At 34.5% G+C, this 72,089-nt stretch overlaps 1 protein-coding gene across 1 annotated transcript; it reads left to right on the plus strand.

Moving 5' to 3' along the window:
• Nucleotides 1-7,684: 7,684 nt before the first annotated feature.
• On the plus strand, nucleotides 7,685-45,664 carry PPP1R3A (protein phosphatase 1 regulatory subunit 3A). Its single transcript, XM_059933584.1, has 4 exons — nucleotides 7,685-8,501; nucleotides 38,578-38,636; nucleotides 38,733-38,857; nucleotides 40,778-45,664. The coding sequence occupies exons 1-4, from the start codon at nucleotides 7,714-7,716 to the stop codon at nucleotides 43,157-43,159; spliced, it is 3,354 nt and encodes a 1,117-aa protein (XP_059789567.1). The 5' UTR covers nucleotides 7,685-7,713; the 3' UTR covers nucleotides 43,160-45,664.
• The last annotated feature ends 26,425 nt before the right edge of the window (nucleotides 45,665-72,089 follow it).

A 72,089-nucleotide genomic window follows, 5' to 3' on the forward strand; every position in this document is an offset into this window, starting at 1 on the left:
CTTCCATGCCCTATGTTGTTTCATTCTATCTTAAACAATTTATTGAATTCAACGACTACAAGGAAGGACTAGTATGAAGTGGAGAAGAAGGCAAAAGGCTTCTAGTGGTCTGAACCTATGGTGACTCAGTGGAAAGAAAATATATACCTCTAAAATAGTGTAGTAGAAAATGAATCTGAAACAACTGATGCAATTCTTTCTTCTGCTTTTATCTGGATGTGCACATAATAAAACATCACCAACCGCATGCACTGGTATTTACATTCTGTTTACTACGGGAAATATCCAGCCTGAACAAAGACTAGAGTACTCTGCTTAAGAAATTATTTTGGCAGATGGAGAATTGCCACATATTCCACATATGAATAATTATTTTTAATAATTTAGAAGTTACTTCAGGATCTTACATTATAAACATTGATTTTTACTATGTTGCAGAAGTACAGAAATAGTAATAAAAGGTATACTTGAATTCCAGGAAGATGATGGCTTATGTTGAAGTCATTCATTCTGCCTACCACTCATCCACCCATCCATCCAGCTATCCATCTCTCTTTCTATCCATCCATGCATACACCCACTCATCCGTTTTATATAATATGGGATATATGGAAATACAGTGGTACACAAAATGGATAATTTTCCTCATGAAACTGTCATGAAGAAAAATGTAAGAAAAATACACAATGACTATACTAGATGATTGGATTTTTAAAAATTTAGTGAGATATAATTGACATATAACATTGTTCAAGTTTAAGGTGCACATGTTGATTTGATAAATTTATATTTTGCAATATGATTACCACCATAGCGTTAGCTAACACTTATATCATGTCACATAATTTAGATGATGAGGTTTCAAGTGATCTTTTTCCTTGTAAATTTTAACCACCATAATTGTATATTTTTTATTGCTTCATAAGCTTTCCATTCATTAACTATTTGATCCTTGTAACAACCCTTGGAGGTAGGAACTATTAGTATTACTTATAGCACAGATGCAGAAATAAAAGCACAGAAAGGTAAATAATTACCTAAAGTCACTCAGCTAATAAACAGAAGCAGGATTTGAACATATGCAGTGCATCTCCATACACTGTGTTCTCAAATCCCACAGCTGTATTATCTCTCAAGAATGGAGGTATGTTAATATGATCAAAAATATTGCAATGTTAGCATCAGCAAGAATAACAATAATGATATACACAATTTTTATTGTTTATATAGACTTGTCACTGTTGACAACTGCTTATACACAAGTTCTAGTTTAATCTTTACAACAACCCAATGACTTAAGCGTTATTGTGCTCCATTCATAGAATGAAAAATGAGGCACAGAGTAGTTAAACATCCTGCCCCAAAGCAAAAAGCTTATAAGAAAAACAGCAGGCATTTGAACCAGGTCTGTTTGACTCCAAAACTTACTCTTAACCACTTTATTAAACTTCCACCATTAAATATGTTTAATGAAATAAACATTTGTGTCTGAAAAATGACAAATGTGTCAGAGTGAATCTAGATAAACATTATCTAAAATTTAACTACTAGAATTTATAACTTTAAGTATTAGGTTAATATTTAAAATAATTTTTTGATATTTCACATTAACATAATTAGGGGAAAAAAACCCTTGAATTTGCTTTTCTTAATTGTGTAAAGCAGCAATTCTAGGCTAGGGCTATCTATATCATACCAAGGGATATTGAGCTCTCAGGTGGACTCCTAAGTATTTCTTAGCTGATTCCCTCACCTACAGGAAAAATGTGGGGTGAAAATTGAGCAGAGCAGTTTCGGTTAACATTCTAACACTAGAGTACCTGAAAAAATAGTCAATAAAATTAACAAAGTAAATAGCAGCCACAAGAATCAGTATTTTGTAGCATGTGGAGTCTGAACTTCTTTAAAAAAAGGGATAGATCGGTCCTGGCTGCAGATAAAAGAATTTAAAAACCTGACTACGAGACAAGAGTCCAATTCTAACACAATATACGTCTAACACAATAAAGAGAAGAATATTGTAAACCAATTCCCCAAATTTTCCAATCAATGACTAAGGATGTTAGGGCAAGAAAGTGAGCTATATTATGATGAAGGGTATCTATTGTTGCCTCTCTCTCCACTAGATGCTAGGCTATTGAGAAAAGATTGCATATTTTATATTTAACTTTGTAGCCTTAGGTTCTAGCACAGTATGTGGCACAGAGAAGGAAGTCAGTGTATGTTTGCTTCACATACAAATGGCAACTTTCAAAATAAAAGGCTCAAGAGTTTGCAGATTCCCAAGTTTTGAGGAGATCTTAAATAAATATCTGGGCATTTATACAAAGCAGGTAAATAATTTCCAACGTCATACAATTTCCTAGTGATAAACGTGACTCCAGAATTCAGGCCTACTTACTCCTAGTGCAATATGCTTAGCTGTACTTTTTAATATCAAAACACATACACTATGAGCATGCATTTTATGGGTCAATCAACAATTTACTAAGATATTATCAGATGGTATCTGTCTTTCAGAAGTTTACAATATGCTTTCCTTCTAAGGTTAATGCTGAAATCACCCACAACCCAAGGTAAGAATCCAGTTGACCACTTAGATTTCAATTTTCTCATAAGTAAAATGAAGGGGGTAGCCCTGATGCTTGCTTGCTAACTGTCCTTAAAACTCTAGATTTCTAAAACTACTCTATACTTATATGCCTTTATTTTGATCAAAGGAGATTAAAGCACATTATACAATCCATATAAAATAAGCACTTGGTGCTTGAGTATGTTACTAGTTTTTCTTTTATAAATTAAGCTAAAGAATCTAGATGCTGCCTTTGGTGGCAAACCCTTCTGCTATAACATGATCAATTAACAATACTGAATTATTCACCTCTCCATGGAACAAATGACAGATCCCTTTAAAAATTTACCTTCATCTGGCAAAGTTTTCATTTTCTGCTGACTTATCTGGGTATGCTTTATTGGTAGATGTGAACATTTTCAAAGGATTTTTTTTCCAATGACTGGGATCTGATGAACAAATCTGCATCTCAAGCTATGTTTGAAGTAGGACCCTTTAACAGTCCTTTAAAATAATAAATATCAATATTAGTTCTAAAGAGATCATATAATTCATTTTTATAACTGAGACCAGTAATTCCCAAATAGGAGTATAGCAAAGTCTCTGAGGGAGCAAGAGAAAACAGTGTAAGATATTATATTTACCAAAGGAGAATAGGTTAAGAAAGGTTGAGAGACTCTGCCACAAATAAAAATTATCTGGACACCTCTGGAGATATTTCAACAAATGGAAAAAAGAAAGTTCACAAAAGTTAATTGATTAAAAAAATAAACTAGATCTAGAACAAACGAATTTTAATGACTATTTTTCAAAGAATGATTAATTTGTTAATTATGAATTGGTGTATGGATGGTATAATATGGAAAATACAGGACTGAAAGCACGAGAGAGCTGAGTTCAAGTCCCAGCTCTGTTATCAAATGATGGGGTCCTTCATTGCTCTGGATTTCAGTTTCCTTATGTGAAAATGAAGGGACTAGACTAGATGATTGCTAAATGCCTTAAAGTTCTGATACTCTGAAACTCAACTAAATTTTTATGTCATTTTTTTTGTAAAAGTGTCTTATAGCCTCTGTATAAAAAAAAGCATGTGGTACTTGAGGTATGATAGCTACATCTCTTTCGAACTAGAACCTAAGTCCTGGACCCTATGAGGATCATGCCTTGTAACCAGTCTGTATACCAGAATCACTTGCGGGGCATCATCAACCTGGAAGCTCACATTCAGTAGACCTGATAGTGCACCTGAGCCTGTGGAGTCTGAACATCTCACTCAGTGATTTTTACTATGTATCTCTTGTTAAGAATCACTGTTCCAGGTTCTCTTTTGACAAAATTTTCTTGAGTTTAGGTTGCAGACAAAGACATGCTAACAAGGGAAACAAATGCAACGTTATAATTAATCTCAAAAATATCATTTCTTTCTTAGTCATCCATGGACAAGCTCAATATTTCTTATGTGGCTTCCACTGGATCAGAGCTTAAAGATCTTAGATATTTGAACTTTTTTGCTAGGATAATAAAAGATCAGGTAATAGAAACTCAGTTGGCATTGAGATGGAATATGTATGAAGAAAGAGCAACACATACGTATGCTTAAATATAGCACATAAGCACATAAAGATAAGTAACTACAAAATCTTAATCTCCAATATCTTTTGTTTGCTCTTCCAAACCCACTCACCACTTTTTTCACCCTTTTCCACCCTGCTCTCTGCTCTGGGAGACTGACCTGAATGACCTGTAATAGAACCCATAGCCTCTGGCCAATGGGTAGCCCAGGCAGGATAGTGTAGGAAAGGAGAAGAGTGAATTCAGTGTATTTTTGCCCATGGATCACTCCTGGCAAGGTCATCTTCAGCTGGCTGTGTCCCTTGACCAAAGATCACTGATCCCCTTCAGGCCGGTATATAGTTTATGGCACTCTGTGCTTTCAAGTTTTGATGATTGCCCCCTTTCCTCTTCCCTTGAGGAATGTAACAGCTCTGATGCGATTGGCACCAGTTTACTGCACTAACCCTTGTGGCTTTTCTGCATTTACACGTTATAAATAGACCCTTGTAAATAAGCCCTCCTGGGATTATCTTATTTTGAGCATGACATCCACTTCTTATTTACAGGGATCCTGATTGAAAGAGCCTTTTATGTTAAAGGTAACGTTGAGAATGTTTGATTAATACAAAGGAAGTGGAATGTGTGGAAACTTGAGCTGCCGTTTGGTAAATGAACAAATAAATAAATTTAAAAAAAAGTCATAACTCTGATAAAACCAGTATACCTAAGGTATTGAGGAAGAGTGTGGTAAAAGTCACGTTAAAATTGAGGTAGTAGTGAGTATGAGAAAATGAGATATTGGTCTGATCTATGATATGGAAAAAAAGCAAGGAGATGTGAATTTTAACTGATACAAACACCAAGTCACAAGGCTGAAATTGGTAGTTTCTTTACATGCCCCAGAGACACTCGATCTGTGCTACTGCATTCATCTGGGGGCAGCTCATTAACAGAATAATATAGGCAAGCTGGAAGGAGTTCACAGAGGAGTAACAAAACGATAAGAAGTGCCAAAGGACTGACATGTGAGAAGAGACTGAAAAGATGAAATCACTCTTCTTTAGCTAAGTGGTGACTAAGGCGGAACATGTCAACCGTCTACAATTACGCAAAGGTTATACACTCCAAAAGATAGCCAGTGATTATTACAAATCAAGGGAGTATTGCTCTGTGGGAAGAGAAATTAAGAACAGGAAAGTTAAGCTCAAATACAGGACCATTTTCTAATGTAGAGCTATTTTATGTCTTGTAAAGCTAAATGTTATATACTATATAGCCTTTAAAAAAAGACAAAAATGAAGCAAATTATAAACCATTACTTAATATTGTATAGGTAGATTCTCTATGTCTGTCTGTCTATCTATCTATCTGATCTATCGGTGTATCTTAAAATCAACCTTTCACAAATATACATAGAAATAAAAATAATGATTGCTTCTATTACTATAAGTTTTGTGCTAAACATTTTAGCAAGCATCTCATTTAATTGTTAACATTGCATTTTAGCAATCAGGGAAACTTAGGGTAAGAAAATTTGAGCAACGTTCTGAAGGTCACCCAGCTAGTAAGTGTCACAGCCAGTGTACAAACCAAGGGGTCTTTATCTCCATGTCTCTGCTTATAATCCCTGGATGTACTACTTTAGTACATTATTATATCTGCAAATTTTCATTATTCTATTGTTTATATGACTGTATGGATTATTTACAAATTCTATGGAGTATTTTGTTATGAATTTCCTTGACTAGCTAATGACATATTTTAGGTACCTTGGAATATGGCTACTCATGGCTCATGGTCATTACATTTGCAAGGGATAGTCATTTCCACAGCCATTTTCCATTCTTGAACAATCCATGTGGTCATCACCCATTCTAGCTATGTGGTAAAGCCTAAATAATTTTATTCCCTTATCCTAGACACTATTTATTTTTAATTTCAAAAATAATTTCTTGATCCACTATTGTATGCAATTCAAATTATTCAGTAAGTTATAATGTATTTATAAAGCTGTAATTTTAAAGAAATTATGCTATTGAGTTCTCCTTTTTAAAAAAATAATCACCTCTCATACTTATTAATTTGAGTTGAAGATATATTGAAAGAAAACCTTTCTCATGGCTAATATTTCAAACAGTACAGAGACCATAAACTGAAATGAATGAGTCCTTTTCCCTTAGAACCTTCAACCTCTGTGGTTAGAGATAACCACTGCTAATAGTTTCTTTTGTGTCTTTCCAGAAATTTTCTATGCACATATTTGTGCACACTTTCCTTTCTTCACTTAGCCATTTATTTTGGTTGCCTTTCCATATCAACACATAAAGTGGTACTTTATCCTTTGTAATGACTATAAAACATTCTATTGAATGGGTGTAACATTATTTGTCCATTTCCCTGTTGATGGATATTTAGATAGCTTCTAGAATTTTAAAAATAATCCAATCCTATTATGAACATATATCTATATTTATCTTTGCATACTTATCCCTACTGATAGGGCAAATTCATAGCTGGAGCATTTTCTGGGTCAAAGCATATGTATGTTTAAATTTTTTAAGGTTTTTCCCAATTGCCAATTCCAAAGTGGGTTTTACATTAATACAAAAAAATATGAGAGTCTAAACAGGCTGCTCACACTTTAAAACTCACATAGAACCCCAACATGTCATGGTGTTAACTTCTGCTCTGTGGGCATAAAATGGCAATTTGCCAAAGATGAACATTTTATTCTACATAAATATTTTACTCCTGGGCCAGGTTTACCATTGCCCACTTATATTTTCAAGTTAATAAAACATTACTTGTCTGTATTTTTCCATGGCTTAATTGAAAGAAACAATAATGTTTAAAATAACAGATTTGACTAATTATTTGTTCTAGTCCTTGGCTTAGGCTATTTCTTTCACCTGGAAAATCCACCTCATTCCAACCCTGCATGTATATATTCTACCTACCCTTCATGGTTTATTTCAAATGATACCTTCTCCATCTAAATCATGTTTCTTTCCTCAGAACTCCCAGCACCTCTATTTAACCCTTTAGAGTTCACATTATATATAAGCCCATGATAAATGGTAGCTATCATTATTACTAGACACTGGATCTTTCCAGTTCTATAAATGTTCTCATTCTCTCCTGTCTTCCTTTGCCTGCTCCAATGGATGGATTTAGCTCAAACTACGTATTTAGTATTGTGATACTAATTTTATTGTCTTTTAAAATAAATGGTTCAAGTTTTCATTTTTAATATCAACTGGTTAAAATAATATTTTTATTCTAACGTTTCAGATTGTTGAACCCAGCAGAAAATGATTTAAGATGTCTCTTTGGAACTCATAAACATATGCAACTTTAAAAACTGAGAGTTGAACCTGAAACATGCTGGTGAGAGTAACAAGGATGCTATCATATTAAAGGCCTTTGGAGGCAAGCGAGCATAGTTTACACGCCATCGGACCTATTTATAGAGCTGACTCCTTTCTGCAATGTCAACTGTAACCTTATACTTATTTTAAGCCTCAGTGTCTCAAGTATCAGCCTCTACTAGTTGTACAGTTCTCTCTTATTTGATATCAGAGAGCCCAATGGAGCCTTCTGAAGAACCTAGTCAGATTAGCAAAGATAACCATTTAGAAGTTCCTAATTTATCTGATTCTCTTTCTGAAGATGAAGAAGTTAAAGCTACCTTCAGACCTGGTTTTTCCCCTCAACCTAGCAGACGAGGTTCTGATTCATCTGAAGACATTTACCTGGACACACCACCTTCAGGTGCAAGAAGAGTTTCATTTGCTGACAACTTTGGATTCAATCTTGTGTCTGTTAAAGAATTTGATTCCTGGGAATTTCCGAGTGGTTCAACTGATTTTGACTTAATGAAGGACATTTTCCACACAGAAGAATATGTTTTATCTCCACTATTTGACTTGCCTTCTTCAAAAGAAGACCTTATGCAACAACTTCAAGTACAGAAAGCAATACTGGAATCAACTGAGTATCTTCCTGGATCTACAAGTATGAAGGGCATTATTCGAGTTTTGAATATTTCTTTTGAGAAGTTAGTATATGTGAGAATGTCCTTAGATGACTGGCAGACATATTATGACATATTAGCAGAATATGTCCCAAATTCATGTGATGGTGAAACTGACCAATTCTCCTTTAAGATTTCATTGGTTCCCCCTTATCAAAAAGATGGCAGTAAAGTTGAGTTTTGTATACGTTATGAAACTTCGGTTGGTACATTTTGGTCAAATAATAATGGCACAAATTATATACTGGTTTGTCAAAAGAAAGAACAAGAGCTGGAGCCTGGAAAACTACAGGAAGAAGTTCCTAACAGACAAATAAAAGGCTGCTTAAAGGTAAAATCAAGGTGAGGATATATCTTACATTCCTTACTTTTTTATAATCTTAAGGTTATTTAAGGTCATTATTTCACTGGTTGTAAGAAATAGCCATTCTGTTTAAAAATATATTTTTGTTATGTATAAAACAATGGTGCTAGGCTTTAATAAGGTCAGTGTTATTCAAATAAAAGCACTGTGTTATCTCTCCTCCAAATGTAAGGAAAATATGGGTATAGTGTAACAGATGGCAGGGGGACTGCAATGTGTATATTGCCTACCTAGCGAGTTATAAATTGCTTAAATTCAAACCACGGAATCTAGATTCTTAACATATAAAACTATTTATTTTGTCATTTAATGTATATTTATTTTCAGTGGTTTTCAAATACTTTTGCCGTACTTCAAAACATTTCTGATTAACATAAAACTGTATTTCCATATGTATCTAGTGCTCAGAAATTCATAGACTTCCCCTCAAAGCTGTAACGAACTTTTTAACGACTGATTGAGTCATACAGGGATGTTTGGAGTGATACATATTAAGTTAAATCGGAAGAGCTATGACTTTAATTATAAGCTAAGAGAAAGACAGAAGTGTATGAGTGATGCATGAATTACACATAAAAATTTATAATTATAACCAAATGTAACATTATAGAACACAAGGTAGTATAATTTAGTAAAAGTAAATGGAGCAGAATAAAAAAATGACCCAAATAGAAATAAGGATATTAGCTTTATAGATTAGAGATTTGGGATATGACCCCTCATTAGTAACCTTGCTCTCCTGTTAATGTAAAAAATAAAGAAAACTGAGGATTCAATTCTCTCTCGTAGAGTTGGCTAATTTCCATGACAGTAGGTGAGTAGATAAAACATCCAAGAGGAGACAGATGTCTCCTCCTCCTCAGAGTGTCCCAAGGGAAAAATCCACATTGATCTACCAGCCACAGGCAAATGTTTGATTATCCTCTGGATGGTCCACCATAACTGTCACTAGACCCAAGGATTCTAGTAACTGCACCAGAAATAGTGTAAGATGATGAAAAGGGAACTGTATTAAGAATCAAGACACCCAGATTCTAAGTGGAATTAAATAAAAACATAAAGAATTACATTGGGAAGTTTTTAACCTCTTATGCTTTAATGCCTTGATCTCTTATACGGCAATAAATAATAACTACTAAATGTGTTATTCTAATGCATTAATGAACTAAATATAATGTAGGTGAAGCAATTCAATCATATAAAATATTTCTGTTTTCATTATCCTTTAAAGTCATCTGAAAGATTGGTTTATCTGACTTTGTGAGATATGCTACATTTCTTAGTCCAAACAAAAGTTTCTCAGGTTTTAACTGATGCTATTGAGAGATAATATAATCATAATCTCTACGTGCTAAAGTAATAGTTTATTAGTTTATGAAATTACTCAGCAACATGTTAGCTATATAGATAAAATAAGTTCTTTTAATAAACTAATTTATATACATAAATATACACATATTAAATACTTTACAAATAAGATCATCATCTGTGAATATCTAATATACATGCTGCAAGTTGCCCTATATATTAGAGAAAAGTGAAACTTAAAAAAGACATAGCCTTATTGTCAAAGACCTCATAAAAGAAGCAGCGTTTAACTCTGGATTTTTCTGCAAGTTAAGAAAAGCAGCTTTAAAATTACAAGCATTACATGCTGAACTATGGTAATGATAGAGGATTCCTTTGAGAGAGCAAACTTGACTTGATAGCAAGAACAAAAAAGGATAACTGCTAGGCCTAATCTATCCCAGTCATGATATTATTGAAACTTCTCCTAGTCTAAGATATGTATAACTGGATATATATCAATACCCACATTTGTATTCAGAACAGTAACCATTGGATTCATAGCCGACACCATTCAAGTTTTAATATTGCTTTGGGGAAAAACTTGAGAAGAGCTAAACCACAAAATGGTCTAAAGGCCTGTAAAGTTTCCTAATGAGTTATAAAAATGGAAAAAATCTCTCTCCTTCAAAACCACAAATACATTTTCTGTACTTCTATAACTTAAAAATGACCAACATAATTCAAACCACATTTTGAAAAAAAGCATTTGCCTCTGGAGGAGGCCTTTTGTGCTGAATTTCAGTCCAACATGAATTTTTACATCTGATTTATATACCACTCAAAATGGAGTGTATAAAGGAAATCCTGACAGATCCTTAGAACAGCATGTGCCATAACAGAATATTTATACAGCTTTTCCATGATATAATTTATATGCAATGGGGTTTCAAATATTCCTAAAACTCACACAAGAGAGCATTATCAAATTTCTAAATGAATATTGCAGTTGGATTTCATTGTGAAGAATTTGGTTAGGGAAAAACAGCACACCTTATTAGTGTTCTTTTACAAAATGTGTACTTGGCTAAAGCAAAAATGGACTAATACTTATTTGATCAAAAAAGTTATAGCTTCTAAAATATCTTCCTCCCTTCAAAAGTTACAGAATCTAAATGGGTCTGTTTTGAGCATTTCCACACTTCCTATGTAACTTAATTTGGAGGTCATTTCTTTGAGAAGATAAATGGAGAAGAGAAATGTATGTGAATTTTTACTTCATACATGCAAGTAGATTAATAATAGTATGTAACAAAAGTCAGAGTTAAACTGAAAATAAGTCTGTCTTAATGTAGAGAGTAACAACTAACTTGAATTCCTCTTGATACCAAAGTTAAATTCCAAATTCCTCTTGATACCAAAGTTAAAGTTGAATTCCTCTTGATACCAAAGTTAATTTGCTATCAGGGTCTCTTTCTCTCTAGAAGAAATTGTATCTTCTAAAAGTGTCAATAATCCCTTCTAATAAGTACAGAATGAATTGTGGGAACACATTGAGTGAGGTAGGATTTCTGTTATGTTTTCTCTATGGAGATTTTTTTCAGGTCAGAGTTTGCAAACCTCCACATCGATGTGGTTGTCTGTTTTCTTTGATTCTTATTAATCTATCCACTTTGGACAGAAAGAAATATCTAGAGGGAGAGGGAAACAGAGTTTGTAACTCATAGGCATATGACTGAGAGTGACCCAAAGGTATTTAATTGCACTGAAAGGCATGCATCATGAAATACTTGGTAAGTGTCACCACATATGTGGCACTGGTGTATGTGTTAGCAAACAAACTAAGCAGATTTCTGATCTACATCTCAGGGGCATTATTTCAAAATAAATGACCAAAAGAATTAAATGACATTGATATAAATAATATTAAATGTACATAGATAAATAAACTAAAAATAGCATGCATAAGTAGTATAACTTCAAAGTTAAAACTTGGGGCTTCAGAGTTAAACATATCTGGGTTTGAGTCCAAGCTGCACCACATGCTATCTGTGTGACCTTATGCAAGTTAAACTTGGTACCCCTTCTGTTAATTGTGAATAACAATAGTACTATCTCATAGACATTGTTAGAGATTTCCTTAAAATAATACGTTCAAGTTTTGGCATAGTGTCTGGACATAGTAAGTTATCAGTAAATAATAACTCCTGTAAAAAGACAAGGCTAACTCTAGCTTTAGGTGGATCTGAAAAACCCTAGAAAAGCCCAAACTGCCCAAAAGTTCCTTTCCTCTTTCCTTTCACGGGTTCTAAATTTTTAACTTTAGAGAGCCATTTCTTTGTCTTTTGCAGGATTTTAATCAACAAGGGAAACTCATTGAATTCTAAATTTTCTTGAGATGTAGTCACCTGATATCTAGAACATCTTAAAGTTGGAAGAGATCTTAATGACTATTAAAATTTCCATGTTTAATAGATGAAAAAATGGAGGACCAGATCAAAAGGGTTAAAAAAGGCATTGATTATGGCATTCAACAGACACACATATTAATCCGAGTTAATATACACTTAACTATGTGGCCATGGACATACTACTTTACGTCTCAAAGCCTCAGTTTATTCATCTGTAAATAGGGGTAATAGTGCCTGCCCAATGTTGTGATGATTAGGCTAAAATAAAATGAGATTATATTTTAAAAACTTCTAGTAAAGTGTTGGGCACATATAAAGTAGTCATTAAAACCCAAATATAATTGCCGTCATTATTATCAAATTGTGTTCAGCTAACTAATTTCTTGGTTCTTGGACTTGTGTTTTTTCTCCTGACATCATAGTCTTCCTTGTTCAGGTTTCAAAATTCATTCCACAGGTGTTTATTAAGGGCCTGTGTGTTAGGTACTGTGTTGTTAGGCATAAGGCTGGAAACATGACCCCGTGAAGACCAGAGGCCCCGAAACATGACCCCGTGAAGACCAGAGGCCCCGAGGGAACAGGCCTCACAGGAACTGAGAGCAGAGGGGGTGGGGGGGAAAGAACACCAAAACAAAGCTCAGATTCTTTAGGTATACCAGGCAAGCCATGGATGAAAAAGAACTACTTACATTTCAGGTTTTCTCGGATCTGTGATCTATAACTGATCTTGTGTTCTGGACAGCGAACTGACCTTTTCAGAATCTCTTTTTTCCTCCCAACAGCTGCTAAATGTTTCTAACCATTGGGTACACAGACTGACTTCATATGGTTTTGTATTTTGTTAAGTGAAACCAATTTATTATTTTAAGTAATGAAATGGCATGATATAGGTGTTGGATGGTATTTATAACTTGGCCAAGTGAATGCAAATAAATTCCCGAAAGATTTCAATGCCAAAGGAAAAAAAACTGATCAGTCTTCAATTTTTGTCCTTGAGGAACAGAACCAGGTACATTCAAAAATGGGAAAGAGAGAGATACTTTCTAAAGCATGACTTTAAGATTAGAGAGAGTTTATCTTTCAGGGTGGGAAAATCATTAAAATGAAGCCAAGAAAAGCACTGGAAAATGGTGCCTAAGATATGGTCATGTTGCATGTTCCAGTCAGAGCTTTAGGATTGTGAGACTTCCTTAATTTACACTTACAGTATAACCTGGGTTCCTGGAAGTAGTGCAAAGAAGTGTCAATAGCCCCATGAGGCCTTTAGGACTTAATGTATTCCATAACTAACCTGTTTTGAGTGCACGCTAATTGTGGAAGCCAGGTCTGTTTAAGGGAGGGACCTCTGGCAGGGCCATATGGAAACGCAGAACACAGCTGCACAGGACCCGTCAGGAGGACTGTTTGGAAGCTGCCAGCTGGTTGACAGCAAGGAACCAACTAGTTTAGGGTTTCCTTGGAGATCTACCAGGGCTTTGTGGCTTCCTGGTCTTGTGGGAAATCCATACCCCTATAAGCCTAGACTTTCCCTAGAGTAGTTTTGAATCTTTTCTGAGAGAAGAGGAAGAAGAGGGTCTCACCACTCAGGGTTTCTCTCAAGCCCTAGCTGAAGGGAATCACTATGGATGCCAGACCTCACATGGATCCTCTGGGCTCTCTACGAGCCTAACTTCCCACCTGAAGCTCATCTGCAGCCTGTAAAAATGGAACAGGGCCCAAGAACTCTGAGCCAATAAAGCTCCAGGCAAAAGATGATTGTGAAGTGGGACACAAGTTTTTCACCTTCTTCCAGTTCTGCTCACTGTGACTCTTGTCCTTGTTCCAAGGTTTTACCCCAGCACCCCAACAGGAATAGTAGAAGAGAAGTAACCTCAGGGGCAGTCACCTGAGGTGGGCCTGATTGTCCACTGCGTTGTCAGACTTAAAAGATCATAAATATATAAGTGTGTGTGTTTATATGTGTATGCACACATTTATATAATACACACACGCATGAAAATTCCTTTCCTTAAATGCAGACCTCTAGGCTGGCAGGGACTATCGCTGTCTTACACCCAATTAAGGTCAGCTGCACAAATGGGCTTTGAGTTTGGACTGAGACAGTGGAAATGGATAATTTTAGAGCAGGGAGCACTATGGGGCACAAGGCAGATTTGAGTACAGAGTTCTGGTAGGGGCCCCACAGAAGCAGGAGGACCCTGGGGGCCTGGAGTGTGTGTGTGTATTTGGGAGGGAAGGAGGATTCCAAAAACAACAAGGTATATTGGAAACAGCATGGCCTTTAAAGTAGGGCAGATTTGGGCTTTCATTCTAACTAATTAGTAGCTGTATGAACTTGGATAAATTACGCTTTGTATCCATTTTATTCAGGTATAAAATAGGGATAATAATCTCCACTTGGAAGAGTTGCTATGACAAATACATTAGCTAACATATATAAACATCTATCCCAGTTGCTGACACTTTGTAGATACTCAAAATGGCATTGGTGATAAATTCCATATTTTAAAATCTTGTACATGGCTAGTCCTATGCCCAAGATTAATGGAGAGATGATTTTTCCCCTCAGTATCATTCCTGCTGCCTGGATCCAGGTTAGTATAAATACATAGTTTCAAAATTATGGGTTCAATAAGCTTTTGGGCACTAACCAGGGAAGCTAATATTTTATGGCATTGCTACTATGGGGAAAAATGATTCCCAAATTCCAGCAACTTCTGGGTTACAAAAGAATTTTGGAACATTGACTGGATTTTTTAGGTATTTTTTTATAGAAGTACAACACGTTTTTTCTTAAGGTAGTTCTTCTTAAGATGGTTCTTTTGGACTAAAAAACTGAGTTGGCTATACAGAGTTTCACCTTATCATCCCTGTATACATATGAATAGAAAATGAAATTGAATTTTTTTATTATATCTTTATTGGAGTATAACTGCTTTACAATGTTGTGTTAGTTTCTGCTGTACAACAAAGTGAATCAGCTATAAGTATACATATATCCCCATATCCCCTCCCTCTTGAGCCTCCCTCCCACCCTCCATATCCCACCCCTCTAGGTCATCACAAAGCATTGAGCTGATCTCCCTGTGCTATGCAGCAGCTTCCCACTAGCCATCCATTTTACATTTGGTAGTGCATGTATGTCAATGCTACGCTCTTACTTCGTCTCAGCTTCCTCTTCCCCTTCTGTGTCCTCAAGTCCATTCTCTACGTCTGTGTCTTTATTCCTGCCCTGCCACTAGGTTCATCAGTACTGTTTTTTTTAGATTCCATATATGTGTGTTAGCATATGGTATTTGTTTTTCTCTTTCTGACTTACTTCACTCTGTATGACAGACTCTAGGTCCATCTACCTCATTACAAATAACTCAGTTAATGAAACTGAATTTGATATAATTTTTTCCTCTAAGAAGATATATTATACACCATTGAATTTTGGTCATTTCTCTGCTTTGAAAGCATTTTCTGTACCCCACCACTACATAAAAAGAAAAAGCTCCTCAGGGCATAACTCTCAAATCTTTTCAGGTTTTTATTCTGCTTCTCTAATAGCTTTACTTGGGTAACTGGCATGGTAGTGTTATTATCTATTATATAAATAATAACTGGTTTTGAAACCTCAGTCATACTATCCTGCTGTTTAAAGATTTTATGACAAATAGAAATAGATTGCCAAATTGGACTGTTATACAGCATTGTTTAGTGACAGAGACCAATTGTACATTAAACAAACCTGTTTTAGGAAATTTTACTGTTCCCTCCCCCTCTAGTTATTCTGAAAATGGTCTGTCTGTGCTGTACATCAGTGTTATTCAAGTCACAACTATAAACGGGATTCTAACATCGTAAGACAATGATTGTCCTGGGTGCGGTTGTGGACTTGCATTTCATTCACCCCTTTTGAAGTTTGCAGTAGAAAAAAAGATCAAAATATCCCGCAAATTTAAATCTGTAAAGCATGCCAAATTGTAGATGCTTTTCCTAATTATGTGAAACAGATTTTATAGCCCATTTAACACTGATGGTACTCTGCTTGTTTTACAGAATTAAACCATGATACAAAGCTAACCTATTGACTCTAAAGCTGTGATAAAAACCCTAAGCTGATTTTCATTCTTAAAAATTACTGTGGATGTATTCACACAATTACAAATTACATAGAACTGCTCAGGTAACTTTCAGCTTCATAAGCCACATATGATATAAAGCTGAGTATTTTCACATTTTACTAATATCTCCTCCTGAGGATTAATGTTTATGAATAATTTTATAATAATATATTGTTACAACTTAAATCTCTTGAATATTTGCCAATGGAAAAATCTCACCAAATTTTAAAATCACATTCAGGTACAAGCAGAAAAAAATATGATCTTCATATATAATCTTGAGTAAGTGTATAAGACTACTGTGCTTACTGTAAATAAAGTGATAATCATTTTTTTCCAATGCTAATACAGCACTTGATTCCTGAACAGTCTTCCTTGAATTGTATTGTAGGAGAGACCATTCTAATTCTATCCTTTGCTTTCAGGCAGAATTATTCTGAAAACTACCCAAGCCAAATGCTTATAATATTCTCTTTTTAAACATCTCCTGGGAAGATTGTGTTCTTTAGTAAAGTATTCTATCAGGAAATTCTATGTTTTTCATGTAGCCATTCGTGTTCTATATCTTTAATCTTGTCATTTGTTTACTCTGATTCTCAACCGAATTAAATGTTGGAGTTCCTATCCTTATACTTTAAAATTAAAGTATTTAATTTCTATTTTCCATGTCAAATAAGCTCAACAACTTTAGATTTCCCCCCTGAGTTCCTAATGATTAAACTAATAAACTAGTTTGTAGTATTTCAAGCAAAAGTCAGAGAAGAAAAAAATCATCACCAACCAGTGAATGATAGCACTGTTACAAGGACCGTGCACTGCGGGAACCAAGGTATCGGGGCAGCTGGATAGGTTAATAGGCTAGCTAAGAAGCTTTCCCAATCCTGCCCTCTTTAGCTCTGAGTCCTGAGTATTGGACTCCTGTGGGAGTCAGAGAAGAGAAAGGGGCTTTATTTTACTAAATCACAAAATTAAAAGTACTTCAGAAGATCATGTCATTTATTTCTCAATCCTACCTAAAAAGATAGCTGTATTAGAACTGTTGAAACTCTCTCAGACAAATAATGAATAATTTTGAATAATGGCCACACCCTTTTCTAGAAATCTTATTTTTAATACAATTTCATTCAATAATATAATTTTGTAAGTACATTGAAAAAAGAAATTTTGAATAGATTTGTAAAAACCAAATGTAACATTGACCAGTTGAAATTTAAACTGTTGTAAGTGTACCTTTTTGTAGAAAGGTTAATACTGTGTTCACAAGCAGAAGTCATTTGAATATATGTTAAAATTATTGATTCTGTGTATATGTGTATATGTGTGTGTACAATTCTGACTAAAAGGTATTGTTCGAAGCAATGAATATGTACAGAGGACTGGTACAGTCAATCCAGTTGATAATTTATTTAGTAAATTGAACATAGGGAGCAGTATAAGTAATTTTGCCCACCTACATTCAAGTTATCCTTGATGCATTGCTTTTTTGTGTGGAAAGCACACACGCATATGTGTATATGAGCTTTTCACTTTTCACAAAGATAGTTCATAATTTTCTAGTATTTTATACTGTGTATTAGTAATACCTCATTCAAAGTTACCTTTGGCAAACCAAGTTAAGCTTTAGACAATGGCAGTTATATGAACATTCAAGGCATTTGTTTACAAATCTCATAAAACTCATGTAGTTCACCAGGGCTACTCCTACTGTCGATTTATCCATGTTATGGAACTTGCTTTTGCCCTTACATAGATTTACTATACTGCCTTAAAATTACCAGCGCTTCCGGCAATATTTTCCCATGGAGTAGCTACTCCTATGATGCAAAATAAAACAACTTTCCTTAAATGAAAGGGTTGCTGTTTGCCATGTGTGCATCTGATGCAATTTATAGGCAAAGAAATTAACATTCAGTGAAACTTACTCTTTATCAGATATTTTTATTTGGAAGAAGAGGACTTTTGTCATATGTCCCTCTATATCTGTTTAGCCAGAATTCTTCCAATGGTGGCCTTTCAAATGGTGGCCTTTTCCTGCACTTTTAAAAACTTTAATGTGTGTGCCATCTTCTCAACTGGACTGCAAGATCCTTGAGGTCAGCAGTGGTATATTAGTTTAAGCATTATTCCCCACTGTGACTAACAAAGGGTTTTGCGTGGAAAAGCTCTGAAAAAATAATGATTAAACCTGATAACCGTAGAGCCTGGTAAAATCCTAAAGTATCCATTCTGAGTACTTAAAGAATGAATTATGCTTTTTATAATTTTAATGATGAGTGCTTTTATTGTTTTCACAATCTTTAAAAATCAGGGTCCTACTGGTCATCTCCATCTGGATAGCCATGTGGCAAATTAATTCCCTTACGTCCCAAACCAAAGTTACATTTCCCCTTCAATCCTAATCCTTCTTCCTCTATCCTATACTTTGTTTAAAGTCATAGTCATCATTCCAGTCATGCAAATAAGAAACATCAACATAAGAACTGATTTCTCTTTTGCCAACTCCTATTAATTCTACACTCATATTCGATTCCATTGCCACAGAAGTAATGATTGTTCATTTGATTAAAAATAAACATTGTTTTTGGGGCTTCCCTGCTGGTGCAGTGGTTAAGAATCCACCTGCCAATGCAGGGGACATGGGTTCGAGCCCTGGTCCAGGAAGATCCCACATGCCACAGAGCAACTGAGCCCGTGCGCCACAACTACTGAGCCCGCATGCCACAACTACTGAAGCTCGCGTGCCTACAGCCCATGTCCCGTAATAAGAGAAGCCACCACAATGAGAAGACCATGCACCACAACGAAGAGTAGCCCCCGCTCGCCGCAACTAGAGAAAGCCCGCACGTAGCAATGAAGACCCAATGCAGCCAAAAATAAATAAATTTATTTAAAAAAACACATTATTTTAAAAATAAAGAACAGAGTATACAAAAACCATATTTACACATTATAAAAACAACAGCTAAGAGGGAAATTTATTTCTTCAATAACCACATTTGTTGTCTAAATTGACTCAAAATTAAATATAGAATTGAACATATTAACCATATTAACATCTTGTAGTCAGTCTAAATTTACTTTCAGTTACCAGGGTATCAAAGAAAGATCAAATTGAGAAATAAGTTAATATAGTCTACTATAGGACACTTTATTTAGTCTTTCCTTCTTTCCTGTCTTCTAAAGAGCTGATTCATTGAGTCAGTACAATGTTACTATTCTGTAATGTCAAGTAATCTTAACATCCCAAATAAAAGAAATACTCATTGGTCAGCTTTTGGCTTCCTTCATATCACAATCCAGACCAGTGGGACAAGAGAAAAATCCAACAGGCTGAATTATAAAAGACCAAAGGCAGATATTGTATGTCCACTGATCAGAACTGAGTCATTCATTCTTTCTCTTTGCCAGGGCCAGGACCCGGGCCAATACTCATGTTAGTTCTGCTGCTGCTGCTTGTGGCACCCACTGATTCTGACACCTGTGGATTCTGGGTCTGGCTGTTGTTCTGTCTGCTTTTCTTTACCTTAATGACTTCCTTTGACTTGGCCTTTTGCCTCTACCAGATTCCTCCCCTGTTCCTAAACCTAAACACCTAAACCACGTCCTCTCTGTCTTGAGATTGCAGATTCTTGGTCTTTGCTTATATGAAACCATAAAACAAAAACAATTAAAGAGAAATAATGCAGTACATGTAAATGTTTAACCCTAAAACCTACAAAAAGGTAGTATGATGAATCTGCTACATTCTGTTGAGTACTTTTTTAAAAAAATATTTATTTATTTAGCTGTGCTTGGTCTTAGTTGTGGCATGTGGGATCTAGTTCCCTGACCAGGGATTGAACCTGGGCCCCCTGCATTGGGAGCGCAGAGTCCTAGCCACTGCAGGGAAGTCCCTATTGAGTACTTTTTTAAAAAATTACTTTGATATAATTTTAGATTTTAAAAAAATTTATAGGAATAATATGAAGACTTCCCATATTCTTGTATATAAATGTTTTAAAACTATATGAGGAGTCCAGTTACATTGATTCTTACAGGCAAAAGCTTTTACCTTTGAAAAACATAAGCAATGTGACTTTCTAGTTTGTAGCTAATTGCTGATTTTTGCAGACTATAAACTACAATTAAAATGTTTTGTGAAAATATTAACAAACTCAGATGGAAATAGTACTGTTATTATATTATAATATTTAAATTTTAAAATTATATTATTTTTCTTTTTATGATATAAGAATTGGGAAACAAATATATGTTTTTAGGAAATTAGCATAAATAATTATATATTTTATATGGCAAAATAATAATATACCTCAGGGATAATGACACATCAATTAACTCTTACATCATTACCCTCAACTATCATCTCATAGTTTTCATTAAGAGTTTTACTATAATTTTCCTAATATCCTAAAGAGCTTTATTGTGTAAAACCTGAAGTTTCCACCCAAAGTATAAATGTATTATTGAGGTAGGTAATGCATGGCATTTGTAAATAGTTACGTTTCACTTTCTCGGAAGAAGTGTTTTAATTAAACTTGCTGAAAATTAAAGTTTTATCACTTACATTTTTTGTTGTCCAATTAACTTTTAGTATACAAATATGGATGGGTTCCTACTGAAAATGGCATTTGTGAGACTGAGTTAAACAGTATCTGGGGAAAGCTTAGCTATTGACTGAGCATCCTGGAGGGGTATTCTTATTAGTACAACAGAATACTCTTGTCTGTGACTAATTGTAAATTCTGAGGCAATTAATTTTTTTGAAAACCCTCAAAATTATGTTGGTGTGATTATAAGAGTCTTTCTTTTCTGTGTTATTCTTCAATTCCTGGGGAATTCCTTGACCACTTATGGTAATTTTGGACCAGTTTGCTTTCATTCTTTTAATTTTTATTTGAGCATCTGTAACATTTATTAGAACTTGTCTACGAAACCAGGTGGGACTCTCATCTAGTGCATGGACTGTAGTCCATCGACAACTTTAAATTTATGATATTTTACTACTTTAACAAGTTAGCTGTTCTTTTGTTTAGAAATTTCTAATTATATAAACTTAAGGAATACATACTTTAAATGTCTCTATTATTATTTCTTAAGTGATATAAAATTATCTCCCACTAGATCACTTTTATACATTGTAGTCAACAGGCCAGTCCCATTTACATGAGAAGAAATTTAGGCAAAAGGGATTTATTTGATCAAGACCAGGAAATATATAAGAGGAAAAGCTCTTTTTGTGATTTAAGGTCTCTAATTCCCTGCGGCTTTGAACCATAGTGCCCCAATCAGCCAATTAACCAAAAAGAAATTACGGAGTCCTTAATTTATGTAGGATTCTTCTAGTTAGCTTCTATTTTCAAGCATTAATTTGATAAATGGATAATATTTATGCACATGAGAAGTTAGTTATCAACAAAAATGGAATGACACAGACTTAGAGGAGAGCATAGGAGGTGCAGAGCAACAGGCTTTAGAGAAATGATTTACTGCAGGCGGACCTGATCAGAAACAGCATCACAGAGGAATTGAACTTGATCTGGAAATGGTAAAACTTGGGTAGGTGGAGAAGAGTTATGAGACTGTTTACACAGAATAAAAAATACTTGTGGACACGGCAGCAAAAAAGATAAGTCGGAGGTTTTGTTAGTCAATTTGACTGCCTGGAATGGAAAGAATTGTGAGAATCAAACTTGAAGAAAAAGGTTGAAAAAGAATTGCACAGTCTTGCTAGACTAAGGATTTTGAACTTTAGTTCCTATGCTCAAGGATAAAGTATTATTTTACTTATATCAATCCAGAAAGCGTATGCAGAATAGAGTGAAAAGTATGAACTAGGTCACTGTCCATAAAAAGGGATATTGATTTTCTATGTTCATAACTGTTCATACTGGCTCTGTATGTTAGAATGTTTAAAACATAGGTTTTATCCTTTTCTCATTATCAATATTAACTGAATTCTGCTATAGGTCATCTTTAACGTAAATAAACACATATATATATTATGGCACTAATTTTTAGGTATTTCTATACTATTTTATGGGTGATTTATTTTACTACTCTGGCGACACTTAGGGGAAATTTATTTCTATAATTGTTTTTCGCCCAAATCCTTCCTCAAAATCTAAGGTTTACATTTTAACTTAGTGAAAAATATTAGTCCAGGCATCTCAGTCTTTATCCTCTTGGATGGATACATGGAAATTACACTAGTATATTTTTTTCTATAGTACCAATGACCTCAAGATTAAGAGGGTATGAATCTTGGTTCACATGAAACAAAAAAATCAAAATATTAGTAGCAAAGTTCTTACTATGCTTTTCAGCTTGTGTATTAAAAGAGAGTAAAAAAAAAGATCGATGACTAGAAGAAATGAATACAGTATAATAAACATAAAGAATAAGTAAGTTATTTTAGAAGATGACATATGCAATTGAGAATATAAAAAACAGAGCAGCATAAGAAGAATAAGGAATAAAGACTACTTCATTGAGAAGATGACAATTGATCAGAGACTTGAAGAAAGTCAGTCATGAAGAAATCTGGGAGAAGAGAGTTCCATTCAGAACAAAGCAACCAGTGCAAATATTCTAAGAAAGTTCAAGTGATGGATCTCCCCTTCTGTTTACATTAGGTTCTCGTGCTCCTTAGGTCGCCCTACATTCTTGGGCTTATTTCCCACAGGACCCATCACTACCCACAGGGTCTCTGAGAGAAAGGGGCAGTGTAGCAAAGGTACAGATGAAAATATGTCATCAGCAGTTTGCCTTTGACTCTAAAGTCTTTTAGGGTCCCTTTCTGCTTTCTCTGGCTGCCCAAATCCCTATATCCAATCTTTTAGATTCATCTTTGCAACTGAAGGACTGAGTTGCAATTTTGTCTTGGTGAAGGTGCAGTTGTGTTACAGTTAATCTAATCAAAGAAGAAATTCCACATTTGAGTTATCTTAAAAAGCACTGAATAATTCTATCTATTATTATTTTATTTCAAAATTTTTCGATTATCCTGACAACAGACTATGAGTATTGTAGATACTGGATAAGGTTATGTAAATTGATACCTGTAAGAAGAAAATATTTTTCATAAATTAACGCTGTATACATATAATAAATCAAGCAAACCATCGTAAAATTATTTGCAAAGATAGCAAGTGTAATCTTGCAAGTGCCTTTACTTATGTAGCAAATGAGGAAAAAAGAAGACCAGAATATAAGCAGTTTTGATCTTTTTATATGAAACATTATTTTATATATTATAAACTCCAAACACATTAAACTATCAGCATTATCCACAACTTACATTTAAGCCATTACATTGCGTGTTCTGCTTTTTTAAAACTGTCACCTCATCTCTACCATTTTCATCTCAAGACTAATTGTCTCTTTTATGGGATCTAACCAACTAGTGTCCTTGGCAATACACTTTACGGTGCTTGCATTTACAATAATTGTTTGGGCAATTTGCCATAGTACAACTGGAAAACATTTTACCATCCCAGGTCTAAATCTTAACAAACACGATCAGTGTTAGGGTAGAAAAGATTAATGTCTCTTACCCTAAACAGCATCTAGATTTCCTTTCAGTTAAAAGAATCAGTAAATTTAAATTCACTGATGTATGGATTGGTAATCCCCATGATGAATAAAAATTAATTGTTTAATAGACCTAACAGTAGCAGAAGTAAAATCCCTATAAAATTTACATTATTGCTAACCTGTTTGATTATGTACACCCCCTCCTCCCACCCCATAGAAAAACTTAAGAGCAGAGTATTTTCACTGAAGGATTTATTTTCCCACTAACCATACTTTGATATAGTAAAAGCCAGTGTAGAATAGTAGTGTAAACCAGTGTTTCTTAAACTTGGGTGCGCATAGGAAGGGGAAAAATAGGCACCCACGCCTAGATCCTCCTATAAGACCCCAATTTCATTGGGTGGGGGCAGGTTGCAGGCACTGGTATTTTTAAAGAGCTCCCCAGCTGATTCCGATATGCACCAGGGTTGAGAATGATATAAACAAAAGACTAAACACATGTGTTTTGAGTTGTAACTTTTTTTGTAATTTGAAAATCAGTTAGTCTCAGTATCCACCAAAAGAATAATGCTATTAAACAAAGAAAAATTAGCAAATAAAATAATGCTTTTGCAAATATGGCCTGAGGGATTTTTAAGCATTAATAGAAACATTTAGTACTGTGGGAATTAAGATACAAAAGATAAGCTTTTTAAATAAGGCATCTATTACAGAAATTTTGCCCCATCATTTGTGATGACTTGGGGAAGGCGAAAAAGGCACTTTAAATAGCATGGTTAAGTTAATTTCCATTTAGAATGAAGTAAACTTTCAGAAAGTATTTACTTTTCTTTTTGAAAAGTATATATTTTACAGTTCAGAAAAATCAAACTTTTAAATATGATTTGTAAGCATATTAAAGGATATGATCTTCTTTCAGTCTGCTCTTTTTACAAGCCCATGTATATACACAGTTGCTACTGCCTTCCCTGAGTTTGACTTATGGATATTACAGTTGACCCTGTATGGATCCTGTATGGACCCTGTTATGGATCTTATTACAATGGGGATATCAGGGGTGCTGACCCTCTTTGTAGTTGAAAATCTGAGTATAACTTATAGTTGGTCCTCCATATACTCAGTTCCTCTGTATCCATGGTTCTGCATCGTCAGATTTAACCAACTGCAGGCCACGTAGTACTGTAGTATTTACTATTGAAAAAAAACTGCATATAAGTGGACCCACGCAGTTCAAACCTGTGTTTTTCAAGAGTCGACTGTATTTTCTTCTATAGCACTCCATGCTTCCCCAATCATGAAATGTATAGCTGTGATTTTATACTGCTAGTTTTCATTTATCATTCTTTAGACTGTAAGCTCTATGAAGTTAGAGTTGGTTCAATCTCAGCTTCTGCTAGTAGTTTAATGTTTAGCATGATGCCTAGCACAGATTAACTACTTGCTGAATGAATACACATTAAATTTTGTCCAACATTATTCTGACTTAGCATGATGTCCAGTAGAAGGACTGAATCCTTTTAAAGCCACTTGATAGCTGTATTCTTCAGAATGTTGACTGTAAAGTCTTGTGCTGCCTTGTTAAAAGTGTGGCAGAGATCCCCATCTTTGGCAACATAACTGCATCCCTTCAGGATTCAGCCCTTGCATTTGATTCCTTCAGCAATCCCAGCCTGTGGCCCAACTTCTTCAGTCACCTGTTCCTTGCCTTTTAGTTCATACTGGTTCTCAACTTGTCCTTCCCAAGCACCATATTGCTCTTCTATTAATCTCTAACCATAGTCCGTCTTAGTGAGACCTTCACACTTCATCTTCTTAGGTTTGCTGGCAATGAATTTTGCTTTACTTAATCAGGGATCCAAAAGCCTTCAACTGGGAGAGCCAACTTGGCACTGATGAGCTCCTCCTGCCTATTCCATCTCTTCCAGTGAAAGGCACCAACCAGAGGAGTAAGGTGGTGTTTGTACTGTAAGCTTCTTAAATCAGTTGGACTTCTTTTCTTGACTCTATAGGTTCATTTGCATCATCCCTGAATCTGCTTACATCTACTCCAGTCTAGAACTTGGCTAGGACCAATAACTGGTGGACATTTTCTAGCATTGAAATTAACATGAGCAAGAATATGAAATGTAGTTGGTTGCATGTGATAACTACACTAATAAAGATTATTTATGTTAAAAATAATATTGCCTCTTATTTAAAGAGTTTTAATCAAATAGATTCTATGAAGGACCTCTGCAAGTTAGCAAAGATCTTAAAGCTAATTTAAAAATTCTATTACTTGGACATCATCCAAATTAAGAACTCCTGCACCCAAAGACACAGTCAAGACAGTGAAAATGGGAGAAAACATTTACAAATATATCTAATAAGTGACTTATCCAGAAGAACTCCTACAACTCAATAATAAAAAGACAGCCTAATTTTAAAATGAGCAAAGGGTTTAAATAGATATTTCTCCAGAGAAGATATATTAATGACAAATAAGCACATGAAAAAGTATTCAATATCATCAGTTACTATGAAAATGCTAATCAAAACCACAATGAGATGTCACTTCACGCCCACTATAATGACAACAATCAATAAAACAGATAATAACAAGTGTCGGTGAGGATGTGGAGAAACAAATTATAGAATTATCATAAACCAGCAATTTCACTTCTAGGTATCTACCCAGGGGAAATGAAAACATATGTCCATGCAAACACTGGTATGTAAATGTTCATAGAAGCACTGTCCACAAGAGCCAAAAGGTGGAAACAACTCAAATACCCATCAGCTGGAAAATGAGTAAAGTGAGTGTATCTATACAATGGAATACTATTCATCAATAAAAATGAAACATTGATACATTCTACAACACTGATGAACCTCAGAAACATTTTCCTCCATGAAAGAGGCCAGACACAAAGAACACATATTGTATGATTCTCCTTATATGAAATATCTAGAATAGGCAAATATCTCAAAACAGAAAGAAGATTAGTGGTTGCCTAGGACTGGGGATGGGAGTAAAGAGTGACTCTAACAGGCTTATTCTTTTGGGGGTGCTGGAAATGTTCTAAAATTAGATTTGGTGATAATTGCACAACTCTGTAAATATATTAAATATAATAAATGTCACTGAATTGAACACTTAAAATGGGTGGATTTTGTGGTATGTAAATGATACCTCAGTAAAGCTGTTAACTTAAAAAATTATATTACTAATTTTGTATGAGGATACTAATATTTTATGATAAACAGATATAGATTTCTATAGACAGACTGCAGAATTTAGGGTTTATCAGTTTAGAAATAAGGGTCTGTTTCTCCTGAAATTTAGTAGAGAAATAGTAGTAAAAGATTGTATTGTATTTTAGATGAGGTTAGAATAAAATGGCAAGAAAATGAATATAGGTTGCATACATAGTCCCAGATGAAAAATTGTATTTCCCATACCTGGTATGTGTATAAGCTTTGAAAGATACTTGAGTACCTTTCTATGAATTCTGTAGATAATTCTGCTGCAGGAATAAGGACTATAAGTTTGATCCCCTTCTTCAGAGTATGTTAATTCAAGGACTGAACAACTTTCACTCCATAACATTTTTCTTATTGTTTCAACAGGGAATGTGGATATTAATTTTATCTTTTTGCAAAGTGCAAAGTGTTGATGTAATAATAATAGCTAACGTGTATTGATTGCTTGCTGTATGCCAGACACTGAGCAGTTTAAATCCATTTCTTCATTTAATGTGTTACATTGGTATGAACACTTACTCTTCTTAGTTTAATTGCACTTTTCTTTCTTGTGTCCTCTTTCATGGCCTTTCTCTGCTCTCTTTTTCTTTTTTCTATTCCACTACTCTTTCCCTACCTACCTTCAGAGCAAATTATTCAACTGCTGGTTACACTATTCATGTTTCAGAGTCTCATTTTTTAAAAACAAGTGCTTCGTTCACATTGTTCTGCCTTTAGCCAAAAACCAATTTGACATTGCAGAAAAATATCCAATCAGATTTTGTGCTGAATTTTGACTGATTTAGTCAAAATGTTCAAGTGGTTTGTATATATAAACCTGCCTTAAATCAAAGAAATGTGGGCTGAAGGGGAGGAGGTCTTTGAATATGAAGTGGTAGATTCCACAGGAGTGCAGAATCTTTTGTGAAGAAATCCGCAAGAGGACAGAAAGAAAATACTAATTCACAAAAGGTGTGGGTGAAGGGCTGGCAAAGAAAACCTGTAACACAAGATGTGGACATTTGTGAGTATGCCTCAGTGCATTGCATTAATAATTTGCATATTAAGAAGTCACGAGTGTTCACGTTAATGAATCCCTAACTAGTCTCTGACACAATAGAATGAGTGTCCCTGGAGGAGTCATTATGGCCTATCATGTCAATGATCCGCATATTAATGACTCTCTTACAGGCTCATCAACAGGTAGCCTAATAGGCTTCCATTGAGTTCTTTTTCATTTGCTTTTTAAATGTATCCTCTCCTCCCTTCCTTTTGTAATCTTATTGTGAAGATTTGACAAAAAGGTGCATTAGGATGATTTTAATGTGTGACGTAAGTTCACAAAAGCATTAAATTTAGAAATAATGCTTTAAGACTTCCTGAGTCTGCCTAGAAAACTTTTCAAATGCAGTTAAATACAAATCCAGTTTGATAATAGGGTTCTTATTTGGAATTTAACACAAACCATCCAACCCAATTTACCATATTTCTCTTTTCCCTGATATATCAATTTATGCTGTGATTAGCATAAGTAGAGTAGCTAGTTTAAAAATGTTTGTGAAACTGAATTTCTTGAAAATGGAAATGAATTCCAATGGATTTCATATGATAGAGGTTACTAAACACTTATTAAAACTAAAAAGCAGTAGCTGATAATATTAAAAAAATTTAAATATAAAAGAATTTTAAATTTAGAGAAAATACAAGACGTTTATTAATTGCATAGCCATAAATAAAAGGTCCTAGGATTTTAAAAAATGATTTCATAACTTTTAAATTTAACATTTAATTAAAAGCAATAACAGGAAGGCAGTACTTTAACATTTCTAACTTGATTTGGCATGCCCTGACTTTTGTTGGTCCTATTATTATATTTAAGATATTTGGTGATTTTTCTTACGAACATAAAACCTACCATCTCCTATACGAAATACTGGAGAACTGTTTTACCAATATTTTACTGAAATATACATCATTTCACCTGATTTACTCTCCAGATAAAGGGAAGAGTATTGATACACGCTTGAAATTCTCTGTCAAGAGCCAGGAATAGGAGAAAAGCTGGGGAAAGAGTTGGAGAAGTTTGGCGCTTTGTTCCCCACTAAAGAAAAAACAAAACGAACAACCCCATGTAAACTTTACTACCTTGGGGAACAATAGCGGGCACAGATGCTCAGGGGAGTGGCTGCCACCCTCAGCTGGGCAACAGATCCTTTTGAGAAGTGTCACTTCCAAATGATTTGATTTCAGTCTGGAAGTCTCATGCTCCTTTGTTTTCCTTCTCGCCCCTAGCCCTTCCAAATACAACCTTTCCACACATACACTGGGAATATCAATTTACATTTTAAATTACCTTTTCTTAAAACAGTTTTCAAAACAATATTTAATACAAATTCTGTAGAGCTTGGATGTCAAATCTCAGTATTTAACAGACCAAATACCTTAGGTGATACTTATATGTAGATTTCACAGAGCAAACATGTTTAATCCGGATTTCCTTAATTGCATTAGTTAGCTCATAGTCATGATTTTGTGATAATGACTTTTTACACAAACACAAACAAATCAATATCTTTATGAAGGAAATAATGCCTGAAAATTAGTATCCTTAGGAAAAAATAGATATTAACAATACTCTGATAATTTTCAAAAGATGGATGCTGTATAAAGTTCTTAGAAATCACTTTGTAGGGCAATTGTGGAGAATCAGAATGTCAGAATTCTGAAGTAGTAAGAGTCTCAGCCGGACAATGACTAATTTTTCTGTTACCCACATGCTCCACTGGTAACAATTACTTCCATTAAGAACTCAGGTAAAATAAGGACTTTAGACCAATAAAGTTAAGAATTTTTTTCTGATATCTGTCTGATGTATATTCTTTAGTTTTTCCAGTATTCATCACTTAAAAACATTTACATTTCTCTCTTGGTAGAATATAATTGGCAGATTGTGGCAGAGAAGTCCCTTGGGCCAGGTTTACCTATAACTCTTCTTCCACTGAAAATTCATGGATTCTGCTTGTAATTACATCTCTCCCAAAGCAACCTACAATTTTTGTTGTTGTTGTTCACATGTGAACCTCCAAGGTTTGACTTAATTAAGCACTAGATTCTCGCAATTTAGTACTCCTTTAGAAGACACTCTAAGGAGATCCCATCTCTACAAAATTGCACATGATGCCTAGATTCAATCACAGAATTAAATCCAAATAATTTTTTCTCCCTGATTTCTGTGGGGTGGGTGAGCAAGAAAAAATAGCACCCACTGATTTAACATGACAAAGCAGATTTGAAAACAGCAATCCTTGGCAGAAGACAAAGAGTTAGGAAATGAAGCAACTTTGGAAAAGAAACTTACCAAAGAATTCTTCAACAAGGTTATGCTTTTTAGTTGCTTCTTTCTCTGCTATTGAAATTTCCTGCATCAAGAAGGCATCGTACCATCGTTTTCAATATATTTTCAAGATCAAGCACTGAGGCAATAGGCAATGTTCTAATTTAGTAAAAGAAATAGAGGGCTTCCCTGGTGGCGCAGTGGTTGAGAATCTGCCTGCCAATGCAGGGGACACGGGTTCGAGCCCTGGTCTGGGAAGATCCCACATGCCACGGAGCAGCTGGGCCCGTGAGCCACAACTACTGAGCCTGTGCGTCTGGAGCCTGTGCCCCGCAACGGGAGGGGCCGAGATAGTGAAAGGCCCGCGCACCGCGATGAAGAGTGGCCCCCACTTGCCGCAACTAGAGAAAGCCCTCGCACGAACCGAAGACCCAGCACAGCCAAAAATAAATTAAAAAAAAAAAAAAAAGAAATAGAGAAGATTTTTAGGAACATAGCAATTCAGGTTTGTGGAAAACAGGAAAGTGACTTGATAAAACCATCTGGTCACTAATGTGGTGATATGTTCTTAGTTACTTGAATACTTGAGCAGTTCACTAGACTTTACTCAAGGGGCTTGTGGTTTGCCGTGGTTTATGCTTACATTTTAAAAGTAATAAATTAGCTTATATCATATGTATTATCCAATATGTTCGTTTATCCCAATCATTTGTAGATATTGATAATGTTCCACTATTTGAAAAGTTTTACCTGGACATAGTAAAATAATTTGGGAATAAATCATTGTATAATCTGCATTATAAATAATGTAAGTCTAGCTCACAAACTGTGTGGGTAGGATTTCTGTAGGTATTAAATTTGAAATGCTGACCATAAGATTCAATTGAGAATTTATCTTTGTATTGCAAAGTTAATGGTTATTTCTATTGATCCTACTAGCATTTGTATCTTTTGAAAACAAATTTAAGAAATTTCCAAATTACATTTCAAAATTATATTTATGGAATACTATTAGCTACATAAATATGGAACTCCTAAAACTGGAAAGCATGTTATTTAATGTCAAAATTGAGAAAGGCTAATTGTTTCCATTTTGAGCAATAAAGGGGTTGAGAAATAAAGGGGTAGTGGCTGCCTGGTTGTATAGAGAAGGATCACGGGGCTCAATCTGGTCTCAGCTAGGAAGTCCCTTGACCTGTTATCAGTGCTTGCCATGGGTGCGAGAGAAGGAGGCCAGCATGAGAGTATTGTATTTGATATCCCTAATCTAATCTAGAGCTTTCACTTTGAAGATGAGGAATTCCACAAAAACCATGTTCTTTACCATATTAGTTATTAGTCTCCAGATTCGGCATCTAAAGGAAATAGAAGCCATTTAAAATTTTTGATGTTTTTTCTTTGAGATTATTTCTTGCTTCTTTCAATCCCCATTATTAATGCAGAACTGTCTTCATTTTGTTTTCCTCTGTGGAATTATCATCAAGGAACTGAATTTTAATTCATCTTTTCATCCTAAATTCCTTCTTGCATTATGCCTTTAAACTTTTTCCTGAGACACTTCTGTTCACAATTAGACATTTATTGCTCTAATTGTCTCTCTTTTGATCAAATATTTCTCTTCTGTTCTGGTTTTATTCCTGATCAAAAGAAGACTATCGGTACTGTAACACCAAAGGAATAGATACTAAGCCCTAGTAGTTGGTTAATGTATTATGAACTTTACCTCTCATTAAGTACAAGTTTCTGCTTTCCTCACTCCTCCAATTCATGGCTATAAAATGTCAGAATACTAGAAAGTCAATTTTTAGAGAAATATCACCATAAAATTATGAAAATAAACAGTACACAATATGTAATTATTTATTCCAGGAAAACCTTTTCAGTATTTCTGTAAGTATCCACTTATCAATGCCAATCCTGATATATTCTTCTTAAGTGTCTTTAAAAAAATTTCAAGTGAGGTACATCATATTTCTAACTTAAAATCTCTCCATTCATTTAGGGAGAGTGGGTAGAGAAAATCAAATGAGAGCACAAACTTCGAACAAAGAAGGCACACTTACGTCTTCTTGAAGAGTTCAATATTGACTTTTTAGCTGTTTATCAGAGTGAGAGTTGATGCCTAAGAATTCCAAGTTGGTTTTCTTTAGGCATTGCTGAGTACTTTCAAGCAGAGTGTTAAAGAGACACAAATGCAACATTCATGACTCATTTTGGAAATGATCCTTTTTTTATGCCAACTTTTTGATTCCTCTTGGAACAGAGTTACATTTCTGCTGCCTACAACCTAATCCTGACATTTACCCTGACCGGTTGGGTAATTCCATCACTTCAGACTTAGACTGGGTGGAACAGGTTTTACTCATATTTTAAGAGACATATGGGCTTTTAGCACAATAGCATTACAGAAACTCAGGAAAAATGATATTATTACTTCTACTAAAACTACTACATTTTGAGAGTGTTAAAATTAACCATAACTGCAAAAGAATAAGTGCCACATACCCAGAAACTGCAGGAATATTAACAGGGTGACTAAATTCTGACAGTGAATAAATCAATTGGCTAATAGCAGAAAGTGTGAATTAGCATTCCCATGCACACTGTAGTTGTATTTTAAATAAAAAGTTACTTTCACTGATGATCTAGTGATCTTTCTTTAGAGGGTGGTCCTCTGATAGTAAGAGTATACTTTAGAAAGACTAAGCGAGTATGTCATCATGGGCTGCAAATTTTACTCTTGAAAGTAACTTCTGGAAAATAAAGTAACTTGTGAATTAAAGATATGAGAGAATGGAGTAAACTTTAAAAAATATACATAATTCCAAGTAAAAGGAGAAGCACGGGAATCGGGTACTGTGGCAGTATAGAACTAATGATCAGTGTGGTATTTACTACATGTCACTAATAATAATGGTAATAACAGTAGTGATAATACATTTATTAAACACTTCCGCATATTGAGAATTATGATAAATAATTGCCCTGTGTAAGGACTAGGCAATATTTTGGAGAAAAACGAGATACAGAGAGGTTAAGTATCTTGTTGGAGGTCGCATGGCCAGTAAGTGACTTAGTAAGGTAAATAACAGGAAAGACTGTGATTTGAATCCAGGTCTTTCTGCTCTTTTTCGCTATGAATTGACTAGAATAAAAGCCAGGAAACTAGGCATAACTTGTTGATGCACTGTCCAGGCACACGTACCAGAGATTAGAGAAAAAGGCTGAAAGGTGTCTACATGGGCACCTGAGAAGCAGATTACCCAGTGTGCAAGACATCAGAAATCAGTCAGCAGACTAATTCAAGACCTTACCGACTTAACAGTGCAGGAGCCCCGGTTAACCACCAGACTTAACTCTCCCTTGCTTAGGTCTTGGAAAGAGCAATACTTGACTTCTAAATCTCATGAACACAGCCAAGGTCAGGCAGAAAGAAGGCATTTTTAAAATCTACATTCAGGGAATTGATCAACAAATCGCATTGATGCTACATCAAAAGTTTAACTCAAATTTGATTCCTTTTCTCTTTCCTCATTGCCATCACCTTTAACAGTCATAATTTGTGCCTGAAATATTGAAGGAGCCTCCTGACTTGTCTTCCTGCTTCACTATGGCTCATCCCATCCAGGATCTCCTAAGACAGATCCTTAAATGTACTTCCAGAGATTGGTCCCTAAATGTAAATCTGATGGTGTCTCTCTCCCATTTAACTCCTCCACTCCCCTCCCCAGAAACCGGAGCACTGGTTTAAAAGTACAGAAAAAATTCAGTCCCACATTTCCTGGCATGTTAAGCAGTTTAAACCTGGCTCAAACCAACCCCAGTTCTATTCCTTGGCATTCTTTCCTCAAAACACAGTCCAAACCCTCTAAACATCTCATTGTTCCTGGATGGTTCTCTTCTTTTTGTGCTTTCTTACCTGTACTTCTTTGACCACTTCTTATTCTCTCTGCCTGAAATGACCTTACCATTTTTCTCTATTTGAGGAACTCCTACTTCCCCTAAAACCTAATTAGAATGTCACTTCCTTTGTGAAAAATTCCCTGATTCTTCCAACTGAGTGCTCTCCTCATTTCTGTTTTTTTTTTCTCTAGAGAATATCATATCCCATTATTTATTATAATATTTATCACATTATAATAATTGCCTGTTGATGTGTCTATTTCCATCATTACATTATAGCTTCCTTGAGCTAAGAGGCTACATATATATTATTCATCTTTGATTTCCCAGTGTTTATTAGAACTTATGACATATAGTGGATATTCAAAATATCTATTAGAAGAATGAATGACCCCTCTTATGATTAAATAATACTAGTGACTATATTATATGATTTAAGGTGCACTAGAAATGAACTATCCCTCTACAAACTACATACCTTTTTGACCTTTCAATTTCTAAATTTATATTAGAAGATTTTAAAATTTTTGTTTAGCTATTTAAACCCATAATTAAAAGCATTGTTTTTAACTTTGGAGTGGGAGGTAAACATTACAAGACACACAAAAATATGCACGTTTTAATTTATTAGAATCTTTTATGAAAATAAATTTTAATGAGGAAAGAAAAGAAGAATAATGTTATGATAATTTTGACAAGAGGTGGACAGAAGGGAAGAGTAGAAAGGACACTGTGCATTTATTCAGCAGCATTTATTATGCCACTATTATGTGTCAGGTAATGTATTAGCCACTGGGAATACAGATCAATAAGAAACTCCCCTGCTCCAAAAGGACTCAGGGAATATAAAGGGGAGACTAGAAATATTCACTAACATATTTCACTTATACTACAATTGTATATAGTTGTGGGTCCTATCTTCATCAACCATCAAGTTCTTTGCCTTTTTCCTCAAATTTTTTGAAGTGGTTTTAATTAAATGTAATTGGTCATATAACAGACACTTTGGATTTTGGAGTGGGATTTTATCTATAAACATCCTGTAATTTTGGCCAGACAGCAACCCATTTGTCTTAATAAATTATCTAAAACTAGAATTTAACCATTTAGATATTTTAAATAATATAATAAACACCTGCAAAACTACCACTCAAAACAATCGACTTCTCACCATTTCCTTTGCTCATTCCTTTCCTCTGACTCACCCCACTTGATGTAACCATAATCTTGAAAATCAACCTTTCTTGTTATATTCTATGTATTATATTATATGTATTCCTTGATAAATATATTTAAATTATTTTAGTAGGTTTTAGCTCAATAAAAAAGAACCTCCTCTGATGTAATGTTTTAGCACTGTTCATTCACTATTATGTTGCTAAGATTTATCCATATTGTTGTATGTTTCTGTAGTTTATTAATTTTGAGTGCTTTATAATATTTCTTTTGTGGTATTCCAAGTTTTGTATCTACTCTTCTGTTGATAGGCATTTGGATTGGTTCAATTTATGCAATTGACAGCAATTTTTACCAGTTAAATAAGTATAAAATCGCATCTCCTTGTGGTCTTGATTTGCATTTCTCTGTTTTCTAATAATGCTGACCATCCTTTATGTGCTTATGGGCCATATGTATTTTCTCTTCTGTGAAATGTCTGCTCCTCTCCCCTGCTTCTATTGAAATGTTTGTGCTTTCTTATTGATTTGTAGAAATTCTTTATATATTCTTGATATTTATTTTGTGTTGATTTTGTATAACATAAGCATATTCTCCCAGTTTATTTATATTTTTCTATTATAAAGATGTCTTTCAATGAACAAAAATTTTTAATTTTAATAAAGCTAAACTGACAATCTTTTTTTATAGTCACTTTTTTTTTCTTATTTAAGAAAACATTTTCTACTCTGACGTCTGAAAGATATTTACATATTCTACTAAGAATTTCAAGGTTTTTGACATTTAAGACCTTAATCCATGTGAATTGATTATCGAATATATGTTTTGCCTATTTCATCTTTTTTTCCATGAGGGTAGCCACTTTCTCCATCTCCATTTACTGAAAAGTCCCTTATTTCCCTGCTTGGTGACATGCTATATTTGTCATATACCAAAGTTCTAGATAAGTAGGGATCTGTTACTAAGCTCTCAATACTTGCCTGTCTCTGTACCAATATAACTGTCTTAATAACTATATCCTCATAAGAACTATTGAAACTAGGTAGAGCAGGTTCCTCTACCCTGCTATTTCTCAGTAGTCTAGCTATTTTCAGTCCTTTATTCTTCTCTTTAGAATTATATTTTCAAATTTTGTGAAAACCTGTTTGGAAATTTTGATTAGAATTGAATTGAATCTGTAGATCAAATTGGGAGATAATATCTTCACAATCTTCTTCCTATCTATGAACATGGTATATCTCTCAATAATTTCTAGGTCTTTAATATTTATTGACACAATTTTATTCTTTTCCCTGTAGAAGTCTTACACATTTTCTATTCATTTTTTAATAGATATTTGATATAACATTTAAATTTCATCTATTTCAGGTTCTCTTTCTTGTATTTACCCCTGAATCTAAGATTTCCTTCCTATATTTCTGTATTTATATGTTTTTGTAAGAAGTCAATATAATAATACACGGTTTGACACCTAATTATTTGTCCCCAAAGTGAGCTAAAAGCAGGTTTCTTTCCTTTTGATGCAATCATTTAAAAAATTAAAGCATTTTAGAGAATTTAATAAGAAAAATGATTAATAGCATTTTGCTTAGGCAAAAACAAAAAGCTTTAAATGGTTATGATCTTTCCCTCTACAAATGAGATTTTCAGCATTGTTATGGGACTAAAGATAAAGAAGGGATAATTAAATGCTGTTCAATGGTTTATATATTTTTAAGAGTACATAGATTTTCTATGCACTCTATGAAAGGAAAATGTGTCAGCTTGCAGTTGGATTCCACAAAAATCGAATCTTTCCATAATTATAGGCCTCATTAAACAATATAGATTTATAGATTAAAGCAGTATCACTTATTGGAAATACAATATTTTTCTAATAAAATTATACTTAGGTAAAAACATTATTTTCATTTCTGGGCCCACTTCAAGGTACCAAATAGTTTTGGTAAATCTAAAATTAAGCATCATAAAATGTATACAAAGCTGAATTACTTCTTACATGGTCAAGATGGAAGAATTTGCAATTTTCTTGTGATTTGTTGAAACAAGATTAGCCTTCCGGGGATTTGAATCAACATTGTCCATGCAACGAAAACTAGTCTCTATTACACAAATTTATCAGCCATTGTGAACTCTCTGTATTTCTTTTATTGCAGAAAAAAGTCATTGAGAAAAGTCACTAGGAGAAAATTCAGCTGAGACAGTACAAGAAAATGTGGAGACTGGGCCAATCATTTCTGATAGACTGACTTGTGACATAATTATACACAAAGTGAGCTTTTCACTAACTCTTTTCTTGCTGAGTGTCATGGACAAATCTAAATTCTTATAATTCCACAAATACACCTACAAACAGATTACATTTGAAAGAAAAAAGTATTTATCTTTCTCAATAAGCATGCAGAATATGAGAGAAAAGCTAGTATAACCTGAATTATTTTAAAGAAAGAAAATGTATGCTTCCATATGAATGATCTAAAGTCTTGGTTGTAAAATTGGCCTTTGGCAATACACACATGAAGTCTTTAAACTGGGTATAAATTTAGCTGCCTTTCACCTTCTAGTAAGTTTGTTTTTTTTCTCCTTTTCTAGAGAGAGAGAGTTAATAATATGTCAGTTCAACTGGAAGAATTTTGAGTAAAATGGAACACAAAAAAATAATTGGAACGTTAGAAAGTAATTTCAGTGACCACAAATGGACTGTCAGTTCATAAAACTTCATCATTTAAAACAAGAGAAAAATGTTTTCACTTGCAAAGATTAAATTCATGAATGATGGAATAATCTATACTTACATATATTTTTCCTTTGGTTATGTGTTTTAATATGAGTAAAATAATTTTATTTAGAATTATGGAATTGTATAAATAATTTTTACATTTTTCTACAACTAATATATATTATTGCATCATTCTAAGAGATCAATTTAATTTAAAAATATACAAAGTAATGCAAGAAAATGTGAAAGGTTATATAATATTTGTTTGGCTTGTAATTGGTTTGAATTTCCTCCTCTATAAAAATACTTAGAAATATAGTCCCAGAAAAAAAGTATAACATTTTGTTTTAAACTTAACAGTAAAGAAGAATCACTGGTAACATCAGATGAGAATAACTCTGAGAATTCAAAGATTACAGGTAATATTTCTTTAATTTTTAAACCGAATATATTTATTTTGTTAAAGCCTACAATTATAACAATCTTACATAGGTGCAATTATCTTAACTTTTCAGATACCTATATCCCAACAATTGTGTTTTCTCATGAGGACAAGGAAGACTTGGAAACCAGTAATCAGAATGTAAAAGATGTAAACACGGAACATGATGAACATAATGAAAAAGAATTAGATTTGATGGTAAGTGTTCTGGTTGCCTCGGTATTAGAGAAGATGAATCCATTTATGCTTCAAAGATGCTGCAATGCCTGCCTTTCAATAGCTTCAACTAATAAATAATTTGCAAATGTGAAAGCGCAGCCTATTCTGTCCTTGCATCTCTAGCTTGATCAACAAGGCACTTTGATTTCAGTATGTTGCTTCTGGTCTCTGCATTGGTAAATTAATGACATTCATTTCTTACCTATTTACCAGTGGCTCTGAGTAATAGTTTGTGGGAATTACAGAAGAGGTAGTACTATCCTGATGTGCATTTCTAATCTTTGTGACAAGTGTACACTTATCATAAACTCGTCTGTAAAATGAGAGGGCTGGACTAGATGATTGTTAGGGTTCTGTCCAGCTCTACAAGTCTGATTCTTGCATTTAGCAGCATTTTTTTTTTTTTTTTTACTTACTTCCATCTGTGAGAATCTCTAAGTTCTATATCATTGGAAAGTATTAAATTACCAAATGAGGATAAAATAGCCTGTGCCATATTTTTCAAACAGGAAACAAATTCAGAACTGTACAATTTAGTATTAAATTTGTTATCATAAATTTCACACTTGGTGAACATTCAATCTATTTGGGATTTTTAGGGGGATGGTTTAGATAGCATTTTTATCACAAAGGAAGAAATAGGAGTAAATGAGTCACATAATGCAATTTATCCTTTACTGTATTTGGTTGGAGCTCATATCATTAGGATCCATGGATTCATAATCATCTAAGATTAAAATGACATTTGCCTCTTCAAGTGTCAGTGCTGAAACAGAAAAGAAATGGAGCTCACCTCTTTCCCCACACATTCCACCCTTTCTATAGTGATATGGAAGCTGCATCACTAAAGTATGCAATTTACTTTGCTCCAACTTTAAGAAACTACAAAGTTGTCACCCATTGTGAGAATTCTCACCAGCTGAAAGTTAACATCGCCATCTTTTTCAAACCACAGAATATAATGAAAGGGCCCTGAAAAATCACATACTTCACCAATATACCTCATTACAATCAGCAGACTCAAATATAAAAGTTTGTTTAGAAGTTACTGAGATTGTACATCCAATAAATGAATAGGGAGCTGTAATTTAGATGCTAATTTGCTCCATGCTGATGTTAATGCATAAAACAATGAAGCTCTATAATAGATGGAAATACAACCAAATCTGTGGAACCCACAGGCATTGGCTTACAAGACAGCTGTGCAGTTGACAAGTAACATGAGCCTTATGTGAGAAGAAGGGGAAAATGTAAGATTTGCATATAATTATTGAGATCATGCAAATGTCAGTTATGAGGAAAAAAAAAAAAAACACAGGCATCTCACTGTTAAATCCTGACAGTTGGCATCACTGAAGAGCTCAAATACATTTGAGTACCAGTTGGCAGAGGGTCATTAAAACAGAATTTGCAGAGACATTAACTCCCTCACTTTTCTTTGAGTGACGTTTTGCTATTAATAGTTTGCAGAGGCTTTGCAGAAAACATATTAATAAGAGAAACTGTAATAGGCACACCTACAGCAAGTGTAAATGCAGAAAGGGGCATCTAGGAAGCTGCTCTCTAATTGATTAGCATGGAGCTATCAATGTGTATATCCTAAGTGAGGAGAAAGTGCAATGACAAGCAAGAATAGTTGAATAATACAATGTGATATTTGGAAGCTAGGAAAGAGAGTGATTAATTTTGGCCCCTTTTCTTATTAATCTCATTCCCAAGTCATAGCCTACAAGTATCCCCCCAAAACATCCAGCTTCCACAATTTGTGCAAAATCCACAAATGAAATGAATCAAGGAAATATACCAGATAATTACTAGCCAAGTTAATGAAACCTATCTAATTTGCTTTGTATATTTAAAATCATTTGATCATTATTTTTTGTGTTTTTATCCCTTAAGATAAATCAACATTTAATAAGAAGTACTGCTTCCAGAGATGAAAAGAATACAGTCACTTTTCCAAATAAAGCTGAGGGGTTACAGAAGAAGCAAATCCATGATGAAGTATACACTGACTTGTTTAAAAGGCCTCTGTCTTCAAGTTCATCAGCAGAAAGATCCTTGAAGGGAGAGTTTTACCACAATGAAAAATCTTCCTCAGGAAATAAGTGTAGTTATCAACCTTCAGAGGAAATTACTTCAGATATGGGAGAAATCAAGCCATCATTGGGAAATACTAGTAGTGATGAATTAGTGCAAGTACATATTGGTAGCAAAGAAGTACTGGATAACAATGCTAATCCAGCCCAAGGGAGGGGCAGAGTGCAAATATCTTGTCCCTCTGCAGATCAACTAATGGCAGACAACCTTAATCAAAAACGTGAAGGAGAAGCTAAAAAAACTGAAGTAAAAGATTGGGAATGTTTAAGAAGTGATTTCCGTTCGGATTTCCATTCAGAAGAATCTATAGAAAAAGGATCTTCCAAGAAAGCTTATGGCAATGGTAAGAATGAGGAGGAGGAGCAAAGAATATGTTTAGGTGTTAATGAAAAACACAGCAAAAATTTTCAGTCAATCTTACATGACCAAGAAAGGAAGATGAGCCACTCTGAAATAAGTGTGGAAGGGATGGGAGCCAGTAACAGAGACCTAACTGCTCTGCCGAGTAACGATACCCCAATTCATGACCAGTCAATCAGAGCAGGTACATTTCATTCACCAAGGACAAATCTAAGCTGCGAGGAAGCTGCGTTAACAACCTCAGACCTTGATCTCTCGACTAGTGAAGGCACTATTTTAGGAGGGATGCCTGGTCAAGCTTGTTTACCAAGAAATAGAAATGTTTTGAGGAATGAGTATCTTTTCCAAGTTGAAGAAGAAAAATCAGCTTGGATTAATCCCGAAGATCAAAATAAGAACACCCAGCATAAACAAAGTTGGAATGTTCTGGAAAGTCAGGGAAGAGCAAGAGAGAGTAAGACAAATATAACAGAGCAGACCAAAGAACAAGCAGATTGTGGAGACGTGTGGGAAAAAAGAGATAATGCAAGGAGTTTGAAAGCTAATCCTACAGAAGAATTGTTTACCTGCCAAGAAACAGCGAGCTGTGAACTGTCTTCTCTAGCTGATCATGGTATTACTGAGAAAGCAGAAACAGGTACAGCTTATATAATTAAGACAACATCAGAAAGTACTCTAGAAAGCATGTCTGCTAGAGAAAAAGCAATAATTGCTAAGCTACCTCAAGAGACAGCACGAAGTGACAGGCCCATCGAGGTAAAGGAAACAGCGTTTGATCCACATGAAGGGAGAAATGATGATTCACACGATACCCTTTGTCAACGAGATACAGTAGGTGTAATCTATGACAATGATTTTGAAAAGGAATCACGTTTAGGTATTTGTAATGTACATGTAGATGAAATGGAGAAGGAAGAAACCATATCTATTTACAATCCTGGGAAGACACATGACAGGAAGAAATGTGTCACTGGAAATACAACATCTGTAGAAGAATCCTCACAGGTCATTACAGACTATCAAAAAGCAGCCTCAAAACTAGATTTACATTTGGGAATGTTACCAACAGACAAAAAAATATTTCCAGAAAATAGAGATCATGGGCAGATCCAAGAATTATCACAGAAAACGAATATAGATGCCATTATTCATTCTGCTTTAAACTCAGACACTAATAGAGCTTCTCAGAATGGCTCTCACATTTCTAATCATCATGTTAAAACTTCAGTGCCATCTCATGAACAGGCCACTGCTATAGAGAATGCAATTACTACCATGACTCTCCAATCTATTTCTTCTAAATCAAAATATAATTGTAATCCAACAAGTGAAATCCAGGGTGCTGAGAATCACCATCATCCTGCGTCTACACCTGAAGAAGTTTCCAAAAGTTCAAGAATAGTGACATCAGGTAGTAGGAGGGAAAGATGTATAGGCCAGATTGTCCAACAAGGAAAATGCAGTGTGGAGAAATCTCTAGGGTCAACAATTTTAATCAGTGAAGCTTTTGAGAACATGAAAGAGGCAAGGAATGAAAAAGAAGGATTAATAAACTCTGGACAATCACTGTGCTCTTCAGGAGACAAGGAATCTGAGAGCCCTGCTTCTGACAGTCTCCCTGCCCAGGAAAGTCAAGCTCAAAGGGAATCTCTGCTTTCGAAATACACCAACTCTAAAATGCCTTATTTCCTTTTGTTTCTGATATTTCTTGTAACCATCTATCAGTATGACTTAATGACCGGCTTGGCATTCTACGTTTTTTCATTGTACTGGCTGTGCTGGGAAGGGGGAAGACAAAAAGAGTCTGTCAAAAAGAAGTAACCTCAGCACTATTATTATTCTCTCTTAAAAGATAAGCTATTTAGCCCCAAACATTTGGATTGGTGAAAGAGACTATTCGTTGTTCAAAGAGCCAGCGCAGTTTTTCTCTTGAAGGATCATTTAGAAAGGAATGCGTATGAAGTTTGCTCCTTCATATAAGTAATTATTCTATATAGGACCATTATGTTTGGATCATTAAATACCTATATGAATATGAGATCTGAAGCACGTCAAGTTGAAATTAGGTACAGCTGTTGCTCCTTAGCAGGCTATGAAGTTTCAATGCTTCATGTCTCTTCACTACTTAAAGTGCCATTTCTTGAATTCATTTTTGCAGTAAAGCTTCATTTTTTTTTTCCTGAGTGTATTTTTCCCTCTACTGTTTTTAAAAATAGATAAGACATGGACAATGGCAGAGGACTTTTTTTTTGGTCTTTTAATACTGACCATGAAATTTGCATTTACCACTGTATCATTTATCAGCACATTTTGATAAATGGAATCTTTCAACTTTGATTGCATATTTTTAAGAACAACACCCATGCATATTGAAATGTATAGATTTAACCTGAAGAAACACATTGTGTACTTGAATAACACTTAATACACATACACATGTTTTATACCCTGCATACCTACAAAGCCAGGGCATTCATAAGCCAAATTTGACAAAGACTGAAACAATTAAGAGATGATCTTTCAGTTCTACAAAATTTGGGGGATGGCCTGTCTTTAAGCAATATTTTTCTCTTTTAAAGGGAGACTGTATAACACAGCTGAACAATTTTGACGTCAACTATTATTCAGAGTTGGAAATTTAAATTAAAAGTTCCAGAAGCATTGCTTCAGAATGAATTTGTACCTATAAAGCATAAAGCATTAAATGATAACAATAATTTAAAAAAGATTTCCTAATGAACTATTTTACTTGGTAGTATTTTTTGTCTTTAAACAAATTTTTAACTTTTCTCATTATAAAACAATAAATTATTCCCCAAGGTGCATTTAGAGAACAAACAACTAATCATTGGTGATATTTATTATATAGTTATCAGGTTGTTAAATGATAACTCAAATTTTAAGGAGACAAATAAGTAGATATGGAGATCTACTGAGAGAGAAATGAATATCCAGTAGAGCAGTGACTTCAGTTACTGTTATTATCTATGGCTAAGTATGTGAAATAATGGAACTAATCATTTTAGCCACATAGTGGTAATGCAAATAGGCTTATACAATTGATTTCAACAACTATTTATTGAATGACTAATATATGCAAAACCTTGTGCTCTGTTCTATGGCAGAGCACTTCCTTTGATACCCCGAATGGCTAGTCCTCAGGGAGGAGGCATCGATATGTATTTTGATGCTTTTGACTTGGCCAGAAATATGGGAGAAAGTCACATTGAGGGAGCCCACTTGGGTGATTTCTTTTTAACAGGAACTTCTTTTATGGAGAATATAACATTGATCTTCAGAGAGAAAAAGTAATCTGTTTATTAACCTGTAAAGGTAAATTCAATGACTAACACTTGTATATATCATCCTACACTCCTAAGAAACATGCATGCATGGGAAGACAACATGAGAATGAAGCATTTAAACTGACTTTCATGTGGTAGTAAATGATTTCCTTAATTTTCATTAGGTACACAACTATTTCCAAATCCCCTAATTGCATGCTTGTCTTAAGTCCCATTGAAATTGAATGCTTGACTTTAACTTTTTAGTTGAACAAATACAAACATCCTGAAGTAGAACTTAGGGCAAATATTTGATTGTTTGAGAGAGCATATTTTCATTAAATACAAGTGGGATACTGTAGGCTGTACCTAGAATATTATCTCTAAAATTGCTGTCTTGATAATTTTGTTGACAGGTCTAGATTACAACGAAGTTAGGGTTAGCATTTCTTCAGTTCCTAATGGCTTGGTTTTTGCATTCTACCTCTAAGAGTTTCAGTCAATATGCCATATCTTATTAATGCAAAGAACACTATATTACTTTATGAACACAGGTGCCCAAACTGTAATTGTTCCCTTATACATAAAAGAATGTAACTTTTTTTATCTCTTTTATTTGACTTTTGGTAACATTAACTTACTATACCTTCTCATGCATATTTGTAATATGACAATAGAAGTTTCAAAGGATTTAAAATACTCCATTGTGTACCTCTCTGCAGGCAAAGAAGAAATAATTGGTGATTTAACTGACTTTCCAAACATTACTTATGAAGAATTAGAAATAAAGTCATAAGAACTATGAAACTATTGCCAGGTGGAGAGGTAGATTTTTGCAACCTGTTTTGGTCACATCACTATGTTGAACAAGAAAAGTGGATCTCAGGAAGAACTGGCAGCCCCTGGTTAATAAAGATTTGACTGTGAATCATCATGACAAGGGTCAACTTTATAAGCATAGCTGCCTTCATCGTGTCCCCCCAAGTATTGGTTAAGGGCCAAAAGGGTGTGGCATGAGAATAAACAAAAAGAGTATATTGTACATCTGCTTCTATAGTGGGTAAGAAATGTGATGTAATAACCATCACCTTTTTATCTTGCTGGGCTTCTGACTATTAGAAACAAAGTTCTAAAAATTAATTGGCGAGTCAAGCAAGTGTAGGTAGTAAAATCAACTATCTCAGAAAATCACATCTGTGTAAGCCACCAATATCTCAATAGATTTTTCAATGTAAGAGTAAATAGGTCAATGAGATGACATTCACCTCTCAATATTCAAGAACATTGGCTTGCAATTGTGTTTCCCTGCTGAGTTCCAATATTTTGATAGTGAATTTTTTCAAAGAATATATATATATTCTGCACCATTTTGTGAGAGAAATAGGATCATCTTTTATTTGTCATCTTAAACCAGTCTTCTGGTTAAATGGAAAACTTAAAAATATCCAGACCAAATTTGGGGAAATAAGTATTTTTCCCAAATAGCATTCATGATACTTTCTTAATAATTTTTTTCAGTCATGAATATTATTTTATCTCACCAGACCTGTTGTCTTCTTTATTAGTCTCAATTTTTGCATATAAATTTTTGCAAAAAAGCAAACAAAGCAAAACAAAAAACTAGCAGGAAAACTAGTAAAGATGCAGGCAGGAAAGCTGTCATCCCCAGGGCCAGTTCATCTACTGATTTCTGATGTCATGATCTCTGACCTTTTAAAATTTCACTGAGTGAATACAGAAATTGAACGATGCAATAAAGATCGTGGTTTGTTAATTTAAGTCCTGTCTTAGCCAATTCCGTGGAACTGAGGAATAGGACTGACTCTGATCCTGCAACAAGGTATGAAAGGACTATGACAGGCCATGCTCCTCCAGCATCTCCACAGTTGTACTCCTATATAAAGAGAACAACTAAAAAAGTTACTTTTATTTATTGGATTAAATTAATTTGCTTAATTTTTTTCTACTTAATTTTTTTCTACTTAATTTTTTTTTACTTAATTTTTTTCTACTTTCAGAAATAATTCATAATAAAACTCATGGCAACATAAGTTACTTTTCATCTTTTAAAAATAGATTCAGTCATTAATACAATACATTTCCATAATTTTACCCAAACCTCTTTAAATAGCTAATCAAATTTTCACTAGACTTTCAGCCTAGCTTGAACATGTTTTACAAGAAATATTATTACAGTGTGTTAAAACCTTAATAAACAAACAACTCTTTAAAAAGTTCAGCATTTTTATTTTGTGTCATTTCTATATTTGTTAGATGCATACATACTACCTTCATTCGTCAAATATGAAGCAATGTAGTATGTGAAAATTTAGGGAAAAAATCCCTAAGTCTTTTCCTAATATATTCAGCTCTTTATATTCATAATAATAAAGAGTATCATGGGTAAATCAATAGTGGATTACCAAGAAATCACTTTTATTTTCCTGAGATGATGCAAAGATCTGATTTTGCAGCATATTTCAATGCCTAATTAAGTTACTGGTCTTGGTTGGAATCAGTGCATCGTCCTTCTTATCACCCCGTCTGAACCACGCAGCCCTAATTTCCACTGCTCTTTGCTTCAAGTCCTCTGTCAGTCAAGCAAGTCACGCTGTCCCTAGAACATGCCATGCTCATCCGTTCCTCTGTGACTGCTCGTGTATGCCCCTCTGTCTAGAAATGGCTTTCAGTTATCTTTCCTCCTCTCTTCCTACACAACTTTGTACATTTTTCTATGTACTGTTTTAGTCCCCATCCTTTTGAAGTCTCCTAATATTTCTGTTGGTGAGATCTCTCCGTTTTCAGGTCTCTTATGACACTAACCGTCTTGCATGCGCTAGGTATTTGACATTATACTAACTGGACCATCTGCTTGTTCAAGACAGGAATGTGGCTTCTTCCCTCCAGTCACCTCACAAGGTCTAGTTTATAGGAATCCTCAGTCAATACTTGTGGATAGAATTGAATTGCAGTGATGTCTCCTTCCTATCTTGTCCCTGAAACGTGGACAGGATACTTTGAGGTCTGATTTTAAAATGAATAAACTTAATCAAAGCAAAGCTGGAATGTTTTCATAAACTACGAAAGACAATGTAGAAAAAGACAAAGAGAATGTAGCTACAAGACAGAGTGATGCAGTGGATCTGGGATGTGGGAAAGAAAGAAAAAAATCCTTTCTCTCCATTCTTCTTAACAATTAAATTAGTTTTCTATATTTATTAATCCTTCCTAGCACAGGAAACATTCCCTTCATTCTATTTCATGGGAAATACTATAGAGATTATATATTAAAAGAATAATAACGCATAACTTAATTTGCTGGCTAATGTGAAAATTAAGAGAACAAGGCATGTCTTCAGATAAAGAAGCTTAGTAGATTAACAACCAACAAACATCACAAGATATCAAGTGTAAGAAATTCAATCTTCCCAACTGCTGCCATGCCCTTTGAAAATGGCTGATCTCTGAATTTCACACCTGTTCTGCATGTCAACTTTTAGGATAAGCAAACAGAACAACTAGCAAAAATAGTAAGTGGATTTTTAAAAAGGAAACAATTGCCTGATTAGCATATGAGAGTACCTATATATACTGAAACACACACACATATACATGCACACGTACACACAATGGCACACACATACATACATGTATTCCAAGATCTGATAAATGACAATATGGCAGTAAACAGTCTACTAATACTATGCATAGTGAATATATATAATATAATATATAAAGGGTTTATCCTTTCTTTGAAGAGATTCATTTTATCATATTTAGATATGAAATTGAAATGATAACACAAAGATACGCCTGTTTGGGGGGCAGAGTCTAAAGGAAAGCAGTATATGGCCTAGAAATGTAGTAGCATGCCATATAACAGCTTAAGACCATTAGCAATTAGTCTCTTAAGACTTAAAGAAAAGCCAGATACATGTCTAGTCTATTGTAGAATTCATCAGTATCATGCATCGGTTGAGCTGGTTCTGAGTGGAAACATTTAAAATTTCCTAAAGACACACTCTATAAAACATAATAGCAGAGAGAGAGTTTTAAAATCACTATACGAGGTTAGAAATTCTCTTTGTAAACACTTAAATAACCCATAACCTACTTTTAATAATTCTACGTAGGTTTTAACATACAGTTTATAAAATTTTTTAGTGTGGGGTATTTATGAATATATCACACATGTAAATCATTTTTACACATACATTCTACAAATGATATGGATATTTTGTTACTATACATTAAGTGACTCTTCCCAGTTAATCCATAAATCTTTGGGAAAATTCAATTTTCATTATGCACATAAACTTTCCCCGTGTTTCTCAATTCTCAGTCCTGCCTAAGAAAGAGAATAAAGCTTAAAGAAAAGATAATTTATTTCCTACCTTCACAGATATGAGTGGGTATATTTTAAATACATTTCTACACTTTGAAAGTTGGAAAGGAAAATGAGATAAGAGATTATAAATGTCCTTCATATTTATTTCATAGTATTTAATATTTGCGATCAGGCATATAGACTTCAATTTAAGTCAGTTGTCTTCTCCCATATGAATTCTTTGGCCTACATGATCTTACTCCCATGCTTAAATTAATATTTAAGTGCAACATGTTGATTTTTCATTATGTGAATAAGTAAGGAAACCAGTTGCAGCCTGAATCTTTGAGTATAACATCTACATCTGTATCTTTATTGATCTATGCATGTGAGGTTCAACCTTTAATAATAATAATAGTAGTTGTAATAATTATTATTATTATAATAACACAATAGCCAACTTTTGAGTGTTTACAATAATTGGGCACTGTTTTAAACTCTTTATGTGAAAAACTCATTTATGTTTTATGACTTCATGAGAGAAGTGTTATTACTTTCCCATTTTACAGATAGATGCACAAAGGCTGGTTTTCCCAAGGTCACATGCTAGTCTAGATTCAGACTCCACCAGTCTTTCCCCAGAGCTGATCCTCTTAAACATTGTACCATGTTGTTCCTTCAGTTCAGATATACTAAGTTATCTTACAAATTGCAGTTATATGTTAGCATGCTGCATGGTGCTATACTAATATATAAGTACATTACATACTATGAGATATGAGTATACCACATATCTTGCACAGATAATCCTATCTTTATTAATGCTCCTAAAAAAAGAAAGTTCCTAAAAGTATTCTGTTCTTTTCAGTTTATTCAAATGATCTCAAAAAATATACTTTGACTTCCTTCCAGGACACAAACATTGCACTAGTCCCAAATCTTGCCTAGCTTGAGTATAGCGAAGGAGTTAGAGACCAGTAATTGCAATATCTTGTGACCAGTTCAACAATAGAGGTAAGATCTAAGCACAGAAGTGGCACAAAGAAAGGAATGTTTGGTCCTGTAAGCACTTTGCTTCTTATATTTCATAAATGTGCCATCTTTTTAGCACAATAATTTTAGGTATCAAGGAAATCAGAATAAAACCCTCCAAATGCCTCATTACAACTGGTGTTTTACAAAATAATAACTACAATGAGAATACATCTTGATGTGACTGGTATAGTGTTTATTTATGCCTGATGTCCCAGTGTAATTATTAATAGCACTCCTTTCACTTTCAAAAGTAAAATGATTTGGATGAAAAACGCTAAGGTCAGCCTAAAAGTCCAAGAAAATATCTTAGCCAGCAGGTGTATATCACTCTGTGTCACAAGAATAAAAGGGGAAACTTCCAGTGTGAATGCCATCTATAACCTACCCGCAGAATTCTTGTCCTTAGGGTTGTAGAATATAACTCAGATGTACCAGTCCCTGGTCAGCCTAAGTAAAGAAGAGCAACATTTTTGCAGATTCAGTATTGCAGAGGGCAATCATTTTTTAAAAAGTAGGGACATTTTGTAAAGAATGTGCTGGTCAAAATCCATTAGGAAGAAGTCATTTACATTACTGACACTGGATAACCATAACTTTGTGGAACCTGATACTATAGCCTATAGCCTATTCAGAGGGCACAGGACATGATACTTCCACCATCCAGGATAGTCAAAGTGGAACAAGATGGAAGAAACTTTAGCAAAAGTTGTGGAAGCCACTGTGTGTTACTCAAAATTATAATGGCATTATGTTGCTGGAAGCTGTGTTATGAGTGTACATGCTGCTCATCATTTGTAAGAGAAACAAAAGTCTTTGGAAATTAAGCTACATATTACTGGCATTTAACAATCATGAGACAAGCTAGTAGTATTTCAGGAGCAAAAATAAATTAAAATATAAACAAATGACCCAAGATATTCAATAAGAGACAAGGACATTTTAAGGCAGAACCAGTGTCACTCCATCTAGTTTTGGCCTTTGCAATAACCATCGCTTTTGGCCTCACTTCACACAGGTGTGCTGTGCTGACACTGTGAATGACGATGGATCAGCATTCCCTTCATTTCTGCTTAAGGGATATGTGCATTGGAGCCTTATCCAGAGAACTACTACCATAATTTAAGACCACAAAATATGTTCATACTGAATGAATGGCAAAAGGCTAGCATAGTTGCCCTAAAAGCGTTGTGCCTCTGGTGACTTCAACCCAGCCTTACACTTTTACAGGGCGTAGAGGAACTATTTTTAAATAGTGGTCTTTATGTACTCTTTGTTCATTTTTAAAATGTCACTGGGGTCACTTTTATGTATCTATAAAGCTGTCCTATCACTGAAGGTGTAGATCTCATGATATTTTATAAAGTTGGATATTATCATTTTTAATTGTTAGGGACAAGGGAATTTTGATAATAGTCAATGTGCATTACTCAAAGCCCTTTGGTTGGAAATAACCAAAACCTTTCAAAGTAGTTTAAGCAAAACAAAACAAAACACACAGAAAAAAACATATCTTAAGGAAACAAGACCACTACCCCAGGGCTAGATGTGAAAACAGGCATCAGTAGGGACAGAAGCCGGGGCATGAAAAGCCATCAGAAATGGAATCTCTCCTGACTTTCCTGTTTTCCCATCTTTTTTTCCCTTTTCTGAGTCTTTATTTTATTTACTTTATTTTTCTGTTTTTTGCCAGTGGATTTTCTCTTTCAACTTGCTCTTCAAGATGCATGGTCCCTAAAGTAGAATTTTCCAATGGTAATCTTGCATCCTGATTATGTATGTCCAAAGGTTAACTGCTTAGAGTTACCTGGATCTCAGTTCTAAACTCCTAGAAGAGAGAAATTTATTCAGTTGTTTGTTCTACATGCAATCCATTGTTTCCCAGTAACTGGAGGCACAGGGTGATAGAGGGACTCACTGTAAAGGAAATGTTTGTAGGTTCTCGAAGGGTAGGTGGGAATATGGAATTTGTAATGTGTATCTCTAACGTGCCAATTGTCATATATTTATGGATATATTTCTGCTTCTCTTTTTCCTCCTGTAGATCTACATGGCCCAAATTTCTATAGATTTATAGTAGATCTTGATATTAGGTGAGTCAAGTTCCTATAAATTTTTCTTTAAAACTCTGTAACTCTTGGCCCCTTGCTGTTCCATATGAATTGTAGGATCAGCTTACCAAGTTTCATGAAAAACTTGATTTTTAATGGAATTTTACTGAATGTGTACATTAATTTGAGGAGAATTGACATTTAAAAATATTGAGTCTTTCCACCCATGAGAATAGTATATTTCTTATTCATTTTTTGTTCCTTCAATTATGATTTATAACATTCTCCATGAATACACTGCATATTTACTATCAGATATACTCCTAAGTACCTCATGGATTTTGTTACTATTTTGAATGAATCACTTTTTCCTATTATTTTTTCTTTAGGGAAATTATTGATATTTTGTAACACTTGATTTTTATTTGTCACTTATTCAACTATTTTGCCAAAGTTTCTCATTAGTCCTACTAGTTATTAGTTTGATATTTTGGTCATTATGCCAATAATGTACAAGAACAATATTCATTTTTGTATGTTCTTTTATGCATCTTGCCAAATTCTATCATTACTACAACTAGTTGGTATTATTTTTAATTCACTTGCTTCTATTTTCTTTTTCTTGTCTTCTTGAGGTAAATGTATGTCTTATTTATTTTTAATCCTTTCCCTTAAAAAAGTTCATATAATACTATAAAATAAACCAAATATTTTTAACTGCATTAATTGATTTTGAGATAATTACCTATATCTCAAAAATATATGTGTGAATACATATATATAACATTTTAAACATTTTTATTCCCTTTTATTTCCTGTTTCCCTCTATAATTCCCACTGTAATTTAACACATGAGTTATTTAACAGGACATTTAATTTTTTGTGATCTTTAATAATTGGTACAAATTACATTAGACTATTGTCATAGAATGTGGTTGACTGCCAATTATTTGAAATGTGATAATACTTCCTCTGTGATCTACTGCATTGTCAATGTAATTATTATTCTATGTACACATTCTTTTTGGGGGTACAGAGTTCTTTATATATTTATTAGGTCATGCTTCATAAGTTTGCTGTTCAAAACCATATTCTAAGTCCAGAGATAATCCCACACACCTGTGGTCACCTACTCTACGACAAAGGAGGCAAGAATATACAATAGAGGAAAGACAGTCTCTTCAATAAGTGGTGCTGGGAAAACTAGACAGCTACATTTAGAAGAATGAAATTAGAACATTCTCTAACACCATACACAAAAATAAACTCAAAATGGATTATAGACCTAAATGTAAGACCAGATACTATAAAACTCTTAGAGGAAAACATAGGCAGAACACTCTATGACATAAATCACAGCAAGATACTTTTTGACCCACCTCCTAGAGAAATGGAAATAAAAACAAAAATAAACAAATGGCACCTAACTAAAAGTAAAAGCTTTTGCACAGCAAAGGAAACCATAAACAGAATGAAAAGACAACCCACAGAATGGGAGAAAATATTTGCAAAAGAAGCGACCAAAAAGGGATTAATCTCCAAAATATACAAACAGCTCATGCAGCTCAATAAGAAAAAAACAAACAACCCAATCCAAAAATGGGCGGAAGACCTAAATAGACATTTCTCCAAAAAAGACATATAGATGGACAACAGGCACATGAAAAGCTACTCAACATCCCTAATTATTAGAGAAATGCAAATCAAAACTACAATGAGGTATCACCTCACATCAGTCAGAATGGCCATCATCAAAATATCTACAAACAATAAATGCTGGAGAGGGTGTGGAGAAAGGGAACCCTCCTGCACTGTTGGTGGGAATGTAAATTGGTACAGCCACTATGGAAAACAGTATGGAGTTTCCTCAAAAACCTAAAAATAGAGCTACCATATGATCCAACAACCCCACTCCTGGGCATATATCCAGAGAAAACCATAATTCGAAAAGATACATGTACCCCAATGTTCATTGTAGCATTATTTACAATAGCCAGGACATGGAAGCAAACTAAATGTCCATCGACAGAGGAATGGATAAAGAAGATGTGGTACATATATATGATGGAATATTACTCAGCCATAAAAAGAACGAAATAATGCCATTTGCAGCGACATGGATGAACCTAGAAATTGTCATACTGAGTGAAGTAAGTTAGACAGAGAGAGACAAATATCATATGATATTGCTTACATGTGGAATCTAAAAAAATACGTTCATTTAACCTATTTACAAAACAGAAATGGAGTCACAGATGTAGAAAACAAACTTATGGTTACCAAGGGGGAAAAGGGGGGGAGGAATAAATTGGGAGATTGGGATTGGCATATACACACTACTATATATAAAATAGATAACTAATAAGAACCTACTTTATAGCACAGGGAATTCTACTCAATACTCTGTAACGATCTAAATGGGAATAGAATCTAAAAAAGAGTGGATATATGTATATATATAACAGATTCACTTTGCTGTTCAGCAGAAACTAACACAACACTGTAAATCAACTATACTCCAATAAAAATTAATTAATAAAAAAACCTGTATTCTAACTAATATTTAGTGTGCTTTGACTACCATTACTTGAAATCTCCTAATATTATGAAAGTATCCATTTCTTCTTGTAATTGTGTCAGTTTTGCTTTAAATATTTAAGACTCTTAATCCTTAGTTGCAAATAAGCTCATTATTGTTACCATTTGTTAGTGAATTTATCCTTTATTATTGTACATGATATTCTTATTAATATTCACCTTAAATTATATGCCATCAGATATTAATATTGCTGCACTAGTTTTCTTATGATTAATATTGACATAACATAGCTTTCCTCATAACTTTATCATATCTCTTGCCAGAAACTTATAGCTATATTTAAAAAAATTCAACCTATAATCTGTCCTTTAATAGAGGAGTTTGAGCCATTCATGATATTTCGATAAGCTAATACATTTGGACTTATTTTTACCATGTTATTTTGAGTTTCTATTTTATATTTTTCTCTCCTTGTTCTCTGTCCTTCATTCTTAATTTCTTGAATTATCTTTCCAATTTACTAGTTCTCTCTTCTACTTTGTCTAATATAGAATTATTTTTCATTTCAATAACCATGACTTTTATTTAAATATATAGAATTTGTTCTTTTTCATACCTAGCCATTTTTATTTTTTCTTCTTTAAAAAAATAATTCTGTACACCTGAAACTAACACAATATTGTAAATCAAGTATACTTCAATAAAAAAATAATTCCTTCCCATTTAAAAAATAAAAGTTATTCCTCCATTTATCACTTTGAGTATCTTAAATGTAGATATTTAAAATCTTTAGTGGAATATTCCATTAGTTTGAAGTGAATATGCCAATTCTTGATTTGGTTTTAGCTGTATTTGGTATTTGATTCCTTCACGTGTTTTAGAATTTTTGATTATAAATTCATTGTCTCTCTCCTTCTCTGAGTTTATTTCTCCCTGTCTCAACTCTGTTTGTCATTGTCTTCACCTGACTTCTTGATCCTCAAATGTGGAGCCTAATAATATTACCAGAAGTGGAGGCTTCTGTACTATGGGGAAAATAGGAATACTGCAAATTCTGTCAATTGCAAAGTCAGCCGGTTGTTTTGTGCTATTCTTAGTAGGGAGGATATGATATGTCTGTATTCTCCTCTGGCCTGGAGCTTGTTAAAGTTACATTTTAGGTTTTAGTTTGTGTTTATTCATGAAAAGGAGAGACCACTTCAATCCATGGTTTCAAATTGAACATGATTTCTGTACAGTAGAAACTAACACAACACTGTAAAGCAAATATACTCCAATAAAAATTAATTTAAAAAAAATAACATGCCTTGAGTCACATTGTCAAATGTTGTTTTTAGTTATTGTAATTTTGTATGTGTCATATCCTAGGAAATGGCAGGAGTGAGAATTAGGAGTGAGAAAAATTCAGCCCTGTGTATAAGCTAAAAAGAATGTTAAAGGGATATGAAGACATTAGGTGCACTGCCTGTCTCTGTTTCAATACTGTATATTTAGGATTACCTTATAGCCCAGTTTACTTCAGAGAAAGAATCTGTTTAGAAGGCTTAATTGATCAATGCCAATTTTAACAGTAGTAAGAGATAGTGGTTGAGTGTGTTGTCTCTTATTCTCTTTGACGGGTGCTAAGAGTATACTAAAATTAATAAGAATTTAGAATTAGATCAAAGATGATATGTGAAATTAATTTCTCAAATATTTATGATGTATCCATAAATCATACCACTACATGTCCTTTTATGGATTTCAAAATATGTAGAGCTTATATTTGAAAATCATTATGTTTGAAGGAGAAGGAAATGACCTATTATTAGAGGCTCTTAGACACTTGATAAAATGCTTGTTTCATTGTGATTCAAGGATTCTCTAGGGATTGAAAGGTGTATGTCTGAATTACTGGTGGAATCAAACACCCTTTTGTCATGAAATCCAGGTACATGAATTTGAAGTAATTGAGATTATTTTTCTTGTATTCCTCACACTTGTAGCAGGGAAACTGAAAGTGGCCTGTGCAAGAGAAAACAATTTCATTGAGAAACCTGAGAGAAAACTCAGCTTTTGGATTTTTAGGCTTTATCTTTTCCACTTGCATTTTACATCCAACTCTCCTCTTTTTTCTTTCTATCTTTGCCACTATGAATATTTTACAAGTCAAGATGATCTCAGACATTAAATATATATATGTGTATATGTATACACACATACATATATATACACACACACAATGTCACAAGATTTAGGACTGGGTCAAGGCAGATTTGTGTTTGCTATGGTGCAACTAAAGTATGATCTCACTAAAATATGAAATAATACCTAATATTATACAGATTATTCTCATTAAATAACTAGAGAAAAGAGATGAAAAATTATTTCAGTGCTAAAAGCCACATTAGCCAATGATTGACTTAGATTACTCTTATGTTTCAGTTTCAAAAGGCATCACCAAATTCGGCAACATCAAAATACTTCATTGCAACCTCACTGCTGATTATTTGTGCCACTCTCCTGAACCACATCATGGAGTATGGCTGGGCTAACAAGCTATCAAGTCCTGACAACTGTAAAATCCCTTTCATCTTATTCAGGGAAAATGCCTGGTATATATTTACTTTTCATTATAGGAAAATACATTTTTATGGATTACCTCATCAAAAACATGCCTTAATATTACCTAGAAAATTGAGTATGGTTCCTCAGATACCAAAACAATTCCTGCATGGGAAAAGATTGAATTAAACTGGGATTTTACTAGCGTATTGAGTAAACACTTCATCTTTGATATGTTAATACTACCCGGGTACCTTGAGAGATTTTTTTCCTTCCAATTTATAAATTAAAATTCTGCTGTAGTTGTGACCAAGTATAGAGTTTTGTATATTCCCACTCAGGTTTTTCAGAGTATCCTACCTACCACAAGAACAGTTTTTAGAATAACTTAGGCAAGTCAGTAGAAAGATTGAATTCAAAACACAAGAGTTTAGACAATCATGTTTTTTATCATGAGAAAAAGTTGATAACTCTATAGCAATTTCTTACATTATTGCAACTATAGTTGACCATAGCTATTTCCTGAAGTAACTTTATAGTCAGCTGCTATATAAGGTTACAAGTGTACAACTCTGTGAAAATAATAATCCTGGTGGCATTGGGAATGACTTCACAGAGGAGTTAGCTCACGGGCAGGTTCTTAAAGCTAGAATAGGATTTTGATAGGAGGTGAGAAAGTAAGAAGTGTTTTACCCAAGAGGGTTGAATTAATTTAACTCAACAAATACTTAGAACAAACTATAATAAATATAGTTAACTCCTAATCAGCACTGCTATGTGCTTGGTACTACTCTAAATATTTAACATGAATTATCTAATTTAATCTATTAAAAAACCCATGAGTTAGATGTTATCAATATTTTCATTTTATAGATAAATCCCTGAGGCACACAGAGATCACTCAGCCGTTAAGTGGTAGAATCAGGATTCAATCCCGAGCAGCTGACCCCAGAGCCCACATTGCTAAAAACAAGGATCAACTGCCTGCCTTCAAATTCTGACTTCATCCATAACACTTAGGTTAGTGCCTACCACCACTGGGTAAGTGCCTAATAAATGTTAACTATTTTCAATATGTTTATTGTTATTACTAATGAACTGCTCTGTCATTGCTACTTCTCTGTGGCTATGTGTAAGTTACCCAATGTATTGCAGATGATGCAAATATGCTAGATTGAAAGTCTCCGTCTTCAATGAACTTTCAGTTTTTCGGGAGCAATAGATATATACCCCAGAGGTATAATAGGCTAAATATGGGGGAGATTAATTTCAACAGGAAGAGATTAAGGAAGACCCCAGAGGTGGTTTTTGAGCTGAACATAGGATGGATATGCTTGCAGTTGAAGAGATAAGAGGGAAGGCTTACAGGGTGAAAGGACCATGTGCACAAAGGCACAATGTTCAGAATGTGTTTGGAGAATAGGTTAGCTTATATTTACTTTGTATAAGAGAGGGAAGAGCAGTGAGAGGAAAGGCAGGAAGGCAGCCTTAAGTTCATATCTCATGGAGCCTTGAAGAGGTCTTTAAACAAATCAGTGACAGTTCAAAGGCATTTTTGGAACACATTTGAGTAACAAGGCACAGAGTGGAGGAAAGGAGGGCAGGGCTATTACTATAGACATGAAAACCAACTCAGGTTTGCTGCCACCGTTTTCTTCCACCTTCATAATTCTAACAGCACACTCTATTATTAATTTTTTGTGTGTGCTGGACAAGTCACCTACTATTTTGGTCCTCTGTTTCCTCACTTACAGAATAAGGGAGCTGAATTGATAAGTATATGATCATCAGCTTTGAGAAGTCATGGACTCTCTGTGGCTTGACTTTGTGCCTAAATATTTTCACATGTAATTTTTGTTCATGATGGCGGTCACAAATATGAATATCTTCCCTCTTTTAGTAAATACCTATTTTTATTTAATATTTCTATTCATTTAGCACATAATACTATATTATTATTATTTTTGCCTTATGTTCATTTCTTCTCAACTGTTAGTTCATTGAGAAAAAGACCATATTTTATACTTTTATATATGCTTTATGTTCCTTTACCAGTGAGGTGAAAAATTTACCAAATCCAGCTTTTAGAACAAATTTTATATGTGAAATTAAAAGGATAATTTATTTTACCATCACTGCTTATGTAAACTAAAAAATTGATATTAATTTGCATTGTGTGTATTTTTATATCTCATATCCAAAACCAGAAGACATACTACAAAAAAGAGTGGACGAGGATATGTTTTCTTTTTCTCAAAATAAATATACAAATCCATAGAGTAAGAAACAATTATACAAAGATTACTTTTAAGATTATGAAAAGTCTAAATATATTATCTATTCCAAGTAAGGAGAAGTAACCTCAAGTTAAATGGCTTCTATTTGGGAACTTTTTCTATGATTTTTACAGTATGACCATATTTTCACATAGCTTTTTGGACTAGAGTAAGACATAATATCCCTTGATATTTGAAAACTGAATGTCCCCTAGATACTTTAAGATGTTATAGCAAACAAAGTCCTGTTGGTCTGAGAAGCCGCTAGAAGTAAATCTTAAAACTAATTATGGTTCTCCTGCTGAGAGTTTCTTCAAGAGCCACTTTCCAATTTCTGTCAAACATTTGCAGTTCTAGTACAAATACATTTATTTTTTTTTCAGAATTAATTCACTTGCATTTCAACTTCAAGATAGTGTTTGCCTTTCATTGTGAAACAGAGAAAGGTTATGAAGAAATTTCCAAGGAATTAAAAAATTAACTCTTAAAATCCTATTTTAATTTTTCAAAAACCTAATAGGCCCAGTCCTAACCATAATAGTTACACAAATATCTGATAGATTTAGAATGGTCTCATTGCCAATTTGGGCTTTGACGAAAACAAAATCAGGTTCATAAAAAATTCTCTGAACTGACTGTATTGCCAATCTAAACTTCAGTGGAAAATTACTAAACATCCTTTATTCTTTTGGTTACATTTATTATTTTTCCCCACAGAAGACAAACATAGCAGCAATGGATTCCCTGTACTGTTCTCTGACCAACACAGCTGAGATAGAATTGCCTGTGAATGACACATCTCCCCAGTCAGGGGTTGGGTGGAGACTTTCTACATTTAAGGTGTCTCTGGCTGACATCATTTTTATGTTCTAGAAAAGGAAGAAAATTGGACTTAGTTCAATTTGTCTCTAACGTCAGTATCTTAACATTTGGTCAAAGAGAAGAAGCAGAATCAATAATAAGTCTAATTGGGCCATTTTCACCAACTAGAAACTTGTTATTCAAAAACCAACATTTGAGGGCTTCCCTGATGGCGCAGTGGTTGAGAATCTGCCTGCCAATGCAGGGGACACGGGTTCGAGCCCTGGTCTGGGAAGATCCCACATGCCACGGAGCAACTGGGCCCGTGAGCCACAACTACTGAGCCTGCGCGTCCGGAGCCTGTGCTCCGCAACAAGAGAGGCCGCGATAGTGAGAGGCCCGCGCACCGCGATGAAGAGTGGCCCCCGCTTGCCACAACTAGAGAAAGCCCTCGCACAGAAACGAAGACCCAACACAGCCATAAATAAATAAATAAATAAATAAAAATTTAAAAATAAAATAAAAAATCAACATTTGATACTTAGGTAAATACCATATATATAAGAATTATATGAATACAAAAATTGAGTTTGTGTTAGACTGTGAAATGCAAAGGTTTATTGTCACCATCTCAACTAAATAATTCATGGAAAGCATCTCTTGTGGTCTCTAATATATTAACTACCTGAATGAAATGAAGGCTACTATTTAGAATTTACTAACATATCCAGTAAAATGTGTAAAGTTAGTTCTATTACCTAGGTTTACATAATGCATTTTTCTTATGACAATCATACCTCTTATGACATTCAAAGATATATGTGTTTAATAAATTTTAAATGAATGACTCATTTTTTCTTGGTTCATTGTCATTTGACTGAACCCCACAATTATATCCAATAAGAACTAAGCTAAAAATGAAGTTTCTGTCAACTATTTTCCACTAGCAAACATAGTGACTCACCTTCCAAATAAAAGCATATCAACATGAAAGTTTCCCAAGGGTATATTCTAGGTCATAATCTTTATGTTAATGAATTCCTTACTGAATAGTAAATTGTAAGAATATATTACCTTATTCCTCTAACACATTACCTGTCAGCAGGTAATTACCCATCAAAACCTAAACAGAGAGGAAGATTGCCCTGTGACACCAGTGACCCCTACAGGTAAAATTAAGGAAAAAAAGTACACTGTAATTGGACAAAAGATACCACTGCATATCTGAATGTAGCTAGATAATGCCAAAGCATAACATTTATCAGTAACTCCCCATAAGACTTATTATTATTTTCTAATTGCCATTGGAGATTTTGTAAACTGTGGAATAAACCAAGCATACCTTTTTGGATTTTATTAGCTATTATTGAACTCATTTACATTTTGCATATCACTATAGTTTCTAGAGAACCTTGTCCGGATAGGGCCTTTAAAAAGCTGTTTAGAGTTACTTGATTAAGGTTTTGGAAGAGATCACAAATGACCATCTGGTTTATCGGCATGCCTGATAATTAGTTTCAGTAACCAGTTAACTGGGTGCTTATGATACAAAGTATTGCATATGCAGTCTGAAGAATTCCCAGTGAGATAAATAATATTATTCACACGTTATAGAAAAAGATGGTTAAGTGGCAATAAGTTGCAAAGCTGGAAAACATCCCCGAAGTATCTGCTCCTGAGCATTATACTATAGGGACAGGGTGAAGGTCAGGTTTAGGAAAGGTCACACAGCTACTACGTATACTTCAATTCTCAACTTAATAGCATACATTCAATGGCCACTCATTTATTTAACATGTAGGGAATGCTTACTTAATATGTCATTATGGGCTGTGTCCTGAAGAGGTATGAAAAATAGCCAAAATTAAGCATGGGGGATTTTTTTTAAAACAATAATCTATCATACTCATAGTTTAAATAAATGCAGTTTGATACTCTAACTGATGGTAATATAGAGAGTAGACACCAATTCAACCATTTCGTATATATAATTGAGTCATTATTTGTAGTACGTATATCAACATTAAAATTCCCCAGCAACCTATGAAAGGTATGAACAATTTTTATAGCTACACATTTTTTTCACCTGATTTCTTGTATTATTTTCAGAAAATATAAAGTTATCTTTTTTAAAAAATATGTGCTTTGGAGTTTACTATTAAGTATATTTTTCTCTTTTATGTTCCCAATTACTTCATGTAAAATGTAATGCACACACAGAAGAATGATGATTTTTGTTACTTTTAGAATATAATGATGGAGGGGTGTGGTCAAATATTGTTTTTAAAAGAGCTATCAATCAACTATAAAACTCCTAAAATCTTAATGTTGTTACTTAACCACATAACAAGAAATGAAAGCAGAACATTCAGTATCTTGGTATTTCTTTGACTTCTGTCACACAGTAGTAAGCAGATTGACAAAAACATAAACAGTATTAAAAATGCACCAGGGTTTCACAAGGAAACCAAGTATTATATATCTATTTATTTTTTCCACAAATATTTAATAAACACCTAATATATGCCAGCCAATGATTTAGAAACTGGGTGTATTGTGGTAAAAAAAACAGACGTATTCTCTATATTCACAGAGCTTACAGTCTAAAGGGGGAACTGATAATAACAGGTAAACAAATAGTAAAAGGTGTTAAGTGTTCTTAAGGAAGTAAACAGTGCAAAATGTTAGAGAATGACATGGCTGGAATCTATATACAAAGAGTAAGCCAGGAGGGCATCCGTGAAGAAGTGTTGCAATTTGAGCTGAGGCCTGTAAATAGAAGGAACAGCCCTGGAAGAACAGAGGGAACAGCGTGAGTGGAGGATCCAGTAAGGAAAAGAACTTGCTCTTGTTGAGGAACTAACTACAGGGTGGCTGGTGTGGCAGTATGGTGTGTGCTGGACCGCAGGACAAAAGAACTGAGTTAAGACCAGGCAGTATCTCATGAACCATGATGGGGAGTTTGAATCTCATTTTATGTGTAATGGGCTTCAGGTAGAGACTAACAGAACCTTGCCTTGCTGCTATGTAGTAATAATTCATGGATGGGGATGATTGGAATAGGGAGAGAAGAAAGAGGATAATACAGTAGACAAAAGCTAAATCTTATCATTAGAACAAATTATTTACTCAGGTTCCTATAAATGGACCAGATCTAGGGATACTGTCTTAAAAATATCAGATTGCCATATTAATTCTAAAAGCAAAGGTTTGTATAGCTTGAATTGAATTCGATATTGGTTATACCAGGTAAACAAATGCATTGTCATATTATAATGGTTTTAAATGCTGAGTGTGTGCTCTACAATTAAGTAAAATAAAATTATATCCCTTTTAACTTTAAAAAAAGCAGAAAAATATTTTACCAGTCTTCTGAAAGACTAGTGGAGAAATAAATCTTCCAAAAGGTAAATTAAGGATGAATTTTTCCCTCTATAATAAACATAGCCCAAGCATAAAACAGTAATGAGTCAGTCTGTACATAATGCCAAACAACCACTCAAGTCAGTGAGGAAAAATTAGGGAAGCCACTTATTTAGCTTCAGGGAGAATTCAAAAGGGTGGGTTTTCTGCATTTAACACTTTATAAGAAGCAGTTGGCCTCATGTAACTATAATTACTTTGTTCAATTATATGTAAGATGGATAGAATGCTGCCAGTATAATGGGATTTCAGGGAGAACTGTATGAAAAGCTTCTTGCCCAGAGCCTGGCACATAGTAGGCATTTGGTTTATAACCAGAGTTACAGGCCCATCTAAAGAGAATCTGAATGACAGATAGAATTAGAGGTTATGGAAGCTCAGCTGATTCATTAATATTCCAATATAAAATAAAAATTTAAAAATATATAAATAAAATTTAAAAATTTAAAAACCTACTTTGTATGATATTACTATAACTACCAGCTTACTTTTGGCTAATCTTTTCTGTTATATCTATTTATACCTTTTTATATTCAATCTTTGTGTCTTTATCTCTTTTAAACAGTACAGAATTAAGCTTGTGGGCTTCTTTTGTTTTGCTTTTTCATTGAAGTATAATTGTCATACAATGTTAAAAAAATTTTAGGTTATTTAAAAAATTCCAGCAAACAAATCATAAACTAAGAAACTCTGTGCTTCAAATATTCTACAATTTTTAAAATATAACAATGTGAGAAGAATGCTGTAATTAGATTGAGAAGGTAAGAGAGGTGGTGAAATTCAAACATAACTTCAAGGACTCTTACAATTTTGTTCCTTACTGAAATGTACTTCTCATCTAAATATATGATTCAAAATCTATCAGGTTTAGGAGGAAAATAATTGAGAATTGTATGGGTTAAACTGTGTCCTTCAAAAAGATATGTTGAAGTTCTAACCCCCTAGTAATTCAGAGCGTGAACTTACTTGGAAACAGGGTCTTTGCAGATGTAGGTAAGATGAGTTCATTCTGGAATAGAATGGGCCTTTAGTACAATATTACTGGTGTCCTTATAAGAAGTGGAGAACACAGAGACAGAGACACTTAGGGAGAAGATGGCCATGTGACAACAGAGATAGAGACTGGAGTAATATGTCTACAAGCCAAGGAATGCCAAGGCCCGCTGGCAAATATCAGCAGCTGGAATAGGCAAGGATGGATTCTCCCCTATATATTTCAGGGGAAGGATGGCCCTGCTGGCACCTTGATTTCAGACTTCTAGTTTCCAGAACTGTAGGACAATAAATTTCATTTATTTTAAGCCACCCAGTTTGTGGTACTTTGTCACCGCTGCCCTAGGAAACTAACACAAGAGTAGAGCCACGCAGAGACCTAGCTGACTGTAACCTTCAATGTGCAGTTTTTTGCTCCATCAAACAAGATAAGCTAAAAACCACATGGAATGAGTGGGTACCAATACCATTTCATTCCTAACCTTGATTTTGGTCTGGCCAACAGCATGCCTTAGCAAAATCAAAACAAATCCCAGCAATAAAGCAAGGCAAACAAACACCCCTTCACACACACATTAATTGGATCTTCCCTGCTGAGTCATTTATGTCTCATTTAAGCGACAAATGTTTATCACTGCTAGACCTCCAGAGCCTCCCCAGCTGTAGAGAAATAAGGTCTATTCCATTGACTTCATGCATCTTTAACAAAGGTGCCATTGCAGTCGAACCCCAGAAATCTCTTTTATTGGTGATGATGTATGCAAGTAAAAGAGCACAATCTGATTTTTTTCAGACCCAGGTACATGAAATTGAGCTTACAGTGCTGCAAGTTAAGAGAACCTTGTTTTTAAGGCTGTAAACTGCTTATAACTTTGTGAATGTATTCATAAGCATGATATTAAAATAGCTTATCTGTGCCTAAAATCCTAGATTATAAAAATAGCATCTAGCTAAGAACTGGATTTTTTTAGTTGATACTCTGTCTTTCTGTGACCATTATAGTTTTCTGTGTCCTGTCTTTCCTGCACAGTCTTATTTGCCATCAGTCTTAATTCATTTTCACAAACAAATTAAGGCAGAGAGCCAGATGAGGTATGCAACTCTACTCTCTATCACCCACTTCCCTATGCTTCTGTCAGAATCAATAAATACTCATTCAAAGGAAGGGGGCTAAGCAACTCATTAATCCTCCTGCTCACTGCTTCCAAAATACGGGTGGCTTGTTAGGTGCCCCCTGAAATCCACAGTGCAAAGTGCAACTCTTGAGCCCTGTTAAAGAGCCAGCAATACAGGCGCAGAGTATGAGGAGAGGGACTTAGCAGTGATAATTAGACTGGTGCATGTGTGTTCTGTGATTTACCCACTCACAGCATTTTCCAAATAATACTTTTTTCTTCATAAAAGATATAGGATGTCTTTGTTTTCAAAGACTCTTCCAAGCCTGATGTCACCTCATTGTTTAAATCTGTCCTTGAACATAAACAACACCCTGGAAATTTCCAATTTTATACAACACTTTTCAAAGCACATAAAAAGAAAGTTCTTCAAACTTAACAGAGTGAATAGTGATTGCTGACTTGTTTGCAGTGAATACTGAAGGAGAGATGCTGTGTAGAAACTCCTTCAGCAATTCGTGTGAGGAATGTGGCTATCCAACACCACAGAATTCACAGGTAATACTGGGGGTTAAAGGAAGCCAGACAAATAAGACTTTGAATGGATCTACATCCTTAGGTTTCTCTCTCTCCTTGACCTTAAAGTTAGAAGTGTGATATCTTGGGTTTACTCTTCTAATTCTTTTGTTGCCTCCAGTTTGGGGGATTTTATTGTTATTCCTCATGGATTTTCTAACTCTAAGAGAAGTGATGTGAAAAACAACATCAGTCTGAACTCAGTAACCTCTACTTTATTTTTTTTAGTTTGACTTGGCTAAAAGCCATTGTAGCTGCTGTTTATTATTTCAAAACACCATGAATACTTACTATGTGATTCACTTCCATGTAAACTTTTCTTTTAGAGATCTTTGATTTAGAGCAATGTATGCATTAGCAGGAAAATATCATATAATTATTTACTCAAAAAACAAGAGAGAGGAGGGTTGAAGAAGGCATATCCCAGGAGATTTAAGACTGACAGATTAGCAGCAGAAAACCTTTTGTCTGAAAAGTACGAAAATGATCATAAGAAATAAGAACAATATACCTCTCATCTTATCAAAACCAAAGAAGGTGTTTTACATGTGCAAAATGTCCAATTCTCTATTCTCAATACACAACTAACTTGGAAATTCACTGACTTGGAAAATAACCAAGTTGAAAATAAAACCTGCAATCATAAACACAATATTTTTATAGATTAAAAACAAACAACCATTGGATTTTTTTCAGAAGTAGGATTTTGCTGCTCCATACCTTTAAATATTTATTCTAGTATATTAACTTATTGGTAGAGTATAACAAGGTGATAGTTTACAGTTAGAGAATATAGAGCATCAAAATTTTAAAGATAGTGAAAATAATAGATGCCACCTTCTAATCATTTACAATATTCCAAGCATAATGCTAAACTCTTTATTTAAAAATTTCCCTCTAATCCCCACGATAAGCCTATGGATTTAACAGTATCATTTCCATTTAATAGATGAGGTTATCTTAGAATCAGCTAGCTTGCCCAAGATCACATAACTGAAAAGTGGTGGAATTGGGGGTCATATGCAGGTTCGTCTACCCTAAAATAGGTTTTCTGTCTACTGTGCCCAAGTAGCTGTGCTGACCAGATGTTAGAGATGACAAGTCTTACCAATTCACTGGATTTTCCAAACTCAAAATGATCCCCCTTTCTTATTTCTCTCCCTTTCTTTTTTCCTCCCTCTCTCTCTCCCTCCCACTTTCTCTCTCTCCTCCCCCCCCCCTTCCTTCTTTCATTCCTTTCATTCGACTCCAAAAATGATTAGAAGGAACTTACAATGAAATACATGTATAACTGGACCACTGAAAGCTCCCCCAAAGATTATATGTCCATAAGTGTGTGTGATAACAAAGATTAAGAAATAGAACTCCTTTTAAAACACAATATTAACAGAGCAGTACTGTTTACTCATTCGACACAATATACTGAGCTGCTCCTACGTTCTAGGGATTGTGATGAGTCCTGGGAATGTGAATATGAATATATGCAGGCCTTCCCTTCATGCTGTGTCCTGTATTATAACAGTACACACAGAGAAATGTACGAAAGTGGTGGAAATAGAGGACCTAAGTAAAAGTGTTCAGGAGAATTAATAAGGTTCGACAGGAGAGTGAGCATTTCAATGGGTCGTAAAGAATAAGGAAAGATTTTCCAGGAGAGAGACAAGAAACAGGTCTTCCTGGAAAAGGATTAGTGAAGGCTTAACCAGCTCTGAAGCTAAAACATGTGGTTATTGCCAGGGAAGTGGTAAGATGCAAGGTAAGATCCACAATTGGAAAGTTTGTGGATTCCATGCTAAACAACTTGGATGTTTACTAAGCCTTGTATAATTCAGAAAATCAACATTGATACATGACTGTCATGTGATTTTCAGACTCCACCCAAGTTTTCTCAGGGTCTTGGTGATGCTCTTTACAGCAAACACATCCAGTTCGGAATCACACGTCGCAGTTATAGCCCTTTTGGTCACCTCCAGTCTGGAACAGTTCTTCAGTCTTTCCTTGACTTTAATGACTTTGACAATATTAAAGATTACAGGCCAGTTATTTTGTAACTGTTCCTTAATTTGGTGTCTGATGCTTCCTCATGATTTGTTTCAAGTTATGCATCTTTTGCAGGAACGTCACAGGAGAGGGGCTATGTTTTTCTCACTGCATCCTGTCAGATGGTGTGTAATTTTAATTTGTCCCATTAATGATGATGTTCACTTTGATCACTGGATTAAGATAGGGTCTTCCAGGATTCCTATCTGTGAAGTTCCTTTTCTACTTTTGTACATAATAAATATTTGCATGGGGAGGTAATTGGAAAGTGTGTATATATCCCATTCTTAACTAAAAGTTTTATTTACTTATTTAATTCAATGGGTTATAACCAGTTACTTTCATTATTTTGATGTTCGAGTGGTTCCAGAGTTGGCCAACGGAGCTCCTTTAAGCTTTCCCCTGTGTCCTTTTGACAACCCTCATCATTCTTTTATTTCTGTCACAAGTGGTTCTAAAGTCACCTTGTTTTTTCTCTAGCTCTTGAATCAGCCATTTCTCCAAGGAGCCCTGGTTCCTTATAATAAAGAGTGATATCTGGAAGTCAAGATCTGGGCACCAGGTGTGCTCATTGCTGTTGAAGTAGAGTGCAGTTGCTGCTCTCGTGCCCTCTCATTGGACATAGTTAGGGAATGTGCACACAAACACACACACGTATGTGTGTATATATGTATATGCGTGTATACAAGCATACATAATGTGCCAAATTGTATTTTGCAAGCTAGCTATAACAAGATCTCCCATCCCATATAATCCATATTTTCTTTTTACAATATAACGTTAATGCTCCTCCCATCCAGAAGTGAGAGCCACGCTTGTCTCCTATCTTGCAGCAGTGGTTGCTATGGACTGAACTGTGTCCCCACAAATCCATATGTTGAAGCCCTAACCACCCAGTGTTATGGTATTTGAAATGGGGCTTTTAGGAGTTAGGTTTAAATGAGGTCATGAGAGTGAGGTCTCATGATGGGATTAGTGACCTTATTTAGAGAGCCACCAGAGAGGGTTCTCTCTGTCTCTCTCTCTCTCTTCCATGTGAGGACACAGTAAGAAGGCAGACCCCCCAATCATGCTGGCACCCTGATCTTGGTCTTCCAGCCTCCAAAGCTGTGAGAAAATAAATTTCTGTCATTTAAGATACCCCATCTTTGGTATTGTGCTATGGCATCCCAAGATGATTAATACTTGTGACGATAGCGTAAATGAGGCTATGAGACTTCCCAGTCTAGCACTTAAAAGATTATACAACTTCTTTCTGGTCCTCTTGGGATGCTTGCTCTTAGAATCCAGTCAGCATCCTGTGAAAAACCAGACAGCTACAAGGAAAGGACAGGTGTACATGCTCTAGTCAATAGCCTCAGTGGAGACCCCAGCTAACAGCCAGTATCAAACTCTAGCCTCTGGATGATTCTAGCTCCCAGCTGCCAAGTCATCCCCAGCTTTCAAGCTTCGCACCTGAGCTCCTGGGGATAAACTGTCCCAGGTCCTGGGACAGTTTATTTCCAAGTTCCTAATGCACATAAATCATGAGAAATAACATAATAATTGTAATGTTTTAAATCACTGCATTTGGGGGTAATTTCTGATGCATTAATACATAGCCAGAACACGTACCTCCATTATAATGCAACACCACAGGGTTCATTCTAGTTGTCTCCCTTTCCTAATTTGTGGCCCACCCTTTCAAAAATTGGGAAACCTGACTCCCATTTTCCTTAATATCTTTAGTTGTTTGATCAATCCTCCTGTATGCAACCAATCTTTTATAAATCATATTGCCCCTTCTCTTATGTGGATCCTCTCCTGATTCTACTTGGATATTGCTACCCTGAGATGGATCTTCTTTCTTCCTCATGGGACTCAGACACTTGTTGCTAGACTGCCCCCCACCTCTGTGTGGATGCCTTACTCACCCTGCTTGGGCTCTGACTCTCTACTTTGGTCAACCCCTATGCACAGATGCCTGCCTTACTCTGTCTCATCCAATAGCATTATCATTGACTAGTTTAGGAAAGAGAAGGAAAGGAAGGAAAGGGAAGGGGAGGAAAAAGAAGAGCAATGAAAAGAAGGGTAAGACATGGAAGAGGAACCATGTGGCCAAAGTGAAAACTTTGGAAATTTTTACATAGATGACTGATAAGATCCAAAATTCATTTTAGAAATATCAGCAAGACTGTTTTCCAAAAGTTTACTGCTAGTAATTTTTTTCTTAGGAAATGTTTATCTAATGATTGAATAGAGTAACTGATGGAAATAAAGATGATTGTAGAACAAATAACTAAAACTGTGGTCCCTAGGCCAGAAATTTGCTTCATAGGAAAGAAGTAGGAAATATATTTTTATTTGTTTGTTTGTCTCTATTTCTTTTGGTTTGCTTATTTTGTTCAAAGATACACACATGGGATCAAGTTCAAAATCAAAGAACATTTTGAACCTGCCCCCTACATAACACATACCACATTTCTACTTGTTTTCTTCTGCATCTATCTACATGTAAGGCCAAATTAACTAACGAAATACAATCAATTTCTCAGTATTAAGTTTACTGCTTCATAGTTTTACTACCTAACACAGAACCTGGCATATAGTAGGCATTAGATATAAGAAATTGAATGAATGAGACAATACGGTAATAAGGCTGTAGCTCAGCAATTCTTTAAAGTTCCACAAACGGGACTGACCTCAGAAATTCCATAAGGATACATTCCAGTGCATACTCAAGTCGTCCACATCAGAAGAAATAGTGGGAGACAGTCTAGTGATAATAACCAGAGCTGGGATCACTTTTAATGCTCTTAACTATTTCTAACATCTCTATTAATACACGGACCATTTCTTGATTTATCTTTTTGAAACATGTATTCAATTCCTGAGAAGATAGATGAGAGATTTGGCTGTTATATGACCTCAACACCTTGCCTCACCCATTCTCCTGTATAATTATTTTCGTTAAATGAGTGAAGAACATTTTCATAATTAAGCCTGCATCTATTGTACACTATGGAGCCTAGACTTTCAGTTTTATTTCTTTTCATTTATCATTTTACTTTTTGGTTTTCATGGTGTTGCTTCTTGCATTTCTTTTTTCCTACACTGTATGCCTTTGTCATATTTTTTTTTCAAACTCTCTGTCATATCAGAAATTCTATCATATGACCTTTCCCCCCAAGATGTCTTTCCATTTTTCCTGCTTCAGTCGGGACTAGTTGCTTTCCAGGTCTGTTGCTCCTGGGCTGCATCCACTTCTCCTGGTTCCTATGTCTCTCTCTTTCTTGATTTCTGGTGTCACTAAAGCTACTTACTAATGTTAGATGTAAGAGAATTAAAATTTCTGAGCTCTTACATGTGTGAAAATTTCTAAAGGATAATGTTTACATAAAGTCTAAAGTAATTGCTAGGCCACTACATTCAAATATATGCGTAATAAAATAATTGCCTTCTCTTAGCTCCTTTTCCTTAACCAGTTTGACTGAATTATGGGCAAAATACTAGAGAAAAGATTATGATTACTTTTCAAGACCATAAAAATGACTTGGAATCTCATTTATTAATAATCTTGGGATTCAAATTTTAATTAATATTGAAGCTTTTATTGTATATTAGAATTCATTCTCTCTGCAAATGGTTTTTGTACCTATTATGCATAAATATACACTTGTATTATATACCTACAACTAATTTGCACTTAAAAATAGTTGCCTCTGACTCATCCTCTTGTTCCCGTTGGTTCCCTCCTCCCCAATACTGCTG

The sequence above is a fragment of the Balaenoptera ricei genome, chromosome 9 (genome assembly GCF_028023285.1).
Source record: "Balaenoptera ricei isolate mBalRic1 chromosome 9, mBalRic1.hap2, whole genome shotgun sequence".
Taxonomy (NCBI): domain Eukaryota; kingdom Metazoa; phylum Chordata; class Mammalia; order Artiodactyla; family Balaenopteridae; genus Balaenoptera; species Balaenoptera ricei.

Bases quoted from the DNA above. Each gene is read 5' to 3' on its own strand.
- PPP1R3A (XM_059933584.1), top strand. From the start codon at position 7,714: ATGGAGCCTTCTGAAGAACCTAGTCAGATTAGCAAAGATAACCATTTA. The intron at 38,637-38,732 runs GTAATATTTCTT...TTAACTTTTCAG, and splicing joins TGAGAATTCAAAGATTACAG to ATACCTATATCCCAACAATT. The intron at 38,858-40,777 runs GTAAGTGTTCTG...TTATCCCTTAAG, and splicing joins AAAAAGAATTAGATTTGATG to ATAAATCAACATTTAATAAG.